This window comes from Phoenix dactylifera, chromosome 10 (genome assembly GCF_051530095.1).
Source record: "Phoenix dactylifera cultivar Ajwa chromosome 10, Ajwa_hap1_PhDact_Kaust_v1.1, whole genome shotgun sequence".
Lineage (NCBI taxonomy): Eukaryota > Viridiplantae > Streptophyta > Magnoliopsida > Arecales > Arecaceae > Phoenix > Phoenix dactylifera.
Genome location: NC_143199.1, coordinates 28,559,519 through 28,625,592, shown reverse-complemented (window position 1 = coordinate 28,625,592; position 66,074 = coordinate 28,559,519). Strand labels below are relative to the sequence as shown.

Genomic DNA, 66,074 nt, shown 5'->3' with positions numbered 1-66,074 from the left:
CGTTTGGAAGAAAGAGCAATATCCTATGCTTCCTCTGATCACCTCCAGCTTCAGTTGACGCTGGTAAACTAGTTATTCTAACTTAAGTTGCGTCACCAACTGCAAATGGATGTTCTTGGTCACTTTGATTAACTCTTACTCGACAAAGCCAAAATGAAGTCACCAAGAAAGGGCTGTCACTGAATATTGCTTCTGTTAAATTGAAAACAGACGTCCCTGTTCAGTTTAAGTCAGCTGTGACTTTATTAGAATTATAAACATTCATAAAGAATGCAATTACATTAATCCGAACTACCGATTTTAATAAGCCAATATGACTTGACCCAAAAGTAGAAAATGACACTTTGTCCATAAAGTACAAAAGCACAAAGTATGATTTCCGGATACACATCCTCTGTAATAGAAATTCAATTAATTTGTCTACTCATATTCCTTATTGCTTCCTAATTCGCTGACAACCCAACATACTATTAAGATCACTCCGCACAAGTTGGATTCAGTTATGTATTTCTTACGAGTCGTGATACAGGAGAACTCAATGAATTTGAAAATAATAACATCCATCAATAACAAATAATAGATTTTCTCCAACAAATTTCGCAATAACATATAGCACAAAGGTATATAAAAAGTGATACATTAGAACATAACAAAAGAAGCAAGCCTTCTATAGAACATGACATCAGAAAACAAGCACCCTGTATGAAATGAAATCATAAAACAAGCAACCATATAGCATAAGACATCTTCTCCAGATCTATGTCCAGGACACAAAATTCAACATATATTCATTTCTCCAGCTGCTTTTAAAGCTAACAAGAGCTCCAACACCAACATCTATCTAAAAAATAAAGTTACCTCACTAATCAACTTTAACCATACCAGAGGGCTTAGTAGGTGAAGGATTTGAACATAGAGCATGCAAGATCTTGCTATCAGAAGAACACTGCGACATCTTGAGCTTCTTGCATTTCCATGTTGATGTAATTATCATCGAGAACTGCCCATCATCAGACTGTTTTGCATTGTTGAATGATGAGTGTCTTTCTACATGATCCAACTCAGATTCCTCAGTCACTGAATGATCCACAAAGCTCGGAGCCTCTTTGGATTCTCCCTGATCCCTGGCATTACATTGACTTAAAGGCAATTTCTTTTGCTTAATTTTCACTTTTTTACCACCAGAACTTCCTTTATCCATAGACCGATGATGATGCTTTTCTAAAGAACAGCCAGATTCATCCTCTTCCCTCTCAAAAAGGTCATTTTTGGAACACACCACAATCTTTTCCTCCAAGTTATCTACAGAATGTCCATTATTGAACTGAACAACTTTATCACATGAAGCAGTTGAGTTTCCATTGGACACAGCACTACCCTTAGGAACCTCCTCTTTCCCAGAACCACAAAGCTTCTTCTGTTTATTGCATGAAATTCTTGGGGAACTGTTCATAGCTCGATGCAACCTCCGGGCCAATTCTTCATCAGTTTCTTGGCTCCCTGCAGGCTGTTTAATCCTATACAAGAGCTTGACTGCCACGTGTTTCTTTCGTGCTTTGGTTTTGGCCGGGCAACCCTTTCGGGCAGTTTCACTCCTTGAAATATAATCTAGTAACCCTAAGGCATTCTTGGCAGCAGTCTTGGCCTTCACAGCTGCAGCCGCTTTTTCCATTGCAGTAGCTCTTGCAGCAGCAGCAACCTCAGCAGTGGCCAAAGCTACTGACTTGATCGCCTCAATGATCTCATCTGGCGAAGAAGTGGCCGAGTTGATAATATCACGGAGACGGGCACTGAGATCACTAGAAATGAAAGGAAAAGGAAACAAGAAATCACAATCACAGACCTCCTTCTTTAGCCCGGCAAGTAGTCGCTTCCGAGGAGGCAAGCGGGTGTTGAGATCAAAAGAATCCATTCAATACCCTTCAGAATCCACTACTTATGTATTCGAATTCTGGAATCAGCTTGCGGTATCAAATTCGACCTTATTGACCTCAAATGATGAATTCTTTCAGCCCATCAAAACAACCTTCGGAATTGTCAAGGAATTAGCTTTCCAATTTCCACTATCAGTATTCAGTTCTTGGAACCCACCCTTCAAATTCCATAAAGTTCTGGGAAGAATTCAGCGATCAAAAACCACAAACGAAAGCCATTTCAGAGAGCTTATAAACAAAACAAGGTGACAAGATTCCAACTTGCTGACAAATTCTTGCAAATTTACGATAAAACACCAATTTAAAGGTAAAAGCAGTCAAATTAAATCCAGAATTCAGAGTTCGAGATGGATTAAGGAATTCTCCCGAGTATCGAAACATAATTAAGTGACCATGAGATCAAACCAACCGACCGAGATAGCCATAGAATAGAAGGATCGAAATCCCTACCTCGCTTCGCGATCAGGGTGGATTAGGGTTTCCCTCTCGGGAATTCGATGAGGCGCTCCGACCAAAGATGGAATTTTTCTCGGAAGCAAGACAGAAGGATCCCCAAAACCCATGAGAGAGAGAGAGAGCATTTATCTCATTTCTTTATGTTTATTTATTTATAGAATGTCATCCACCAGGGCCGTTTTCCCCGGTAATCCTCGAACTACCAAAATACCCCTGGGGCGGGGGTGAGCACTCCGAATGCCACGTGTAAAGAATCCAACGGTTGGATTCATTGTCAAGAGAATGAAACAGTGACGACCCGAGCCGTTGACAGAATATAGCAGACATTATTCCTTTTTATTACGTTTTCCATTCTTGCAAGATTTGTCCTTGCCATGTACTGATCTTGGAAACTTTTTTTTTTTTAATGATCATACATAACATATACAGATGCACCAAATAAAATTAAAAAATAAAATACTTCAAAATATCAGAAGCAATTCTTTCTGTCTAGCCCATAAAATACTACCGAGTGACTAGCTATATAAGCAGTCACCTAGTCCGCAGCTTCATTAGCTTCACGGAAAATATATTTGGTCTGAAAGGCCCTTCATCCTTCATCATTGTCCAGATATCTCGGAGCAAAGAGTGGGCGCAACCATTACTCCTAGAGCCTTTCGGATCTAACTGATGATCGTTGCCAAGTTCCCTTTAGGACGATGAAACTAGCCCATAAAATCTCAGAATGATTTTTAGGTCATGGTATAGAAATATAAAAGATAAAATTATTAAACATAATATGTCAAATTTTAGGGGCCACTGGGCTAACAGCATGTTTATTTGTTTTAAAAACTAATTTAACAATTGTTTTACAGCTTTTGTTAATACATAAGTATTTAATATGTGCCACGGAAAAAATAAAAGCTTATTTAAGTATCTACCAAAAAAGTTATTTCAATAAATTTTCATTAGTAGCCTTTTTAATTCTTTCAAATTCTAAAATATTGAGATTCCTTCTAATTCTTTATTTTTGCAACACCACCTACTCACTCAATTCTAAGACTGATCATGGACCAGGCCTCGAACCTAAATCATATTCATTTTTAATCAGAATTTTCGCCGCACTTATTTAAAATTTGATGTTTTATGCCCAAGTCCAACTCAGAATCAACCCTACTTAATTTTTATCTCTTCACTCAAATCTTAGTTTTATTATATACTAATAAACCACGATTGTCTGAAAGTTTTTATTAAATATGATAGGAGATATATGAAAAGATAGATATGAAAATAGTTAATGATTGTTAAAGGTTTACTAATAACACCTCATTTCTTACATTTTCATGGCAGGCCTGATTGTCATGCGGAAATATGAACTATAGTCTCAAATTTAATTTAAAAAATACAAACGATCATTCCATAAGATTCTTTATTATACGGAGACTCTACCGTACTTCTAAGGTCATAGATAAAAGCATCCAAGATTTAGTATTGTTATTGTTTTTGTATATTTACTTTTCTGTAAAAACAGTGGAAAATCGGACAGAGATTAACACTGGAGACAGCATTAGCACAAAAATTCTATCATTCTTTGCTTTTATTTTTTATTTTTTAAAATGATAAAATTTTGCTGCCCAAAGTTCTAAAAAATTGTTATTTTTTCTGAAAATGAAAGAGTTTCATAGTACATGTTGCTTGGTGCCCTAGTGGACAAATGACCCTCCAAGTTATCTCATTTACAAATATTCGGACATAATTTCTGTCAGAGTTATCAGAAAACATTTTGCATCAATCCCTGGTTGCCGAAAACAAATGCAATGGAGGATCAAATTGCCAGTCCCTGAGACTTTTTGGAGGATAAAAGCTCATACTCAGCAGCAGTTAATTACTGCAACCAATCACTAGATGGACCATCTTTTTCACTCTCAACTACAGCTGCAAACGCACACTTTACTGAAGGTGCACAGGCATTTAGCGGATACCTCCGGAAAGCCAGTATATATACCTCTGCAGTTGGGACCATGAATCATCTTTAAATATGAGTATAAATTCCTACAGCTAGAAAAGAAGAATCTAACGTTTTTATTTTTTTTGGTACATCGGCGGCTCACACCATACAGGTGTGGATACATCTAACAAAATCAGAAAACAAATACTGCGTAAAGGCATAGGCACAGCCTCGTGGTCTATCCAGAAGAAACCTCCAGAATATTGAAACGCAAAGGAAGCAATCCAATTTGCAGCACCGTTCGCCTCTCGATATATGTGCGTGGCCTGATAGGAGTCAGCCTCCCCCAGTGCCTTGCGAATATCGTGGAGCAACAGCCGATCCTCGACTGAGCACCCCCGTTTCTGGATTCACCCAATCACCATGGTCGAATCCCTCTTGAGGAGGAGGCGACCCATGCCCCGTATCCGCCTCGCAAAAGAGACACCCTTTCAAGCCGCTTTAAGCTCAGCGGTCACTACTGATGAATCAAAAATCCGTCACAGTATTCACAGCTGAGCAGCTGTGCACAAGGCAGGTCGCTTAAGCTATCCTGAAGCAGAATGTAGCTGCCATGTTGACAGGGTCAACAGCAGGAATACATCCAGAAACATTGTTCAAATATCTTAATCAACATTTGCAAACAATTGTCCAGGATCCAAGTATCAGAAATCAATGACTGTTTGCTGAGAATAGCTGTCGTTTGTCAGCTTTCTCATCTGATCAGTCCCTGATAAACTGCGCATCCGTTGTTCAATCTGCAAGAACCCACTAGGGATGCTAAGAACAATTTTCTTGTTAATTGTTCATTGACTTCATCATCAAATGCCTATTTGGCAAACGTCCTGCAACATAGACCTTTGATTTCATGTTTGACTGAGAGTCTTCCCAGAGACCGGGGACTTGAAGACTGAAGAAGGTGGTTGTGTATGAAGGATTTTTACTTGCCCCCCTCTGCGCTGTTCTCACTCATCCAACATTCTGAATTGGATAGCTTCCCATGTTGCTAATCACACGGATTCTACTCTCCAGGACTCCATCTCCTGTGTTCCCATGCAGCTTCGAGATCTTCTGTACTCCGACTCCAGTAGATATATCTATACTAGGGCTGTTTAACATAGATGCATTACCAGAAAAGTAAGGTAATTTCATATAATTTGGTGAACGTTTTCTATGGAGCGATTTGAAAATAAAGATGACTTATTTTGGTTATTTGATATATGTAGGTTCTCCTTAATGCTGACTAATGTGGATATGACACGAGCAAACATTTTTCTTATATACTGCCGTAGTTATCAGTCAGCAAGAACGGTAATTGACATGCTGTGATGCTTTTTATTTTTGTTTTCTGGTAAGCATGGTGAGAGACTGACATTGTTTCTATTCAATGAGTGAGCTGAAGAGTGAATAACATACAGACTTTGGATGCAATGATATGATGTTCGTTTAATAAGATCTTTTGAATTTGATAGATGTGTAAGTGCCTTTTTTAGTCCCTGTCCATGCTATGCTCCTGCCTGTGCTAGTGTTCCTAGCTGGAGCTCAGCTTGGACAGAGATTGAGAAATAAACAAGCCTGAGTCTGAGGATTCAACAAAATTAGTTGGTCATTGATCATCTATAGAAATAGATGTCTATTTCCCCCTCTGTTTGGTGGTGTTTTATTTTATCATTTGCTCCACCAAGCAGCTAGGTTTACCTAAATGAAATCAGCTGTCATCGGATCATCAAGATGGTGACAGCACATTAATGCAAGAATGCATTGCCTGGGAATGATTTTTCGCTTTTCTGTCAAAATGTAGTATGCCGATAATGTGAAAATTTTGCATGTCCATATTATACTCCAATCGAATCTTAGGTTCATCAGCAACACAAGTCATCTTCAGATTATAAATTCTGCAGGTTGATAACTTGTTACATTCTAGTCAAAACATTCTGGTTATGTATTTACATTCTACCTTACAGTTTAGCAAATTTGCATGCCTGAGTAAGCTTGATCGATCACAATCAATCGATAGTGTACGTAATCCTGAGATATTACAAGCTTAACCAATTTTTGACATAATGCAGAGTAGACTGGTAAATAATGGATGTGGATTGATGTGGATTGGCAGCTCAAATTGTCAAAGAAGCTAGAATTCAGTTACAAATTATATATGACAGTAAAATATGGTATATGCGAAGCACGTGACCTGAAAAATTATGGATAAAAGAATGCAATAGAAAACATACATACATACATACATACATACATACATAATGGTGATGTTTGAAAGACATTCATATATGAAAATTATTCTGGTTGTTCATGTTGGGAAAGGCTTCTAGATATTGAATGATATCATTGGTTGCAAAAGGATACTAAACATAAGTAATATAGCTGGGAAAAAAATGAAATATTTCATGTCCCTGAGAAATGTGGGCAAACACAAGAATTCATGTTAAATAGTACAATAGATGTTGGTATGTCATCCACATGTTCCTTGTCCACTATTTTAATGACATAAACAGTAATACTAAAAGGTCGGAACATGGTTTTATGTGTTATCCCCTGTTCATTGTTTTGATCTTAAGACTACTGGCTTTACACAACGAGGTCAATTTTTATGGTATTCGATAAGATCCTTGCCCTGAGACTTCCAAATGACTGTACAAGATCCATCTGCTGGAATCTTCAATACATCCAATATCTAGACATTTCAAGTATTTGGCTTGTGATATCATCCTGCTGCATCATGGTTGGTCAATTTGACTAGATCATCAGAACTGTGCTAGATCATGCAGTCTTCGATCGAGTTAATTCAAACATTTTTGAAGCCCTACTACTAGTGTCTGTGCTATTCTCACAGTTACAGTTCATATTACCTATATATGCATACATGATATTCCTGACATGATCCCTAATGGACTTGCTATTAAACATGTCTCTGTTTGCACTTCAGAACATTTTCATTGTTGTTCCTAGTATCCAAAGGGAGATCGGATACCAACAAATATGAAAAATTAACAAATAAAAAAAATAAGAGAAGGATTGTGAAGATTTGGACATTTGGATGTCTGCTCTCCCAACGGCTTGCCAGCGTCCACTTTTGTCATAGGATAGAAGCAGCATATCTGCAATCTTTATGCCCTAGTAAGTGGAATGGATCACTTAATGAACAGTTTGGCCATTCTGCACTGATTTGTTATGTTAAAATGACTAGCCAATAGAGTACTAGAATGATCGGACAATCTTTTGCAAATGATCACGACTGCTCACCATTCTGTTACTTCCGCCAATTTTGCCTCCATTAAACCTTCAAATCGACAAATAACTTTTACAGAGAACTGTCGAGTTTTATTCGAGCATGATATCACTCTTTGTGGAACCAAAAACCTTCTAAGAGAATAGCTCTATTTAGATGCTATGGAGGGGGGAATGAGAATGGAGGTTTCCAACTTGGAAAGTTTCAGCATGATCATATATCAGTCTAGGCATTGCGAACCTCCATTTTCTAATATTCATTTCCTTTGTGCGGCTTCCCCATCATCAAAGTAGAAGTTTAGTGCCAAAGTATCATGCTTGAACATAGTTATATAACTATATAATTTAAGCAGAGTAGCAGCGAAATCAAACAAGACTGACTACATTTTAATAATGGATCTTTTCACCATTAGGATCTGCATTAAGAGTAAATCAGCAACCTATTCAAAGGATGCCAAACAGTCATAAGTCTTCAGAATCTCAGGATGCATGCGCACGTTGTAGAAAGTATTCTGTGAGGAGCGTATACTGCAATCCTCCAAACAATTTTTAGCATATCCTTGAAATATCACCAGTTTGTCAGCGTGGAAGCTACGATCAGCAAAAACTAAAACTAGAATGTTACCCAATCAAGTCGTAGCTCTCTCCTTGTTGACAAGGACTAAAACTTCGAGGAATTTCCATCTTCCCAATCAAGTGATCAAATCCTGCAATGATAAGAATCAATCAGCAGACTGAAAAGATATCTAGTGGAATATTAAAGGAAAACTAAATTAGATTAAACCTACTTGAGTTTGATAGAGCATTCTCATAGAAAGACATTTGGCCTAAAGTGCCATAAGACCTTGAAATGCCATTTGATGCATACATGCCCTGTCTTGGATTGGTCTCCAGATCTATAGAACGCAACTCAGGGTTCATTTGTGTTCCATGAATGGAGATATCATCTATTCTTGAAGGCAGGCTTTCATGGGTATGTTTCTCTGACTTCGGCTTCTTTTCACTTGGGGATTCATCATCTGCCTCTACTTCGGAATCGGTATTATTTGGTAATGCAGCACTCTGCTTCCGCTTTGACCGTGCCCTTCTATTCTGGAACCAGTTATAGACATTTGTTTCAGAGATCTGACCATGCTGTGACAGTTCAAGAGTAACCTCTTTTATCTTCTGCTTGCTTGGAGTCCCATTGCCTTGATCAAATATGCTCTCAAGAATTTGTAGCTGCATGGGTGTTGGAGTCCACCGCTGCCTTGCAGTGATCTTGTGGCCCCCAGGTGTCATCAGAGGATCACAGTACAGTCTCCCCAGTCTCATTCCTAAACAACAAATAACGAGAATAGCCAAAGGAAATTAAGAGAGTATTCCTATGGAACCAACCTGCTTAATCCACAATACTGGACATCAATTTTTGAAAATCTATCACATTAAGAAAGAGAGGGACCTTAACTAAAGTTGTAGCTATATATTGCTTGTAGTTTCATGAACATCAACTTTAGGGGTGGCCTACTCTTACAGACAGGTAGAATTAAGTAGTGTAACTGTTCATCCATGCAAGGATCTTCGAGGGGCCTCATTTTTTTTTCTAAGTTTCCTTTCAGATGATATATATGGAAGATGGAGGTTGATCATTTGAGTTATTTAAATGCTGCAGCATTGTCCAGAACAATATATAAGCTATTGCAGAAAAGAATAGAAATCAGGATGTATCTTGTGACATATTGTGATAGACATCACAATCTTTCATCCAACATAGTATATGTAGCTGTTCAAGAGCTAGTCCTGTATACAGGTTAATCAAAAAAGATGGGAGTAAGCAATTACTGATGCATCTGGGCATTTTGGCAGAATGGAAGTGGTGTTTCAGAACTTTGGATTGCAGAACATAGTTGCACTAATGTAGCCTTTGTGTTGGCATACATAGTTAAGATACATTCCATATACAAAGAAAATAGCTCTAACAAGAAAAATAGATAATCCATATTAATCAAAAACTAAAAGATTGCCAAGCTTTTAACTAGTACTAAAGCAAAATAGTTCTACAGAGAAATTTCATTTTGCAAGAAATGTTGGATGACTTTGACAAGGCTCTATTATCATGATTGCATACTTAAAGTTGAAACTACTGTCTCAGGCTCCTTCAACCCGCACTCGTGTATCCTTCTTAACTCATTTTCTTCGACCTAGATCTCCTACCAATCTTTTAGCATGTAACAGTCAATTTGAACATTTCCAATATAGCAAAAGTTTCATTCTTGTGTTAATTTTTAAATGGATAGCTATAATTGTGAAAGTAGCAGCTCTAAAAGATTGTACTGCCTCAGTGATAAGTAGGCATCTTTCATTGTTCTTGAGTTGTCTCATGATGATCAATAGGCATGGTTCATTGTTCTCCAACCATCTCATGACAGCAACAAAACTGTAACCATGATATTGCCAGCTAACTCATCCTTAATCTCTCTTAAAGCATCTCTTCATTCTGTAATATCTCTTTTTTTAAAGATATCCAAGCACTAATTGCTACCTGCGGTGTCTCAGAGTAAAGACGGAACAAGGTCCAAATCTAATAATTAGACAATTTTTGAAGTTGGTGGTAGGAAAAGAAGTAACAAGGCAAAATATAAGTTTAAGAAAAAAAGAGAAACTACAGTCGCACAGTGGCTTCTCTAGAATCAGGTGACAAAAATCTAAACAAGAGTTCAGAGAATGACGAATATGTATATCATTATTAAGAACATGAAGGATATTTAGAATAACAATGAACACAAAGAATTACAACATCATAGTTGATTGGCACAACAAACTCTTCTGCAGATCCATTTTACGTGGAAGCAACATCCATATCAACTCTTACTTGACCATCGATATCGAACACCTCTGCCTCAGACCAAACAAAACCACAACCAAGCCAACAAACCTATCCTGTCTGTTTGGAAAGAAATTTCGCAGAAAGGAAACAGAAGAAGTGAGAATTACTGGAGAAATATGGGAAGTAGAGGTATTCGTTTAGGAAAATCCACACAAAGCAATCCTCAGTTTTACTTTCTGATTACAGGTTTCTGAGAAAGGAGCAGCCCATATTCAGATGGACACTGAATGTCCTCCACATGCACCGGTCCTCTGTATATCTCTTTACTAACCTAAACTCGCAGATAATATGACTAGATAATCTAACTACAAAGATTAAAGGGCAACTAAAGGATGCACAATCTAAAATTCCCATCCCAAGTATTTCTTCAGACTGGATAATTTAAACCACCATACCATGGACAGACAGATCCCTCTGGATAACTCAACTTGAAAAATCCTGCAAAAACCTTGTGGAAAAAAATCCTGCAGAACCCTGACATTTTTAATAAATGTACAGTTACACTGATATGAAGCCCAAAAGGAGTCACACTACAACTATATATCAAGTGAACAGAATTTTATAGCACAAGCATCGTCAATAAATGCTATTGCCGAAGCACTTGTTCTGAATGCTACAAAATCATTAAATTCCATAAAGGCAATAAAAATAAATGAGCCTTCGGCTCCATCCAACACGCAACAAATTCATGCATAATCTATGAAAAAAGAGCAAAACAGAACGAGGAGTTAATAAAGAAAAGCCGGACAAACAAAGCACTGAATGCGAACAAAACACACAAGGAATGAAATCCAAACAACTACCAGTCAGCCAAAAACCCCAACAAGAGGCAACAAAAGGGGATCCAATTAAGAGAGGCTTCTCCCAGAATCTCTCCTTACTTTAAAAGATCCCACCTTTCCCATGAAAATGCCCGAAAGAAGCCCATTTGAGAGAGATAAAGCCAAAAAGATCGCATCTTGCGAAGTCGGGGCGGGAGTGGAGGAGGAGAAGGAGAGGCACCTGCGAGGGAGTCCTGCTGCGCAGTGACGGCCTTGTGCATCTCGACGAGCTGCTCGCAGATGGTGGCGTAGACGGAAATCTGGCGGCGGAGCACCTCCATCTGCTCGTCGGTCATCACCTTCATGTACAACACCCCGTCCGTCATCCCTTCCCCTCCTCCCCTCCTCTCCTCCCCCTCTCCCCTGTTGCTCTGATCACTATTATTAGCCGCACAAGCCATCTCCCACTCCATTCCCCCCTCGCCCACTCAAAAAAATCCCTCCTTTCTCTCTCCCATCTCTTCCCCTTCTCTCTTTGTATGCAAAAGTGGCAAGTAGAAGAAGAGATGGAAGGAAAGTAGAAACGAGGGAAGACGCGCTCCAGCACGAAAGGAAAGCACGCGCGGGCACGCGAAGATCGTGGACTCTCTCTCCCTTCCTTAAAGTACGTTCTTTGTTGCTATATATGAAGAGATTGGAAGAACATTAGTCGGCGTAGGAGGGACGGGAGTGGAGTGGAGGCTACGGATGGAAAGACAGAAGCAGAGGGCGTGCGGAAGACGCAAGTCTAAGACTGAAGATTCTACAGTGGAGAAAGAAGAGGTGGGGGTGGGTGGAAGTGAGGTTGGTGTACGTTGAAATCTCCATGCGATATAATTACTACTGTCAGGTCAAAAGTGATGTGATTTTTTTTTTTTGCTGGCAGAAGTGATGTGATTTTGATATATCGTGCTGGTGGTGGTGATGGTGTTTCTCTCTCTTGTTGGTGCGTGACGTTGGGGTCAAGCCTTCCGTTCCATTTCCATCTCTGGTCCATTCCCGCTGCGTTTTTGTTAAGATATACATTGCTTTAGAGAAAGTTGAAAAAAAGAGAAATATCGAACCGGACCTATCGGAGACCAGCTTAACTGCGACTATATATTCAGCTCGCTTCTTCTTCCATCCAAAGAAAGAGAGAAAAAATTAGGGATAGAATTTGCCGGCACAACTCTTGTGAGATCTAACCTATAATAGACCGTATTAGACTAAAGCTGGCATGCCTAACTAACTTTAGCATTTGACCCAAAGCGAGGTGATCGGCACAGAGGATCGCGATCATAATCCTCTACTTCTTTTCCCTCTCTTCGGTTGAATGGATAAACTATCCAAGCTAGAATAGACCGTATTGGACTAAAGCTGGCATGCCTAACTTACTTTAGCATTTGACCCAAAGCGAGATGATCGGCACAGAGGATAGCGATCATAATCCTCTATTTCTTCTTCTCCTCTTCGGTTGAATGGATAAGCCACAGCAATAGTGGTTGTTGTTGATTTTGTGGGATGTTCGAACAGTTGTCGGCCATTGGGTCGCTCTCAACCGCTGCAAGAATTACAAGCGAGTGCAACGACCCCAAGTCTATCCCCTATCTGAAGCCCTTTAAATACCCGAGTCCTCCCCCCTCCCCCAAGAGTTGATCCACCACTGAGCTCCCACTTCTTTTTTCTTGCCATCGATGACTAATGCGCCACCACATTTGAGCTCCGCCCCCTCGAAAACCCCTCTTGATCTCTTATTTTTTTCATTGCTAAGTTCTTTGAGCCAAGCTTTGTCGCCCTTCTTTCGCCGAAATCCAATACAGATGCCAGATCTACCACCACAGCCATCTCCCAATGAGTCCCTGCCTCGACTTGCTTCTCTCTTGACCTAGGAAGCTGCCCCCTTGGGCAGCTTGGGGAACTGGCTTTCCTTTCTCTTCTGTTTCCTCTTCTAATCCTTTATTTCCTTTCATTCATTTATTTATTTATTTAGCTATGGATTAGTTCTCAAATTTTCTTTTCTCTCTCTTGACTCATAGGCCAGACATGATGATTGATCCAGGTTGACCCATACCATTAACAACCAAATGCAGACTCTTGATTGAATCGGAACTGAGATTCTCCCTCTTTCTCTCTCTAGACAAGCTTAAGAATCCTAGTGTAAGCCTTGCTTTTTTATTGCTCGGATCCAAATTAACCCAATGTGGAGGCCCTAAACTACCCCATTACCTGGGCGGTAGATCGATCCATTATCCCAGCCCCAGCTAGATTTTTTTAAAATTTGGCCACTATTGATATTCATTGAGTCACCTAAATTATGTATGAATCTGACCAATTGAGTTCTCCTTGCTCGGACTACCCAAGCAACCGGACACTGCCACTTGACCAATCTAACTTAAGAGCATGAGGCTGTATCCCAAATAGTATTTTAATTTTTGACTTCGCTTAAATTCTAAGATGACGATGAAATTTAATGATATTAAAATAGGTGAATCTGACCCACCTACCTGAAGTAGGATTTTAAAGCGAGAAGAAGTAAGTAACCTAATGCTTCAAAGTATGTTTTTCAAATTTTGATAAAATAATAATTAATTTATTAAATATGATTTTTTTTTATACTTGTTCAAATGGGCCAGATATGTTATTATTGCAATAGCAAGTCTTTTTGTTTTAAATATATCATGTGTTATGTTATAAAATTTAAAAAATATGATTGGGTAAATTATAAAATTTGTTTATATATATGTACTCTCAGCATGGCTATGATCTGGCCCTGCCAATGAAAATTATTTGTTGGCCTTGTCGACTTGTAACCTAAGAAACTGGTTTTGATATCGAACCACCGATAATTAAAATAGTGATATTCCACTGGTAGTTAGAATAGTGGTATCTGGCATTTTGTGCATTCTAACTCATGTCACTGGGTTACAAGGCTATAGCCTAATATTGGATTTCTAGTATCAATTTATGAAAATTATAGTAAACTTCAAAAGAAATTTATGTATTATTCGAGAATTGATTTATTCTCGGTCAATATCTTTCTCTCTAATTAATTATTTGGCATACTTAGACCCCACTTTAGGGTATTATGCTACTTACTAGGCTAGTGTAACTCATTATTTTTTTTCTCTATTTTTCAGATCCGAATGCATGATTGCTCGGAATATAGAAAGTACGCTCGATCGTCTGAAGATATTCTCAGTAGTTGGAGTTCTAGTTAGAATATTTAGACTAGTTAGAATATTTTATTTAATTTGAATGAATGGTTAGAATAGGTTGACTTATGTTACTTCTGAACAATCGATGTAAAAATTATTTGCATAAGATCTCGATCAAATCAATTTTCAAGAATCATTATTGCTTTGATATGATCCATAGTTTTGCATGCTTGTATAGTCCGCCACGTAGGTATGCAACATCTGTTACACTCTAAATTTATAAATAATAATTAATATTATATTGTTTATTAAAAAATTGTAGATGGCTCTACTGATGTAATGTGATGTTGCACAAGGGATCATGAATATTGTAAATAAAATTTTGCAAGTTTACAATATTTACAAAGGTAAGCTAACGCTAGCAGTGACATTAAAACAGTTGTTATATGCACGAAACATTAATTTTGATGCAAGTTGGTCATTTGTTAGTGAAGTTAATCAAGATAATTTATTGTGTAATGTATTGTTTCATACATATTTTTTATTGTTGATGTTCGGTTATGGCTGACAATAGAACTTTATTTCCTTACAAGATTTCAACCGATTTGAATGAAATTTTCTAGTTTTTCTTCTAATACATGGTCAAATTGCAGGTGCTAAATGAATTTTATCTAGTTTTGCAAATACCTTGTATGAACTAGTCAATTTGGAAACATTCTAGCCAAAATAGGTGTAGGCCACTGCACAGGGGCCAAATTGTGTTAGACTATAGTAAGCATGGGCTACAAATCTAGAATGGGAAATCTTACTACGTAACTAGAAGCACTTTTTTCGATCATAACTATTAAATGAGAACCATATTTTTTGGTAAGAACATGTGAACCATAGGGTCAATAAAGTGTGGATTGGAAAAAGTTTTTTTTTTTTTTGGGTAAAAGCGGCTACTCATTTCATATAACTCTAACGTGAGTACAACCTGCTAAATCGCGGAAAAATAAAAGATGCAAATAAGGATGAACGTCATAGTCAGACGTCCAAGTAAAATCTCTGGAATGCCGGGCAACATAAGAGGCGACCCAGTCTGCAGCCCTGTTCGCCTCCCTGAACACATGTCCTATCTGAACATCGCCCATCAACCGCACCATCCTACGGGCCTCCCGAATAAGGGGATGACCATCCCCAAACTGATCCGTCCCTCGGAGCCAGTCGACAACCATAGATGAATCTCCCTCAAGGCAGACCCGCTCCACACCAAGTACTTGCCACACATAGTAATTGGAAAAAGTTTTGGAGAGGTCTTCATACCATCAGTCCAATAGTGCCAGAACTATAGAAGTAATGCTCCTTAACAAAATACCAAGCATAAGCATTCTAGAAGGGTAGAGTAAGCTATCAAAACCCTTTTGAATATGTGTGAGTAGATGTAGTCATTTGTGACTTGATCGGCTGTTTGCACTTGTATCAGGTGGAATAAGAATGCGTTCTCACTCTCAAGGAATCAAAACTCCTAGTTCTAGAGTCATTGCCAAGCTATTAGTGGTCCAATGTATATTATCTTAGATACACCTTGTTGAATCATGTCGACCGTACATAAGCAATACCAGGATGATCATCATATTGCACTTAGATTTTTTTTTTTTTGCACTAAAAAGATGTTTGAATCATATCCCCACTCTGTGTGGCATTTTTGTAAGAGAGACAAGATAGATAATTCACTCTAAAAACTATCAACCATCTAGTTTGCATCAATCTCATGAATTGTGCTAATCTTGTCTTTATTACAAGGTATCATCAATACAATACTCCTTAAGTGCTTGTATTGGTGCCAAGAATTTTAGTAGCAAAAGTGGTAAACTGGGAAAACCAAAACTGAGAATCTAGGAAGCCTTATAAGCTAGATTCATAACTTTTGCTGCTTCTTTTTTTTTACCCTTGTCTTTTTTTGTAAGAGGGACAAGATAGATAATTCACTCACAACTTTTGTAAGAGGGACAAGATAGATAATTCACTCCAAAAACTATCAACCCTCTAGTTTGCATCAATCTCATGAATTGTGCTAACTTGTCTTTATAACAAGGTATCATCAACACAATACTCCTTAAGTGCTTGTGTTGGTGCCAAGAATTTGAGTAGCAGAAGGAGTAAACTCGGAAAACCTAAACTAAAAAACTGGGAAGTCTTATATGCTGGATTCACAACTTTTGCTCTCTTTTTTACCCTTGTCCTTTTTTTCATCAGGATAAGCAGAAGCTTTGTCAGCCATGCCTTATAATTTAATAGTCAAAGAAGAAAATAACGGAGAACTACACTTATGGGGAGAGAAGTTTCAAAGATTCCACTTACCATTTAAATTATATTATGCATGCTTTGCCACTAGCACTATTTTCACTTTTCACTGGATTAACACTAATAATTCTTTATGTTCTAATCACATAATTGAGTGTACGGAGATAGTTTAATGCTTAGAGGACGTTGTATTGAATATATTCATGGATGCATCTGTCCCTTCCACGAAAGGTCAAGGTTTTTCCACAAATTAGCATCCGTTTCTACTACTATGTGCACTCAAATGTCAGCAAAGGTCTTTTCACAAGTCCGGTCATGGTTTCTTATCAATTAATTGAATAAATTTCACAAGTCCGTTGGCTTCCAGTAGCCCACGTTGTTCAAAACTCTATAAACTACGTTTGAGAGCAGAATTAGAGAGAATAGAAGTTATTTAATCCAGTTACTTTATTTCTTGTTAGCCAAAAACTCATGAAACCACTCGAGTTAAATTATTTCTACAAAAATATTTATAAAAGATTGGTACAAATTTTTTTTTTTTTGTCTTCCAAATCTATTTAGCCAACTTAATCCATGTACAAATAAATTACTTCATCATATAATTTACTCAATTTTCAAATAGAAGGATGGGATTTTGGGGAGCAATAAAGGAGACAAATTAACAATGGACTGCATGTGGGCCACTGCCTGATTTAATAATGACCTATCCTATCATCATTAGATTCGGTTGGTAAAAATGCCATTGGATGGCAGACATGCATGCATTCAAGGATTCAACAAACCTGGATATGATATCATATTTTACTCACACAAATCCAACATAGTTTGGTCTGATTCCATTTAAAATTTGGAACCTGAGACCCCACTATATAACCCAAGCATGCTTTCACGGCCAAGTATCACCCAAGGAATTCCCTGCAAGACCCCAAGCATGAACTCTTGGAGTCGCACCATTTTAGGGCTTTCGTTCAAGTTTACTGGTTTCATCAAGCCTAACATAATAATTCATGGCAAAATTTGAGATTCATGTTGGACATTACTATCATACCTCTCATATCTTTATTGCACCTCTTTAAGTTATCGTAAAGCATATATATATATATACATATATTTGCTACACCTCTTCAAGTTATTATCATACCTCTCATATCTTTATTGCACCTCTTTAAGTTATCGGATATATATATATATACACATATATTTGTTACACCTCTTCAAGTTACTATCATATCTCTCATATCTCATAGTTTTAGGTAGAACTTTGTTATAATATGTATATATATATAATAGTAATGGAGGACTTATGCAAAAATTATATATATAAATTGGATGCATGGCTTTTGTATGTAGTTATTTCTTTTTTATTGGGCAGTTTGTTGTTACTTCTGCATTTGTCTGTTTCCATTAGTTTGGCTTGGGAAAGGGATTACAATTTCCACACCCTTTTTCTGTCTTTAATGCTTGTGATTTCTCTATAGTAGACTTGAGTCTTGACCATGTTCGTTGGACTTTTATTCTCTTCCAGAAGATGAGGGAACTTTAAGTCATGAGGCAAGAGAAAAGGCATCATATGTCACTTGACTTGTTACGTGTTTGTGGGTGGGTGCGCCTTTTTGAAATTTGCGTCCGACCAGCCTTTGTTGCCATTACTGTAGTCCTTCACCTCTTTCGGCTGGTCCCGCTGCTGAAAGTGATCCCTTTGATTTGAACCTTTAAGCGGTAGGTCTACCAACGAACATGGGTACCGTGGAAATTAAACGCAAGGTGGCGGTGCAACAGCAAAAATTTATTAAAGATCCACCATGGTGATTGCCCAGCGGTGGTTGGGTGAGAGCAGCTTTTGTTATCAGAGACCATAGTACTAATCTGCTTGCAGTGAAAGAAAGAAGGGGTGTCGTTCCTTCGAAGCCTTGACTTTTGGGACAGAGCTCAGGGTAGTATGGAAATGAGTTTCCTATGCGAGACATGTTCTGCAGGCTGGTTGCATCATTTTGGAGGAAGACTCAGCTTCGTTGATCGTGCGCCTTCGAGAGAAGAGGCGGGAGGAGGTGGAGCACCTGCTTCTGGGCGATATGCGACGGATGTTATGGAAGTGCCGGGCTATTCAGGTCAGGCATGTCTTTCGAGAGACGAACCAAGTTGCTAACTGGGTCGCCTCGTTTGCTGCTCACCATTCGGGAGAGTTTCTCATGATTCAGCAGTCCTCATTTCTATTTGCTTTGTGTTGTCTTTTTGCTTCTGATGCAGCTGGTTGTACTCATATTAGAGCAGTATGAGCAGCCGATGCGCACACAAAAAAAAAAAAAAAAAAAATCCACCATAAATCTAAAATAAAATTATTTTAAGTAAATTTACTTTATCTTGGATCCCCGAAAAATCTGGTCTACCTACTATTTTTTTTTATCTAAACTATGACTGTTCAACTAGTTACATATCTAAAGGACAGTTGGATTCGATGCTTGAAAATTGGTGATTTAGCTTGACAAGTGATAGTGGGTGGTAGGGTTGAAATGATCAGGATTTGTCCCAACTTTTTCTGTCGTAGTTCTCGAAAAGGGATAAGCAATGGAGATTGAAATGTGTTCTCTCTCTGGTGCACACATATTGGCTAAAATATGGCTCGAGTTTAATGAAACATACCGTTCCCAGCTGATCCTACTAATTAAAGTTGTGAGCTTAAAATCTAAGCTAAAGCTCCACATTGCTAGGTTGGCTCGTTGACAAGGCACCCTTCATGGAAGGGTGTGGATTAGGTTAAATGCCCACCAAAAACAAGAGGAGACTTTGAAATTATCAAAATTATCATCATCCATCCAAAGCAGAAATTTGGACTTGCCACGGTAAAGTTAACCACTAATGCAACAACTTACAATCATGTCATATATGAAATACACCAGCGATAAAATTAAAAGGAAAATACTAATAAAATTAGTTTAACTCAATCCACAAAATGAATAATAATAAAGTAATTTTCTATCTCTTTCTTATTATTTTCCTAAAATCCTATCAACGTAATGACGATGAAAATGATAGTACATAAGAATATCAACATAATATCAACAATCACATTACAAAAACTTCTATAATAAGCTCTCGATGCACGGGACAATCCAAAATCAGACCTAAATTACATTTTAGGCTTTTGGGCCAATTAAAATTGTGTTTTTGGGTTTGGAGATTTTGTAGTCAACCAGTAGGAGGGTGGATCCTGCCTTTATTTTTGGTTGGGTTGGGTCAATATGGGCCTCTTGTTGGTCGGTTTAGGCTGGTGTTGGGCCAAGTCACCAAGTTGCACCCATATCTCATGTTGGCTACCAAATAAAGCAGCCTAGTTGCGTTAATCTAAGAGAAGGTTGACTCAGTTTAAACTCATCTTGGTTTTAGAATAAGCATGTGTGTAGACCGAGTTAACCAGGCTCAGGTTGGTTGTGGAAGTACGGATATGGGAATAAATAAATAAAAAGTTAAGAAAAAGGAGAAGAAAGAAGGAAAACCAAGCTAACTCAATATTGAAAAAAATAATAGATTTTTTTTTTGCATAAATATTATCTTAAATATCAAATTTTGCATGAATATCCTTCCACAATTGATATTTTTATATATACCCTTGTAAAACACTCATTTTGCTATTTTAATTTTTTATCCTTATTTTTGTATATATATCCAAGCTATCTAACGTCGTTAAAAGTTAACAGTTTTAAATTAAAATGACTGAAACATCCTTAATGGGTGGATGTGCAAAAAAATATTTATAAGATGATTGTGATGAAAGACAAAAAAAAAAGTAATTTCAGAATTCTATTTTGTTTTTAATTAAAATTAATATAGTTTTTATTAATGGTATTGAAAAACTATTTTATTAGGGTTATTTATGCAAAAACAGTATTTTGTAAAAGTGCAAAAATAAATATAAATTTTAAAAAATATTTGCATAAATTTGAATTTTTATAAGGATATTTATAAAAAAAAAAAACTCAAAACTAAATAAACAAACAAAACTTAGCGAATTGCAGGGTAAAAAAAATACAGCTAACACCCTGTTTCAGGGTTGCCTTTTTCAAACTAATAAAACTCAATAGCTCCCGGCGAGGATCGAACTCGCGACCTTTCGCTTACGAAGCGAACGCACTACCACTATGCTACGGAAGCGAGACAAAAGGGAAATGAATGATAACCATTAATAGGTGAACACTAGGAAGAAAAAAAAAAGAAAAAGGAGAAAAGAAAAATAATAATAATAAAAAAAAGATGCAAGTGCACAAAAGACTAATAACCTTTAGATCTCGTGGTTATCAAGCAGCAACAAGTTACATCATGAACCATCATAAATTAGAACAATTGAGTTGCCCTTAAGCCACGAAAATATATAGAACATGTCCTCGCATCCATTCAACGGCATTTCCCAAAGACACACCAGATATCTTCCTGTGGGATAATTCAATCCCCAAAAATTCGAAAGTGTGTCACTTCCAAATGATACAAACTTATGACATAAACTATTAGGTCTCAACCAGAGACGGAGTCGAGCGGAAGAAAGGAAAAGAATTGGTAGACTAAAACTCTTCTTTAGGTGAGAGCGCAGCACTATACATTGGAACAAAAAAAATATCTCCCTCCCATATTCACTCACCCAACCTTCCATTTATCCTCCCACGATAACTCCTTGATAACTGACTTGTAAAAGATGACTTGTGAAAGGCTGAGCTCTTCGCCAGGCAGTGAGCTCACAGACTCTGGAGGTGTATAGGCCAGTGCAGGGGGCTTTGCCGATTTCCCACTTGCTATTTGCCGATGATTGCTTGTTGTTGACCAGAGCGACTAGGCAGGCGGCCCATGTGATTAGAATGATTTTCCATGTCTACTGTTCTGCTTCTGGCCAACGAATCAACTTGGCCAAATCGACAATTCACTTCAGCCCGAAGACCAAACCTCAGACAAGGGCCGCTATCATGGAGACTCTGGGAGTAGGAGAGCAGGAGAGTGCTTTGACATATCTAGGGGTGCCGATACTTGGACGACGACTGAGGCGAGGAGACTTGTCTCCCCTTGAGCTCAGCATCAGACGCAGGATTGAGGGGTGGCAGATGCACACACTATCCATGATGGGCAGAGTCACATTGGCTCGGTCAGTACTTAGTTCTATTCCGACATATCTTGTGTCCAACACTGTTATTCCTTTATCTTCCCTGAGGTTAGTTGAGCAGCTCATCAGGAATTTCATCTGGGGGAGGGGTGGAATCCACCTGGTGGCATGGGAGGTGGTATGTCAGCCATTTCGGCACGGTGGTTTGGGGGTGCCTTCGTTGGTGGCGAGACGGGAGGCGTCTGTTATGCAGCTGGCAGCCAGTTTCATGTTGGAGTCCGAGAGCTTATGGTCCTCCCTGATGAGGGCTAAGTATGGTGCACTGACGGTTGGTGTTAGGGCTGGGCGGCTCCATTCTCCTATCTGGAAGGAGATTTGTGCTAGAGCTCCATTGGTACTTCCGGCGATCCGGTGGGCCATAGGGGATGGACGGTCGGTGGATGTTCTCGAAGATAGCTGGACGACTGATCTACCGTTTAGTAGACTTCCGACCATGGTGGACTCGGGCAGACTGTCGGGGCATAGGGTCTGTGACTTGCTTATCCCAGGGGAGGGGAGATGGGATGTGGATCTGATACGTGAGGCCTTTGGGGAGCAGTTGGTGGAGAGGATTTTGGCTTTACCGATACCGACCCGAGAGGAGCCAGATAGATTGGTATGGTTGCCGTCAGGTCGGGCGAGGGTACGGACCAGGGGTGTCCACGCTTGGGCCAGTAGGGAGCCCGATAGGCGGATTGACGGTGGCTGGATATGGAGGATGAGGGTGCACCCCAGAGTGGCGCTCTTTCTTTGGAAGGTGGCCTGGGGCTGCCTTCCGACCAGGAGTGTGTTGGCTAGGCGGGGGATGAGGTTGGATCTACTTTGCGAGAGGTGCCTGGATGCTGAGGAGACTATTAGCCATGTACTGCTTCGATGCCCTATTGCTCTGCAGTGTTGGAGACGTGCATCTGCGTTGCTTCCTCCGCTGTGGGAGACGTTGGAGGATATGCTTCGGTACCTGCGTGAGTCTACGCGGAAGCCGAGTTCTGCTGAGACAGGTACTATAGTGGCTTACTTAGCCTATCATATTTGGTTGGATAGGAACGATCGCGTGTTCGAGGGCGGGCGATCCTTTCCTCGAGTTGTGATTGAGAGAGCCCTACGGCAGGCGGCGGAGGCATCTATGATGGCCTCATCGTATCCACCCGAGAGGGCCAGGGATATCTGGGGTACCTGTATTGCTGTCTCAGCGTCCAGGTTTCGATGTTTTTCTTGGGTACCCCCAACCCCTGGTTATCTTAAGGTGAATTTCGATGGTGGCATGGCAGAGGATGGCGCCTCGGGGGGCGTGGGCTTTGTGATCAGGGATCATGTAGGCAGTCTTGTAGCTGCTGGAGGACGGAGTACACCGGGTACGACTGTCGTGGGAGCGGAGGTGCGGGCAGCCTGGGAGGGCATTTTGTACGCGAGACGGGTGTTGGGGGCCGATTGCCTCTGCCTCGAGGGTGACTCCTCCACGGTGATTGATTGGATATGAGGTGTTGATACATATGGGGATGGCCACCCCCTGATACGGGATACGCATAGATTGGTGCGGGAGCTGACCTTCTGTCAGATATCTCATGTATATTGGGAGGCGAACAGTGCAGCAGACTGGGTCGCCTCCTATGTTGCTCGGCACTCTGGGGAGTTTCTCTGGACTAGCTTAGAGTGCATCCCACACTCCTTATTTTGTTTAGTTTCCTTTGATATGTCAGGTTGTATTCACGTTAGAGGTACTTGAAATGAAATACCGCTTTGACCAAAAAAAAAAAAGGCTGACCCGTCACTACATCAACTCGTTCCCCACGTCCTTGCGTGGGGATTGAGTGCCTGGCGTCCGCTCAACTCATTTCCCACGTCCTCGCGTGGGAGCTAAGTGCACGACGTCTGCTCCCAGTCCCAAACGTGCTATGCTTTCTTTGTCTTCGCAACGGAACCATCATCAGAACGATACTTCCTCTCGCTCCCAGCTCCATCACGATCGACTCTCTTTCCACATGCATGCCTCGTCCTCACACTACCCTTCACTCCCCGCGATTCCGACGCGGCAGCTGCCATGCATGGAGCGTGATCCAAAGACACCATATAGCATGGGTTCAGCTTCGAAGCTCATCGGGGTCTGAAGCACCCATCATAAACCATAGCAGAACCAGTGTATTGAAATTTAAATTGAGTTGATCAATCAATGATCCTTGTTGCTAAAAACTCAAATTTTATGTCATCATATTAGGAGGAGGGGCGAAGGTGTGCCGTTTCGGTAAAAGCACCCAAACAGTTAAGGTTATGTGGATTTGTTGTACTCTTGGCCAGGTTAAATGCTAAATAGTTCATCCCTTGCTTATGATATCCAAGAAAGTTTTGCGAAGTGTAGACAACTTTAGCTAATGCTAGGACACTCCTTTTCAAGACGCCAACTTGCCAAGAGTATCTAGGCATGTCAAAAGTCTAGGCACTTTCAGAGTTCAGAAATAATATGAAATATCCATACAGTGTAGCCACAAATTAAAGTGAGACTACCAAAGAAACAATGCTGATTGAGGTATATTAAGGCTATAGTACACTTCACAAAGCATTCCGCCAGCACATTTACATGAAGAGAGACTGCATGATATAGCAGTTGGAATTTAAGAGAAGGGATTAGAGTCGGATAAAAGGAAGAGGGAAAGAAAACCGACAACTGAGGCTTGGAGGATGCAATTTCATCATCATTGTGCATGTTCACTCATATTCATTCCAAATAAACTAAAATGCACAAGGTATTGTGCAAAGGCTACCCGTGTGTGCAGGTGATTTGCTTTCAATGAGACTAAATTTGCAAGACTTGCAGTGGTGTTATGCATAAATGCTGAATGTGTAGGAGATCACTTAAGCTTTCAGCAAGGTCTATAGCCCAGCTTCTAACTTCAGAAGATATAGTAACTTGTGTGAATAAACATCATGTAACATGAATGATATAGTTTCAATTAATGCACTTCGCAGAGGGTGAAAAGGCCACTCTCTGCCAACAACTGCTATCAGTTGGTTCGGACTTCTTAGCTAGCAGCTCGCCAAGGGTTCAAATTCTGGGTATTGATCCAAAAAAACAAAAGGAAAAGAAAAGATAAGAAAAGAAACGCCTGCTACAACAAGATTTATAAATATATCAATACAGAGAAACCACTCCTAACAGCTTCCAGAACTTGTCTGCAAAAATACCATGTCTACTTGATATTTTTCAGCACTAGGCCAAGCTCGAGAGCAAGCTGAGAGACCAATGCAATTGTAAGATAGCCTTTAGCTGAGTTCAAGAATAAGCTGACCAGTTTAAAAAGAAAGATAAATAATGCCACAGGTCAAAAAAAAAATTACACAAATTAATAGAAATCTAATATTAAAGGTAGCTCGAGAAAGGAATGATTACCAAATGAGGATTAACAAAGCCAACCAAAATAGTACGGAAAAGGTTTGATGGTTATGGTTAGACTTTTTGACACCAACTATGAATATAAACTTAAGAAAGATTACCTGCAGTCAGGATGAGTTGATAACTGATCCTAACGGGGGAAGGCAGCAGGATAATTATTCGTTAAATAACTAAGCAGGTGCCAGTGCTTTTAACAGGAAATTTCAAAACCTCGTAAATGATTATGATGCAGGCTCATTGAAGTACATGAATTGAAGAAAGGCAACAACAGACAGGAATGTAAGCATAGAACTCTCTTTTGATTGCCAAAGTTTTACGAAAAAGACAGCGTGCTAATTAAATAGATAGGCAGAAAGCATTCTACCGAAGGGTTATATTACAAAGCAATATAGCGTACCCAAAGAGATTTTTGATAGATAGCATTTTCTGGGATGATAAGCAAGGCCTCAATTAGGGGTCTGTTCAGTAGAGATTTTTGATAGGAAAAATGCACAAGCTTCTTGCTGAAGCACTCAGCAGGACACCACACAAGACCCTCATGGGAAGCAGATCTCGGTCTTTGTTGAAGACTATGGGCTTCCAACTTCCATTCCTCTCGTCACTCAATAAATATTTGTTAAGTGCTTTCTGCCGGATACTTATAAGTAATATGGCTTCTGGCAGGAGCAATTCCTATGTGGTGCAAGCCAAACCATCTGTTTTTTTTTTCCGTTTATTCCTGACTAAACAACGCAAATCTCCATATCGGATATTAATTATATATTACCTGGTCTACATATTTATGTCTTTATAACTTGAGAGCAAGACAAAAAGACCAATACAAAAACACATCTATATCTTTGAGCAATGGTGGAGTTCGCTTGTCTAGGTGAGGAGTCCTTTACACAAGGGTTCCAGAGTTTCAAATTACTGACATAATATAACAAAATAAACAAATAAGTGGTTTGATCGAGTGGATTCTTTCATTTCTCAACCTATACTATGATGTCAAAATTGAAACGAGTGATTAGAAATGCTCCCTGAAGGTGTACTATAAGGAAAAATAGAAATGGATGATTGAACAAGCTCACCGAGGGCACAGCGAATATCCACTTTTACCTTTGGTTTTCAATTCTATCGTTACCGTTTAGTGCAGTGAGAGTCTAACAAGTAACAACAATGTCGTCCGATCAACAAAGAAGCCATATTACGCTTCTAACAAATAGCAGATAGTTCTCTGAACCCACAACCTATTTGATAAAAAGGCTTCACTAATGAGAGACTGCACATGTTCAAGTGCTTGCTGTAAAAAGCTTAAAATCAAGAATTCCACAACATAAAGGAGAACGGTGAACAGACTGCTGTCAGTTGTTCAGTTCTATCTGCCCTGTCATATGAAGCTTTATACGAGACGAGATGATAATTTGACTGCAGAAACACCCCAAGTTGTATCCCACGCCTTGATCATCATCCTCTGAAAAAGCTGGCATCTGATCCTTTCCAAGACATACCAAGAATTCTAAAGGAGAAATACACCATGTTGGAGAAATTCCAAACCTGTCTCAAGAAGTTGTGGAGCATGTCCGCATAGCAGAACTAAAACTAAGGTTTCTTTCATTACCATGCTGACCATCCTCAACAAAACTGTTGCAAATTAACTTCAAGCCCCCAAAATCATTTTAAGTTCAAAGTGTAACATTTATGTTAGCCTAATTTATCCTCAGAGATGTTTCTCAGAAAAAATCTTAAATATCCGAAAATTCATCTCAAAAAAAAAAGGGACATTCAAGCCAACTAAGGAGTTCTGCTGTCACCGTTAACACGTTACACGTCTTCCTAATGATCACAACATTTTCAAAAAGATGTATCAGAAAATCATATTAAGAATAGCTTTCCTGGAACTACTGATGTTGAGTTCATTGACATCATGGTGAAATCATATTTAGATGCCTTATCACACAATTCATAAAGAGAGAGCAGTATTTGAGTCAGAGACTATATTGGTGATCTTACTTATAACTCAAAAGGTTGTTTTACAAGACACTGGATCAAATTGCCAACACATTACAAGTTTTTTATAAGTTGAGAATAACGCTAGAGATATCATCACCCACTATATACAAGAACAAAGTGCCACAACTACGTATGGTGACCTCCATTTTGTGATTCAATAAAAAGCTTGATAGTGTAAAATCCTATATAACTAATTCATTCCCGATTACATTTAAAAATAATCACTACTGACCTTTTTATCTTATTGATCCTTCAAGCAAGGTTTATAACTTATAACAGAATAAACTTATCAACAGTAATATATGCATGGCTGGACCTGATATGAGTTTCATTACCATTTAGCACTCATACAACTGAGTCCCCAAGATTCTTCAATTAACTTATGGATTTACAGCCAAGTGCTCCAGCCATGATATTTGCCAGCTTTAACTGAAGTTAGAACTCCTAATGCATTTTCTTTGCCTATCTATAGACTGATGACTAAGCAATCAAAAGAATTCAACAGTTGACAAAAATGCCTTTCTATCATCTAAATGACAGATTCAAGGACTGAAACGCCAAAGCAGCTCCTAAAAAAAAGGAAATGCTAACAGAGGAGCCAAAGACTGAAACCTATTCACCCAACACGGGGCAAGAAAACAACTTACAAAACATTGACAACATGTAAACCCTGGAAACACAATAAAGATGGCAATCAGCTAAAAAGAATACAGAATAGACAATGGCCCCATGTACAAGGTAAAGAATTTGAGCCTGTTGTCAAACACAAACACAAGCAATCAAAGCCCTGAGCACCTTCCCTCATTTACCACCATGAGCAAAAACTGGTGATCAAGAAGAATTACCATGCACCTTGAAAGCAAATAATGATGTTTACCACTAAAATGAATGCTTGATTTGACAAACAAAACAGAAGAGAAACTAGGGCATACCGAGAGTCAAAACAACCCCTTGTCTCCAAGTCCGGTAAAGAAACCCTCCAATATAGCCAATAACCCCGTGTAGAGCAACCAATTGCTCTTTTCCCCATCCCTCCACATATCCGGAAAACAGGCAAAAGAAGAAAAGCCACGTAAACAAATCAAACACTTGGCTTCTCACCACCATGCCGGGTCGATATGGCCTTTAACGACCAAACGAGTACAACGAGGGAATTCACGCAACGCCGTCATGTGCGTTGAAATAGAGTTAACAGGTACACAATGCGACAAAGAGTATCAAATCAGAATTTTTCCTTAAAAAGATATCTGCAAGTCTGACGGCTCGTGAGTTGAGGCCGTTGCAGAGGTCGCATCCAATAAAAATAAGAGTTGGAAAATTTAGCTAGCAAACAAAAACAGCAAATCGAAGTTCAGAAAACCACTTCTTACTTCAAGGAAAGAGAAAAATACCACGTTGCATAACCAATTTAGGGGAATTCAACCAATAGCCATAGGCACCAACATATAATTAGCAAGCCAATAGCCAGATAGCAACCACTGAAGTTGCAAAGCCACATTTAAAAGCCAAGGAGAACATTGTTTTTACTGGTTAGGACAATGTAGCTTGTAAAATAAGAGTAACCAACACTTCACAGCATCCTTTCCGATAAAGAGAAGAACCACATTGCCTTTGAAACGATCACAGGAAACACAGCAGAGCTCCTAAACCAACAGAATCGATGGAATAAGCAGGGAATTATAGGCATTTTCCCACCCATGTCGCTTAATTACTAACAAGTAGAAAGCCATTTTCACCTAAGCAAAGCAGATTATCCAAATAAAACTCAATACACAAAATTTAAACCCAGATATGAATTAACCACAAATATCAAAAGGGGCGCATAGAACCAAATAGTGCATCAAAATCAGCTCCAGTTAGACGAGTAAGTACAAGGTGGTGATGGACGGCAGAGACGCAGCCGTCCTGCGTCCAGCCGCAACTCTCACAAAAGGGCATGATTCCCCAAAGTAACGAGTCGAATTTTGATTTCTACTTCTAGATCTTTTTCAAAGAGTAGAACTCTAGTTTCTACCTCCAGATCTTTTACTAATGAGTTAAAAAAGGGAGAAACTAAAGATGGGAAAAGGGGGTAAACAGAAGAGAAACTTTTGATACGCCGTCTTTTGCTTCTCCTTCCACTATCGTCCTCCCATTGATCTACTCCTCTTCCTCCTCTTCCTGTGCCCCGAAAAAAGGATATAAGTTAGAGGGAAAGAAAATTAAAACATGGATTAATTGATTGAAACCTAGCAACGGAAGAGATAAATAAATAAATAACCCACCTCTTCGCTCCCTTCTTCGTCCTCATCGTTCACCTCGGACTTGGACTTGTCGGATTCTTCTTCCTCGTCAGCCCTATTGTGTGGTCCCTCGGACTATTTCACAAGAAAGAAACAAATTAACCAAAAAATTAATTTTAGGGAAAACCAAACAAAATCAAGAATTTTACTGCAATAAATTAATCGTGCGGATGTATATATCAACCATTTTGTTATTGTACGCGGCAATGTTCTTCGTGTACTCTGACTTCAGCTTGTTCGCCCTGGCCACGTAGGGAGCCTTCTCCTGGAGTTAGAAATAAATCCAACAAAATAAATTTTATTAGAAAATTTAGCAGAAAAAAACAACTAATCTAGTTTTGCAAGATCGATCGGGATGGAATTGGGGCAGAACACTCACAGCTTCAGACAGGGATTTCCACTTATCACCTCCGGCTTTGCCGACCTATTTTATTTCGAAATCGAACAAAATTAGACAAAAATTGATGTTATGATGCGGAGAGATGTATGGAGAACGAGGATAAAGACAGCATATTTGATACTTACCACGGAGACTAGCTTGTTATTCGGGTTCTTCTCCTTGAACTGCTTCCTGAACTCCTCCCTGTCGTCAAAAACCAGAAGAGAAAGTATCAGAAGAGAAATTCCTTGGAGAAATATATCAAGACCTGGAAAAAAAGGCAAAGAGAAACAATAAATCGAAGCTCACATGAAGACAAAGAAGGCGCTGGGCGGCCTCTTCGGCTTGTTCGGGTCCTTGCCGGCCTTCACCTTCTTCGCCGTTTTCGTAGCCTTCTCCACCCCCTTCCTCTTCGTCGAGAGCCTACTCACCAAAAATTAAACAAAAACGCATCTCAGACCTCCAAACTCTAGATCGAAAAACCTAGCAGACAATATGGAAGGGGAAGAGAAACGAACTTGGCATCGGCCTTCTTCGACGTGTCGGCCTTCGACTTCCCTCCTTTCATGTCGAAATCTGCATGAAATTCGATCAGATCCGTGAGAAATCGTCTGAAAAAACGCTGAAAATCAACGAAAATCGCCGTAACTCGATCGGAAAGGCGGCGTTTACCTTAGGGTTAGGGTTTCGTCGAGCGAGGGCAGAAAGGGAAAGGGCGAGGAGACAGAGGGGTCGCTGTAAGTGGAGACGGGGTGTGTTGAGAAATCGTGGGGCGTGCGAAGCAGGGGGATAAGAAGGGAAGGGGGGGGGGGGGTGGCGCGGGCGGAGGTTGGGGGGGCGTGGGGGGAAATTAAAACCCATTGGACGAAGGGCGAAACAAATTGGGAATTTGGGCGGGATTTGAATTTGTCAGCCACGTCATCGATCCGCGTGATCGTCTCCGATTCACCCCGTCTCTCTTTTTTCCTTTTACGTGTTTCCCTCTGTGCTTCCTTCTCGCCCCTGGCCTGGCCCTCGCTCTTGCGGTCCTGGAACGAGGTGGGGCCCAGACCACCTTGGTCCCCGCTAGATGGTCACCACGTGGCTGTTTCTGGCGCATCAAATTAGCCCTAATATTGGCTAAGGTTACTAAATTGTCGGCGTCTATAACTCCTGATTCTGGCGGTTGATTCGTAGCATTATTGGGAAGGGAGCATCGGATGGGCGGCGGGTGATGGGAATTACTGTGGCTCACCAAGTGGGTACTGGGTACCTTTCGGTGGTCCTGATAGATGTAAGGGGGGACGTGGTGCCATCTGGGTCCAGTTTAGCTGATCCTGGTCTAAGAATGTGGTCAGTTTTGTTGCTAGGATTTGAATATGAGGTGCCCTCTGTGGATCAAATTATCAGCTGTTTCAGTCCTTTTTCATATATTTTATTTTTTGATTTTGTTAGATATATTCATACCTTATGTATGATCCATCCCTCTTATTGAATATTATATATATAGAGAGAGAGAGAGGGTGGCCTATCGATTTGGTTGAGATTTGATCAATATTTTAACCCGAGCAATCTACATTTCTAAAAAAATAATGCAATTATATATTACCTGATTTCCTTCTATTTTTTAGTACATTCTAATTGGAAAGAAGTTGGGCCACATTCATACTACTTGATATGCAATAAGTATTGGCATCTTTGCCTATTCTATCCTATTGTATCTTCATGCATGGATAGAAGCTTTGCACCGTGGTGCACCGTGGTGTTGAAACAAAAAATTGTGTGTGTGTGAGTTAGGGAAGAAAGACGAGGCTAACAATAACAACAATAACACATGTTTAATTAATAAGAAAAATTATGGTTGCTAAATGTTGGTCGATTTGAAAACTATATGACAGTCGGCGACGGATGAAGATTTTACTCCTTGGTATTGAAGAGTGATCAGACTTAAACTTCTAAAGCACCATGCTATATGTGCAAAGAGGCCAGCAATTTTACAAGCATATAATTGAAATTTCACTAGCAAGTTTAGTGGAGTTGATAGGTTTCTTTCGAGGTATTCAAATATGATCAAATTAAATTATTATTTCTATGCTAACCCTACTTCAATTCTAGTTAGCTTGAATCAAAATACAATTTTATTTACTTTTTGCTGGATTGCTGAGCTGTTTATCCTTAGCTTCTTCCTCCAAACCCTCCACCGAGGTTAAGCAAGATTGATGCCGAATATAAATGGAGCCAATAACAAAGAGATAGAGGACATAGCAAATATGGGATGCAAAGATTATGGAGACAAAAATACGAGCTAAGTGATAGATCAAGACTCATAAAGGGGATGAATGCTAGAGCCTTTAAGTCTCTTTTTTTTTCTTTTATAAAATTTAATTATCAGCTTAATTATTATTTGCAATGATTTGTATATATCTAGAATATGTTTTTACTTGCGATAATTGGGTGTAAAATGACACATGTTTTATGCGATATTAAGAAAATCCATGCAAGAAAGCATGAGCCCGTCGTCTAATGGATTAGAGATATTTTAGTTCATAAAATGATAAGTAGATTGAAAGATACCAACTAGTTGAATTAGTAAAGCCACGGGGAATTAGATTCAAGTCTCACCCATACGTTGATTTTTATTGAGCTTCATAGAGAGAAAAAGAGAGGGTAGACCGCCGCATCTTGCGTCTGAGCTTGACGCATATGTGGGCAACTGAAGAGGTTTGGGTGGAACCATTAGACCATGGACAATTGAAGAAGTTTGGGTGGAACCATCATTCATTTAGTTGAGAGAAGGTGAATCCAAAAGAAACATGATTCTATCGCTTCTACCTTGAGCAAACATTAAAATGGACCAGAGCTAAAATTCCCATTTTGAAGACCTACTACAGGGAACCAATGATAACATAGTTCCAATACGTGTTCTTATCATTTATAGACACCAGGCCAATCTCCAATATGTGAGACATGAATTGTTAGGGAGTTACCTAAGGAACCAGACAATATAGGGATCTACTTAGTAATGCTCAAAAAGGAACCATGGATTGAAATTACATCTGAAATGGGAGAGCATTAAAGATGCTCGAAATGTGACAATTATACAATAATGCAAAGATGAACATTGCCATGCTAATATGCAGTTAAGCTTGCACTATTCAAGCCTTGATCAATTCATGGATAAAACCTTGCAAATGTAGTAGATAAAGCTATGACCAATAACCTCTCTAAGAAAAATGAATACTTCTTGAAGCAGTCCATTTCACTACGAAAGAAAATTTAATATATCAAGCTCAAATATCAAAATTCAGGCATGAGGTTTTGCTATACAGGCAAAAGATAGGACCATAAATGGACATAGCTGTTCATGGATGCTGTAGACCCGGTTCAATAATAAGCTAAATTGAGCTCATTCAATCACGAGACAAGGCAGGCTTGACCTCCATTAAACTGACTCATAAATTAGTAGGGCTCAACAAGCTTCTTTAGCTAAGAAAGAAGCAAAAATTTTGTTACATTTGGGCTCATTTGGTTCGCAGGAAAAGAAGGGAGGAAAGTATGATCAACGGAAAAGTAATGAGATGCCTCTTGTTTGGTTGAAATTTTTAAAGGAGAGAGAAGGAAAAGTTGTATTCCCATGAGAATAAGATTCCCATATTTAATGGGAAAGTCTTTTTCATGAGAAACATGGAAAATTTACTTTCTCATGAGGCGGAAATCACTCTATTTTTATTTTTTTTCAAAAAATCTCTTCAGCATTAAAGAGTTTTGGACCGGGATGTTTTACGGGGAAGCAAAATAAACCGCCTTGAGCAAAGTCACTGCGCACTAGAGTTTTGGACCGGGATGTTTCACGGGGAAGCAAAATAAACCGCTTCCCTACCGGGTCAGAAGCAGCAGAGTAATTTGAAAACCGTTAGACCGGCTATCCGGCCTTTTTCTACTTTCCTCTGATCCGCCGTCCATCCACCCAACGAGCCGCCGTGAGGGTATGAACCGGAGGCTCCGCTCCTGTCGACCAGATAACGGATCCTCTCCCCCGCGGCTACGACGATGGGCGGCGGAACCCCCGGCGACGGCGACCCTCTCTCCCCTCTTTCCATCCTCCTCCTCGTCGTTCTTCTGCAACTCCTCGATGGATTCGTTGAGTTCCTCAGAAAGGTAATCGGATCCCCTACGCTTCGACGAGTTCCTGTCGGATCTTTCTCTCTCTTCGCGTCGAATTGTTCTACTCCGTCAATTACCGCGTTGCCTCCACTCTTTACAAGGGAAAGTTGGATCCCCAGGAGCTTAATTTGATGCTTTTAGTGGAGTCTCGTCGTTTTTTTTTTCCTTCCATGCTAGCGTTAGATCTGGAGACCGGGTTCTTGGAATGGCTTCTCTTGTTGTCCCTATTAAAAAAAGCCTAATACCTTGTAATTTGATCCATTTTATGGAATTTTAGCGTGAAGCCGTGATAAAACGTGTAGTCTTTTGGCTTCTAAATCTAGTTGCAACCTTGCAGGTGCGTAAAGTCGCTTATATAAGGATTTAGGCACGTTAGTGGTGCATATAACAATTAAAACTGGGAATGTTGAGCTTAATTGTATCTATGCTGGATTGGATTGCTCAGTCAAAAAAAATTCTTGTTGACTACAGGTTTGTGGCATGGCATCTTAATGGAAAGGCTGGAATCACTAATCGAGGAATTTGTTTGTTGTCTGTGTCACACTGATAAGTTGAAATAACAATAAAATTTTGTCAGGAAAATTATTTCCAAGGTACTTTTCTGGTAGCGACTCGATGTTTGGGTGGCATATTGATGTGTTCGCATGGTGTTATTAGTCATCACTAGAAAAGGAAACCTCCTCTGAGATATTTGAGGTCTTAGATTTTCAGCATATTATCGGGGATAGGGGATATCTTTAAAATTTTAATGTCTTCACTAATTGACGTGCAAGTAAGAGAGCAATTGCTATCTGAAATGCTAGACTCTTCAATCTTCTTCTTCTTCTTCTTTTTAGAGTGAAAGGTGTACTAGTAAATGTTTAATCTAATAAGATAATGGTGTTGTTGAGTTGTTATTCTTCCAGGTATCATCATATTTTACTATCTCAAATTAATATAAGTGATTTTATCTATTTTTCACTGTAAATTAGGAGCATATGGGCTAGCCATACCATAAAGAACCAGCTTCATCCCAGACATTTAGTTTTACTTTACAAATTCCTAAGCTCCATTTATGCAAGGAAGAAGCTCCTTGCATCCCTTAGAACAAAAAACTTCCATCCAAGTTTATTTAAATCTTCCTAACTATTTGTTAGTAATTTGAAACAAATAGGAGTCTCTCTTATAGTTTTAAATATGCAATGAGCATGATCTTCTTATTCTCCTGGGTCTTTTTCAGGGGTTTACAAATTATAGCCATGAATTCAATTTGTTTGGCTAACAGAGAAACACAAACAAGAAACTTAATTCCATATTTGATCTCGAGTCCCAGCTATCATCCCTACAGGCCAAACACTCTAATAGTGCAGACATTTTTCAAATAAATTAGTACACAAATCCATCTTTTTATTGATTGTTCTATCTTTTTTTGATTGGTGCAACATGAATTTGAGACCAGCATTTATTATGCTAATTTGCAGCCTTTGTTGCTTGCAGTTGGTTGTTTGAAGCATCTCATATGTTTTTTAAAAATCTGTCAGTAGAGTTTTTTCTTTCTTTTTCTTTTTTTCTGCAGATATTTTAATATTTCCTTCTCCCAAGCCCTTTCTTTCATTATATATGCCTCTATAAGTGTCAGATGTTGTTACTCAATACAAGAAATATATCTCCCCTATCTCGTACGGTAATTTCAATTTTGAAGAACTTATGTCATTTTCATTTCTAATTGTGTGAGGATATATTCAAATCTTGATACTGTTAAGTTGACCCCTTTCTGAGTGAGTTTTTGTTGAGTATTTCCCTATTAAAAGTCTTGTGATTTTCTTTCCAGAGAGGATTAAGAAGCAATGAAGAATTTCAACTGCGACAAGAAATCGAGCAACTTTTAAAAGAGGCAGGCAAATTATCAATGTAGGTGATTCAATCTCTCTAAAAGATGTCCTTGTTTTACACTTTATGAGGTTAGCAAGCATAAAGTTTGATTACAATCCTTCTTTTACTCACCTCTCTATACATCTTAGATGTCGAATTAGACAATGAGCATTCATTTTCATGCATTTTTCATCAAGCTTTATTAAGCATGCATCGCATATGCGAGGAGATGCATTCCAGTGGTTTTGTTTGTGATTTGCAGGCCCTCCACATTTGCTCAGGTTGTAAAACTTAAACGAGCGGCTGCAGCTAAAGAGAAGGAGCTATCTAAAAGTATGTGAATTAGAACTTTGTTGTTTTTTAAATGGTTGATCAGTTCGGATAAAGAAAAAGTTGTTGTGGGTAGAATTATGAAGTCATAATGAAGTAATTATATAATTTGCTGAATTATTTTGAAAGTTGTACACTGTATGGTTCAATCTTCGACTTTGTGCACTTGGAAGGGGCATACTTCTTCTCATTCAATGAAAAATCACATAGCTGTTATGAAGCTCAACTTACATTAGGGACTATCATTGTTACGGTTGGCATGCATCACATTGTTAGTAGGTGTTGGCATGCTGAGAAATTCTTTGCGGGTCCATTTTTGGACTATTTCGACCTTTTGGGTAAGATGTTGCCGTTATTGTCTTTAACTGTAGTAATATTGAGACAATCATGCAATTATGTTCAAAATCTTCTGACTATGTAAATGCGATAGGTCTAATTTGGGTTTTAAAGATTTTTTTATATGATTGTTATATTCTCTAATGCAAACAAAAGCGACTTTGTTAACAGTCAAGAATAATAATTCAATGATGGTAACATATCAAGAGTCCTTAATTCTGCATAGGTCCACTATAACATGAATACTTAAATGCATCTTTGTAGTTTATTCTGGTAGTGCATGCACCATGTGGCTTTAGTTAGCTCATTATTTGTTTATCTTTTTAGAATTATGAATTGTGACTAGACAATTTAAACAATAAATGTTTAGTTAATTAGTTATAATAAGTAATATGGCTATGAAATGAAGATGCATCTGTTTCTTGTTACATTTCTTCTTCTTTTTACATGTCTAGACTTATAACTACTAATTTTATGCGGTTTTTTGTGATTATTGGACATGGCAGTTTGGCAGTGCCTTTCTTATGATTTGTCTCTTACGAAACATGTAGCAGAAACAAAGTTGTTTTGGTTTTTCAAAAATCAACAAATCAAAACATGTGGGAGGCATCACGGAATGGGAAATGGCATGGAAAACAATTTGACATCTCCATTAATTCTGACTATATATTGCTCTGGTTTATATTGCATGTAACTTTTAGATCCTTGGGGTGTAATAATATGTTCTGTCAAAAGTTGTTTTTACATCCTTCTACATGCTACGTAAGGGTGAAAAAAACCAACCAGTATTCTTCTTTCTGTTCACTACAGCAGTTAGATGTGTTTCGGTACATTTTTTATTTAGGTAAGAGATTGAGGCTCTATGCAAGAGTGATCTTTCCAGAAGTTCCAGAGTAAATAAAATGTGTACTTGTTTGAAGACAAATCCTTGACATCATATGGAGTCATTAAGCGGATGATCAGTTCTTCAAAGAGTTCGTCAATGTTGATTGGTTGGAAGAATTCCTTTGCAGGAAGATACACCTAAATTGAGATGAATGCCACTGCATATTGATTCGGTAAAGATTGATTTGGTATCTCCCTTTGAAATCTGTTTCCTTTTTGTGTCAGAGTTCTGACTTCTGAGGGACTACTTGCTCATTTCCCAGGTCTTATAGTTAACAAAGTATCAAATTAAATGGAGGCCTGCACATTAAAGAATGAGTGAACATTTAAGCAGCCAGGTCATGTATAACATATTGTGAATGGTGATTTTAAGTACACTTATCTGTTGAGCATTAACCTTACATTTTGTGGTTACGTCCTGTTCCATCCTTTTGGAAATTCTCTCTTTCTCCTTTATAATTTTCTTATCAAGTACAATGTTACTTTTGCGGGCATTTAATGGTGATAACATAGCATCTTCTTTGATAAATTTTCAGCACTGCCCCCCTTCCCCTTCTCCCCCCTCCTTTAATTAATATGCCAAGAATCCTTCAATTCGAGTCAAAAAAGTCCTGTCATTTCATGACGACATTTCTATATGTTAGAAATCATATTCTCTGCCTCCATTTCGTTATTCTAATTGTTTAAGTAGAGAATGACTACTCTTAGTCAAGTACAGGACATGAGGAGTACAGCAAGGAGAAGGAGTGGTCATATGATATGTTTGCAAGAGCCCTGCTGTTTCTTAAGGTACATTTTGATGCATGTAATTGTTTCTGTGCTTTCTTGGTTGTTGAGGATTGAAAGATTGTTTCACTCGTTGGTTCTGGTAGGTAATATTATATGCTGGACTTATTTGGCATTTCTGGGGTGTTCCAGTTGCAGCAGTTCCGCAACATCTTTTGCAGCCTTTTGGTAGCAAACTTCACAGGCCTTTTTCTTTACTTTGGAAATTTACATTACAGACTGTTCTCTGCAAATTTTTGGTAGCATGAAGAACATCATTTCATTTTTATAAATTATATCCTGTCATATGATAATGATTTGTCACATTTCAGTAAATTTTTATATTATTTAGTTGGTAATTGTTAACAACAAATCATTATCTATCTGCATATGTTGAGGAGTTATCATTATGTCCGTGTCTTCTTCCTGTTAAACTTCCCCAATCACTTCTCCAGTACGTACTCTATCCTAACTTTAAGAACCATTTCCACCTATAAATACAGGGAGGATTGGCTGCTTGCAGTTTGGTGATGTTGTTAAGAAGAGCTAGAAGTTTTGGATAATTTTGAGAGGCTGACAAGCCATTTCATCATATAGATTTCAGGGTGCAAAGAGTAGCCAAATCTAACCTTGAGTATAGTTAGTGCTCAAGGAAAATAGTAACCTGGACATTGTGATATGAGTCTCATTAACCTGTGCTTGATTAGGTAACTAGCATCTAATTCTTGTCTGCTTTTACTTTTTTTGAAAAAACTTAATCAACAGAAGTTTACAAAATTGCTTAGGTGGAAAAATATCATCCATCTGGCTTTAACTCAGTTTGAAGTGCTCATAACAATTTCATAATTGTGGGATCAATGCTATTATAGTAATATGCACTTCAGGACGAAATAATTGCATTTTGTGTGGATAAAAGCATAAGAAGGATAATATTCACTGGGTGATCTAGCTCTTTTATTTCCTCTGAGAATAACCATCATGAACAATTTCATCAAGGGAAAGTTATTGCTTATATTTTGCAGAAATCTTGTAATAAATTTTATGGTATGCAAATTAATTTATTCATAAGAGTGGTTGATGCTATGGTCCAGCACTTTTCTTTGATGTTAACCTATAAGTAGACTTTAATAATACAACCAGCATGAGAGGGGAATGGTTCTTGCCTTGTTGCTGCTATTTGTGGCATGATTTTTTAGAAGAAAAACTCTGATTTTGACACTTGTGGAAGTGTCAATACTGTCTACAGAAATGATCAGAATAATGCTTTTAAAATCTTGGCAGTTCTCTACATCATAACAATGGAAATCATATTAGGATATTAAACGCATTAAATGACTTGGGAGAGGGTTTACAAGATTTATTAAGCATAACATTGACATCTCCTTTAATTTTGACTATGCTCTTCATGAGCTTTCTTTTAGATGCCTATGTGGGCAAGCAGGTAACATTCTAATTAATTTGTGCGGTCTTGTCATGCATTCATGCTTGAGCGGGTTCTTTGTGTCTGCATGTGCATGCATGCGTGTTTGTGTATGCACAAATTCTTCTACCAAATTCCATCTGGCCTTCTTTGTTGATCTAGCCAGCCACTTGGTCAGGTTCCCTGCATACATGTTGAAGACAAGAAATCCTTACTGTCAAACACTTAACCTTCATCGCATGCACCTCATGAAATACTTAACCTTCATCGCATGCACCTCATGAAATAGCTCTTGTTACAGATTTCGGGCATTGTTGCTGTTGTATTACTACCAAGCTCCTTTAACATGCTTTGTACTTTACTGAATTCATTATTTATCATCATTCTCAATAAGTAGCTCATGTCTGCATTTTTTTTTTTTGATTTCCTTTACTTAAAAAAAGCTATGCATGATCATTCTCCAATGTCCTGCTTTTTTGCCCTTATAAAGAGAGAACAAATGCCAGCTGGTGCTATCTGGTGAATATATTCTGGATGTTGCTGCTTCTTTTGAAATACATATACATAAGCACGCACACATGCATTCTGTACATGCTCTGATGTGCAAGAACTAATGTTTCTTGTGTTTCTTGGCAGGGAGGTTCCTGTCCTGTAGATCTGGAGATGCTGTCACCGGTCGAATCATGGTAGAGATTTACTCCTTATCCACGTAGCAGTTTTCATTTGAAGACATATAGAGCTGTCTTGTGTCCAAACTTCGAATCATTTTACTGACTCAAAATTTTAAATGCAGGTTGGCATAATACCATGGCTGCTTTTAGCTACTCAAGTTAGCAAGTTTTTGTGTCAAAAGCTGTCAATTTTTTTTTTCACGATTAAATCCTAGAACTTTGCTTGCCCAGTATATATAATTTTTGATCCCGATTTTGGGAGGTTGGTATGTGCTCTAGATATGTAATCTCTGCTTGCTCCATCTTTCGTTTCTTCACCCTCCTTGAAATGGGCAATTTTCTTCAGTCAAAACATGGGGAGTGGTGTGTCATTAAAGATTTCTAGTCTTCATCTTGGACGGGAACATTTTGTAGAATTTCAGAGTTTTCAACGTAGCACGCTTGCATAAAATAAATTTGAATTGTCATCCCTTTCCAGTGAATCTGAAATATAGAATTTCATGACTTCAGAGCATGCATCAGGTTGATTCATGTAATTTGCTGTTCTCGAAACTAGTTAGGTACAGGTATTATTTGGGGCATTTTAGGTGAGGTTTCTCCATTAGGTTTGCTAACTCGAGTTTATTATTCCTTCATCATGTGAGCTGGTTTCTAGTTATGTTACGTTGAAAGTTATATATACATTTTCCCCCAAAATACTATTTTGAAGGATCTTATAGTTGCAATATATTTTTTCACCCTCTTGGTTGTGTTAAATAACAATTGTTATCTTTTAGTCCAATCCTTCGTGGTGCTACTTTGTATTAATCAGTCAACATTTCCTTAGCAAAAACCATGTTCTAGGCGAGCAAAAATTGCATACATGTATTTGCCACTGCAAGATGTTTCCTACTTCAGATCATTGGACATCATGAACCTCCCCAGCTGCTCCTGTAATTATTAACATATCCTCTATGATTCCACACATTTGTTTGTCAGTCACCATGTAGACTTGTCTCTGCCTTGTTTCTCTCCAGTTCTACTTATGGTATCGTGTGGGTGGACTGTTGCTATATTGAACAACAACCATGAGAGGGAGGGAGGGAGAGATTTTAGAGTTCCTTAGAAGTATTTGGTCAATATGAGACATAAGATTGCATAGAAGGATGAGACAATCTACACACAGATACAGTCTACACTAGCTCGTTATTTTCATCCAACTGTGCACCCAAGACAAATCATATTGCTCTAATCTTCAAGCTTAAGAGTTAACATAACTAAGATGGTATTACTGTAGGTGTCAACAAAGTATTAAAGGTCTGGTCAACAAAAATAGTTTGGATAACTAGCAGATTTATCATCTTATCTCTCCCTATGAAGCATAATACTACGACGTACCAATAAAAGAAAATTTGATTGGATCAAAAATCTTTTATCAAATCAGTAGAAAACTCTTTTATTCTGAAAAAAGGGTTAACAAAGTAGGAAGTGGATTTTTTTATTATTTGCTTTTGCTTTTTTTTTTTTTGCAGGATGATATTCTACAGGTCCTTCAATAATTTCAATGGCTCAAGCATATGGGTATTTGATGTTCAAAACATATACCACGAGTCGGTAAATAGGCATTCCTCCTTTTATACCTAGAGGCAAAACCGTACAAAAAGTTATAAAGTAATGATTAAATATTTTTTAAATAAAAATTTCATAAGATGAATTTTATAGTAATTTTATTTATCTACAATGTTCCTGTACATTGAACGGCTCACCTAAAATATGGGGAGTTTTTTTTTTTTTTGATATAATGACGACTTAAAAAGATTAAAAAGAAGTGATTGTCAGAAAGAAAAAAAAATGCATCCAAGATCCTTTCAAAAAAAATTTTCTAAATAATATGTAGCATGGAAGGTAACTCAATCAGTAACATTTTTTATTTTTTTGATAAATATGAGAGGTTCAGAATAAGTCAAACCCTCTCACTAGTCTTGAGATATTTCGTAAGCGGGTGCTGGTCCACTGGACCGCCCTCACTCTAAATCAAGTGTATAATCTCATCAATAACCGTCCACTCACAACACCCAAACAAAAATTACGATAAAGCCCTTGCAGTCTCGGCACTTAAAGAAGGCTATTTTGGTAAGTTGGTCAATGACTAAAAAAAATTTCGAACAGGGAAATGAAATTATAAAAGCGAGATTTGGGTTGCCTTTTTTGAGCGCGCCACCTGGTTGGCTGTTTCTCCTCTCTTTCGTTCCCTCTCTACAGATCTCTTGGGAGTCTCCTTCTGAGGAGGAGAAGCGGGGAGGCCAAGGCGGCAACGACGACGAGTGCGGCTGTTGGTGTTGGGTTGGAAGGGAATTCATCGAGCGACGACCATGTACGGATCTAGGGGGTAAGTCGAGGAAACCCTAACCCTAGTTCTTTGTCTTCGTGCGAAAATGCTTGCTTCTCTGATTTGTCTCTCATGAGGTTTTTGTTTGATCTTTCTCTTGTTCTTTTTATGCTTCCTTTTCTTTCTTTTCTTTTTTAATCATATGGATTCTGGTTTGTTCGAGTTCTTTGTGTATTTTCATATGAATTTGTGATGTTGGTCTGAATGGGACCTAGGGTTAGGGTTTTTGGACGAAAGGGTGCGGGAGCGGGTGGTTGTCTAATATTTTTGGGAGAGCTTTTAGGATGTAGGGTTAGAGGGCTTTGGAGACAGATTGATGGTGGGTTCATGTTGATTTAGAGGGGAAAAAATATCATTGTGCTCCAGACATGCCTGTCGCCATGGTATGATGGCTTTGGGGAAAAAAGAAGAGCAGCGAAGTAGCTCTCTTGGAGTTTGATTCTTTGTGACTAGATTGAGCTGCGGATGGGCAAAGTTCTTAAACTTTCTTCATTGGTTTCGTGTTCGTTCTTTGAATGACTGAAACCGTCTTAATTTCATAGACTGAAGGGGCTTAAACCTATTTGATTTTAAAAATACTGCTCACCACTTGCAAGAGGTAATAGGGGAAGCATGGCGAGGCTTGAGGTATGATTTGGTGGTGAGATACATGATATTGTGTGATGTGCTGCAGATTGAGGGTTACTGGTCATTGGTTGTGTTGTGTGGACTGTGCAAGATCTTGGCAATACTTTTGCATGTGATTATGCTTGTTAGATGCACGTGGTTTCTTGTTTACGATGGTTAGCACTATTAGCTTGATTTGATTTATATGAATTAGCTATTTTGGTCATCTGTTAAGGCCCCACCAAGTTGGGGATTTTGTTGCTCTTATTGTTACAAGAACATATCCAGACATGGTAAGTTTTGCATCCAACAGGGAAGGTTTCCTTCCCACTAATCTTCTAGGTTTTGTGTCAAGTTTTTTAGGGAAGAAATAAGTTCAAAAACTTGGTTTTAATTTTGAAAACAAAATTTTTGTACAAAGAAAGCCTTGGTTTCAAGTTAAATATGAGTTTGCTTTGAAAAGTTTGTCAATTTTGGCTTAAAAATAAGACTTAAAATATTGAAAACATCAAAAAAAGGAGAAAACAAACAATTCAAGAAAACAGGTAATCATTTCAAAGCATTTGTGTTGTTTGGGACCATTAGTTGATTTAGTAGTTTTGTTTTCAATCAATTTATTTAGATATGTATCTGTATATGTACATATGACATACGTTTGGTCATGCATGATTGTCTATGTACCTATTTTAACTACATTATAAAGAGTTTTAAATGTTGGAATATTGCATTCAGTCATATCTTTTTCCCCAAAATAACATGCACTTGATATATGAGACCTGATCTGAAGAGTTTTCGTATGGGACGTATGTGCATCCTAGATTGGCTTAAAGGATGAGACGAGTGCAACAAATGTAGATGGACAATTTGCTGGAGAGATTGACAACTTGCCTTAAAAAGTTGGCTGCTAATAATTTATGGACATGGCCTATTTGGAAGACATTGGATACGTCCTTCTCCCAGCTGTGCTTACAAACTTCTTGAGTGGGCCCTTGATACCTTGAAATGCAATTGCACCATGAGATATGGTTGGAACCTCTCTGAAGGCTCCCCCCCCCTTCTTCCTAAAAAAGCCCTTTCTTTTTCCTCATTTCCAACACATGCAACTTCTTCAATTCTAAGTGGGCATGGTGTATGTGTGTGTACATGAAAACCTATTTCCATGGGCAGCCCCTTGAAATTCTTAGTGAGCTTTGCTTTTCATTTGACATGTAAATATGAAAAGACGCAAGACATGGATACCCCTTTTTAGTATGTGGTCTGCTTGATGATATCATGACAAGAGCTAAGACTTCTTTCCAGCTATAGATGGATAAAAGTGGTCTATATTGGAAGTGGAAAATAATTGTACTTCTGTCCATCTTGTGAAGGTGACTATGCTATTCTAATTGGAGAAATAAATGAAATTTTGAGACTGAAGCTAAAGGTTGAGAGGGGGGCTAGGAAGAGTATCTTTATAGTGTTTTCACCATTGGGACACACTGAGAGCTTCATCAATTACTTAATGATATGGTCACTGAATATGTTTTATTTTATTATGGTCAAGCTACATTCGTCCAATAGTGACAGAACTTTAGTCTGGATAAGATTAGGGCACTAAGAAGGAATAAAGAATTGGAAGGAGAAAAAGGAACACATTATGCTATCTTTGAGCAGCCAAGTTCTTCAATTTTTTTAATGTCCAAGGAAATGCAAATGATTTATGTGAAATGTCTGGATTGACCTTCTTGGCTAAAACCTTTTAACATCTGCTTAGATTTAAGAACAGGTTTTTGACGTACTAGGTTTTTATATTTCTGATGGGATCTAGCAGCTTGTCTGAAATAGCCTTTTTGTTTAGCTGTATGGAATGGGCAAGATATGAAGCCAACTGATTTGATCCCTTTCTGGTTCTAATTCCACAGAACTGGCAAGGATTTCCTTGTAGATGTAAGAATCGTCGTTGAGAATAGGTTCACATGTTTTCTTTAAGGTATAAAACTTACCTGTCTACTTGCCTTTGTACATAGCCATTAGAGTCTTTTATGCCTTCAAACATCATATTTTTGTTCCTGATTAAATTTCGTTACATCTCACTATGACAAAGTTTTGTCTATTAGTCATCCATTGCCTTGAACGACATCTTTTGCTCTTTGCTTCCGAGGAACCAGATTGATACTGTTTTGCCTCAAAAATGGTTTCTTGAATGTGACGTCAGTGACTAAATGAAGCAAATAAGGGGCTGTTTTTAATTAAGTCTTTGCTTTGATCAAATGTTTAGAACTGATCCTAGATATTTTGGACTGGATATAGGATAAAAGTTGAGTTCATGACCAGAAAACTACGCAAGAGACTTCCTCATCTGTGGATCTATTCGCTGTCCTTTTAGATGATGATATACCCTGATTTTGTACCTTCCACTAAGTGATTTCCTTGTGTCCTTTTCTTCAAATCTGTAATTATCTCAAAGGATTGTTAAGTTTTCTGTTAACAAACATAGAAGTTTGGGGGATGCTGTTAAAGTTTCTGTTTATTTGGTTCTATATTATCCCATCACTCTGTTTTCTGCCTAATTAGTAGGGAACCACCAAATTAGAGAAGAGCTTAGTTTAAATGCAGAAAAACGACCAAGCAACTCCTTGATGAATTTTGAATGTAATAGTTATGTATTCTTGTGGCTTTGGGATCATGGTTCCATGGATTTGCTTGCAGCAAATGTTATACACTTGGGATAGCTGTATTTGATTCTCCTGCATATCTAATCAAACCTGGCGGGATCTATTTTGTGCACATTGCTGTAGTTGGACCATTTTTTCAGCTGCATTGTGACATTCATAGATTGTGTTCCTTCTTTTTTTCTCATCTTAGTGGTTTGATCGCTATGTGGCTCATGCAGTAAGTCCCGTCATAATGATCATTGGATTGGATATGATGATTCTATATTGTATTTGTCAAAGACCATAAATCCTTTTCAGTTCTACTACTGTTCTAACAATTGATATAAAATAATTAAAAGCCATTAGTTTGGTTTTCTCTCTCATCTCTCTCTCTCTCTCACGCACAGACACTTGCTCGCTCACATAATGAAAAGTGTACTTATTTTGATGTTTGGATTGGAGAAATCACATAATTGGGTAATTGGGAAGCAAAGTTGAGGTGTAAAATATTAGAATGCTTCTCTGTGAGTTTATTCAGACGATCTTTGAAAAAATCATGTGTGCTGCATAAACCAGTTTTCATCTAGTTCTTTTCTAAAGTTTGAAATGAGAGCAGCTCTGTTGACAATATTCAAGCTTGGAACAAAAAAAAAAACTGAAGGGTTACGTCAAACAGTAAGTTGCAGAAATGATGCCAAGATTTTGGAATTTAATTATTTTATATTGTCGAGCCATCTGGATGTATTAATTTAATTAAGCTGGGTAGATATACACAAAATTGCAGGATGATGGAGAATTTTTTTAGGGAGTTAATGAGAAGTTATTGGTTGGAAGGATGTCACCAGAGATTTGTGGAAGACGGGGAAATTTTCAAGTCATGTGAAGTTGAGGATTCAGACCGTTTCAGCTTTCTTTTAGGTTTTAGGTTTATGGGATTCACACGCTTTCTAATCATTAGAGAATGAAATATCTTACATGCAACAGGTCATCGTAAGTAACTTATATGAAAGATCGTCAACTGTGTGTGTCTGCCATTCCTACCTGAATAAAGCTGATGTCACATTTGAAATGATTTGTAATCACATCCACTCTCTTCTTTCCCTTTCATATTTTGGTTTAAACAGTATTTACTATCATGAGATTGTAGCATTGCAATCAGCTTGCCTAGTGTGGGAGGAAAGGGCTTTTAAGAAGTTGGTGTCATCTTGGGTTCTGGGATATGTTGTCCTGCAACTTTTGTCATCAAGAGTTGCTCTTTAGACCTGGATCATAATCTCTTGGTATTCCCTTTCAGTTGTACATACTTTATTGTTGCATCCTATGTTGTTTCTGTTGTTCTGCGTGCATCCCACATGCTCTCTGGTGGTATCTTGTCTTTAGACTTTTGTTTCTTGTTGCTTAATCTCATTCTCTGGTAATTAGGTTAAATGGGTCATAGCAGAATTTGTTGTGCAGCATCATCTGGTAAAAAAATCTGTTCCTTTTGATAGGATATATACAACTTCGTTCATGCTTGCAGTTGTCCGTTGCTTGTATTTCTTTTGTCTGATCATGTGTTATTTAGTTTACTGATCCTATATAACCATTGAAATTCTTCATTGCTTTTTGTGGTTTATTTGATAATTGATTGAGAAATTGTTAGATAGTTAATTTTAAAATTTACTTGTGGGTTGGGTCTGTTTATTGATTGGGGATTGGGTGTTGGGGGGTGCTATCTCCTTTTTCTTGGGATGGATAACGTGAAGGGCAATGATGGGAAGCGGGGGGGTTTCGGACGGGTACGAGGGAACAAAGAGGCCACGAATGATCGAATCAAATCCCTACTTCGCAGTGAGTGGCGGGGGTGCTTCGGATGGCTACGATGCCGGTTCGAAGAGGCCTCGGACAATGGAGCCAAACCCGTACTTTTCAGGACTCGGTGCCAGCAGCTTCTACCAGCCCTACAGTGGCAGCTTCGGTGGTGGAAGCAGTGGCATCTACAACTTCCCCGTGGTTCGTCTGAGAGGCCTGCCCTTCAACTGTGATGATCTTGATGTCTACAAGTTCTTTGCTGGGCTGGATATCGTGGACTGCCTTCTGGTGAACAAGAATGGGCGCTTCTCAGGTGAGGCCTTTGTTGTTTTTCCATCGCCGATGCAAGCCGAGTTTGCACTCCAGAGGGACAGGCAGAACATGGGGCGCAGGTACATTGAGGTCTTTCGGTGCAAGAAACAAGACTATTACAGTGCGGTTGCTGCTGAGGTGAACTATGGGGGGGGCTTTGACAACGAATACCGTCAGAGCTCACCTCCAGCGCGTCCAAAGAGATCCTTTGAAGACAAAGAACAGATGGAGTACACAGAGGTCCTTAAACTTCGGGGGCTTCCTTACTCTGCAACCCAGGCTGACATTGTAGACTTCTTTGCAGAGTTTGAACTGACTGGAGATAAGGTGCATATCGCATGCCGCCCAGATGGGAAGGCTACTGGCGAGGCATATGTGGAGTTCCCATCAGCGGAAGAGGCGAAGAAGGCAATGTGCAAGGACAAGATGACGATTGGGTCGAGGTATGTGGAGCTGTTTCCATCAACACCTGATGAGGCAAGGAGAGCCAAATCTAGATTCAGGCAATGATTCAGTAGCAGATGTTTTGTTGCTGGAGCTGAATATTAATGGTGTTGGGGCTGAATTTTCTGTCAGTATTTTTCTTTTATAAGTTGATTAGTTAGCCAAGCCCTGTCTTGTTTGCTTTGCTGCTCCTGGTGGGCAGCGAGCAATACCTCTTTCTTATTCAGATATGTCATTAAAATTCTGACTGCTTTACCCTAAATCTGAGATATTATCCAAAGATTTAAATAGTTAGTCTTTAAGCCCTAGCTTTAATACGAAGATGAAAGCGAGATGGGTGAGGACATGTTTAGCAGGTATTGAAAAGCTGCAGCTTGAGCTCTCAATACATTTTCATGCTTGATATATTTTCACGGCGCACTTTGACAGAACCTTCGGATATTTGTTTAATTTTGCTGGAAGAGGAGGCTCAAAGAGCAGATCTCCCTAAGGTGCTGCTCCTCATGCTCCCTTAATGATGTTTTTGCAGGAGCTATTCTTTTGGCATCCATCTCTTGCATTCCCTCATGGTTGAGCTCATGTGTGGTTGCTGTTCTTCTGTATATGATTGTTTCTGATGCAGGTAGAAAACACCGAACACAGTGGTGAACTTCTAGTATTTCATGAATGCTCAAGCCTATAATATATCTTATGGAGGAAATTTCTTTGGTATCATGACGGACCTTTTCCCCTTTTCTAAATATTTACTTAAAACTATTGATTTTTTAAATTATAGTTTCTTTTTACAAAATTTTTAGGTAATTTCGGAACATATAATTTGGCAGTATATCCATTAGGAACATGTATGTTACCTTTCCAGCAGTCCTCCAATACAACTCCCAATACAACTCTTAGAGACCTTTATCAGCATTTGCGACTCCTTCCCTTGTACGTGAAATAATCTCCTCATCTTCTGTGCCCTTCAGATTAATCTTATTACTGGGGTCGTTGTTTAATTTGATGTTTAGCGCAATGTTGCCGGCCATTTTGTACAATTGATATGAGAGCCCTTGAGAGAGAATCGGTAGGCAACAGTCCGGCAGTTTTTACCCAGGAAACTTGTGGTTCGGTAGGCAACAGTCCGGCAGTTTTTACCCAGGAAACTTGTGGGACTATGTTGATTTCATTCTCAATAGATTAATCTACGGAAACATAATGCTTTTTTTTTTTATATATATAATACATCGGGTGACTTATATAATTCTGATACAAATATATTCAAAAAAAATTAGAAAAAAATAAATTCTGAAAAGCCCGAGGCAGCTCTGCCTCACCAAATCATATGATCGCATCCGAGTGTTTTGCTATAAAGAAAGACGCTCAGTTCGCAGCTTCATAGTTCATGCGCATTCTTGTAAATATTCTGAAATATGCATCTTTTGGTTTGCTTAACCATGCAGGTTATAGCCATCATAACTTTATTCGATTATATCGGTTTGCATGCTTAGGCTTTAACGACACTGAAACAAGTCTAATACTCTCTTTCCCAATTACTGACCCTTTTTGGTAGTAGCAACATGATGCATTCGAGTATACAACGGCCCCAGGGAGTGGTGATTCGCATACTGGAGCATCAACCCAATCGCATACGCCTTCTGCTCGGTGAAGTGCCTCAGAGACATCTCCATGTCAGAATTAAGCTCCATGGTGGAGGAGCATCTTCGCGCCAGTTTCTCCGGCATTCACCCAGTATTTCTGGATACCCAGATTCATCACTTCAGACGCACTCCTGATACTAAAATCGTCTCAATTTGGCATTTGGGAGATTTATGGAGGCGACAAAAGATGATTTGACATGGAGTTAGGATGCCATCTCGCCTTTTTTTTTTTTTTTTAACATCAGTAGCTCATACTAATCTCGTGCGAGTGCTGCTATCTGAATCAAAGGACAAAATACTTGGAGCTGGTGCTTTTGTCGCGAGCAGTGATAAAATGCGCAAGAACCTGGAAGTTCTTGTCAGTATAGATCCTTGCTTCAGACTCTCGAGATCCTGCCACGGTGATTGAGGCTCCATGAGAGCAGCAAATCTGATTCACGTATGAAAGCTTCTATTACTTGCCAAGAAGAGTAAGAGGACTTTGCATAAGAACTTCGAGCAATTTTATGGTACATCTCGAACCCCATGGAGCTGCTATTGGTCTAAAACTAATCACGATCTTCCACTTTCAGAGATGTGTCAAATGAACATGGCTGGTACGTGAATGGGCCCTAGTTATTAGAGGCTGCATACCATTTTATTTCTTTTCCACCATCCCTTAATTCAATCAAAAAGCCATATGAATGGGCCCTAGTTATTAGACTTCCAAATCAGTTAGTTGAACCTACACAGGAGTCTGAACTGGAAACCTTTCTCCTGTCATCTGTCCATTTATCTCCTTATGACCATAAATTCTTTCAAGTTTGAAAGAATAATAATATATCACAATTCAGACGTTTTTTGTTGTCATAACAAAAAACAAAAGAATTCCTTCTCTAACAAATTATGGCTGATCAAATGAAAACATATTTTTCATCTGGCGCACATTTTGGAATTTTTTTAATTACTAATGTTGTTGTAATGACAGCAGGCCTCGTCATCCGCTGATTCCCGCAGGCCTGGCCACTCCCGCGTACAGATATATTTATATTCGATTGAGTGCAAATTAATATTATTATAATTATTTTACTAAAATATTTTTTTATAAAATTGATGTCTGAAAAAATAACTTTTTGCATATTTAGCATATTATAAAAAAATTTACATATTTCAAAATAGTTTATATTTGGTTGAGTATTTATTTTTCTAAAAAAATTATGTAAAATATTTGTAATAAATCTTATCCACTTTTATCTAAAAGCTTAAGGATATTTTTGATAAAAATACTTCAATTTCTAGTCTAGTAAAAATTAGTTTTTTTTTTTCAATGTAGATTTATTTTTTTTAGATAAAATGTAAAAATCTCATTTTATATAAAAATTACTTTTTTATTTTTTTCTTTAAAAATTTCAACCAAATACGAAACATTTCTTTATTATTTTTTATTGACCATACTTTTTTTTATTTCTCTTTTCTACGAGCGAAACAAGTCCCAAGAATTACAAGTCTTATGTTGTATATGTTAAGTTGGTTCATCAAAGGATGGAACCTTATAAATTTTACCATGCTACAAATCAAATCAGTGAATTTGGTTCACCTAGGTGGCTAGGTTAAAACTCAGTGTCTTTGTTGAACCATGACCAAGGGTTATCGTTCTATAAATTCGTAACACGCATATAAATTATATGCGGGCGTTCGGACGCTGGGCAGGGGAGCCGCGTGCCGTTAAAGCGCAGGTGGCTTTCACGTGCGACGTTCTTCCAAAAAGGCGGCCCCGAAGGAAGATAAGCCAAAACAAAACAAAAAACTATTGCAAAAAAAAAAAAAAAAATCGCCGGACCCCCACCCGCTGTTCGTGGAGAGAGAAAGAAACAGAAGAGAGAGAGAAAGAAAAGGGTAAGAGAGAGAGAGAGGAGAGAGAAAGCGAAGGGGCGGGGCAGCCGTTCGTAGAAATGGGCAAGCCCGCCACCGACCAAGTAGAGCCGCAGAAGAAGAGGAAGAAGAAGGGCCGCCCATCCCTCCTCGACCTCCAAAGACGTAGCCTCCGCCTCCAACAACAGCAGAAAAACCCTAACCCTAGCGTTGGCCCCAATACCTACCTCCGATTCCAAGCTTTGTCCTCCTCCTCAGGCCCCCGCCACACCGGCCGGAACCCCAATCCCGACCCCGATGGCGACGCCGCCCTCGACGACGACGACGATGAGGAAGACGATTCTGCCGGAAGGAGGAGAGAGAGGAAGCTCTGCCTCGTGCTCCGCCTCCCCGGTCGCGGCGCCAATTCCGCCTCCGGCTCCGAATCCGACGGCGGCGGAAGCAGCGGCGCAAGGAAGCGCAAGATCGACGCCGTCGCTGCCGATCAGGACAAGGTTTTTTTTTTTAAAAAAAAAAATTAATGTGAAATGGATCTAATTTTGCCTTTTTTCTGGTGGTTGTATGTGTCTGTGGGGGTGGAGATCGGGATGGGGGTGGGAGTGGGAGGGGTTCTGGAATTAATGGGGCATTGGTAGTTTCGTACGATCTGGGTTACGGATCGAGAATCTATGCGGCCCTCTCGGTGGGGGCTGTCTCTCCTTGGATTCCGTTCTTTTTTGGGGTTCTATTTATTTATTTATTTGCTTGCTGGTGGATTTCCAGACTGAGAAAGTTCTCGGATTTGACTGGGTCAACATTTCCAATCATTTTTTGGGAAACCTAGCTGCTTTTCGTTGTTGAAAATTGGAGTTTTTGAAGTGTTTTATCTATACGGATTTGTTTCCATTTATTTTTTATTATCTGTGAGAAATAGACCGCTGATCTGTGGAAGTAAAAGAAGAAAAAAAGGTTTACCTTTGTCCTCTTCCGTATCTTTTCGTTTGCCCCTTCGATTTTTTTTTTTTGTGGCTAATTTTAATGGGGTAGATCTGTTAGCTCCGACCTATTTTTGTCTTGTTTTTTGTTCGCTTTTTTTCTGACTGATTTGGTAATGTTTTTTCTTGCAGACAGAAAGGCAAAGGCAGAATTCAGCCTCGAAAGCGACGGATCCTTCTCAAGGTTTGGCTTCTCGTGCATTTATTTCGAGAAAGGGAGGATAAATCTAGGTTTAGACGGGTGGGTTTTCCAGTGATATTTGTTTATTTGTTTTAGAGCCATCAGATTCCGGGCCCACAACGCCTTTGCCGGACAAAAAGTTGTTGGTTTTCATCCTAGATAGGCTGCGGAAGTGAGTGCTCTGGTTTCTTTATTTGAAGCTTACTGGCATCTCCTCATTTTATTTAATTTTTCTGGGTTTTGCTCCCGTGCTCAAAGTGCTGTGTCCGAGTTCTTTGATTGGATTTTCTGGTTTACCATCAGGAAGGATGCCTATGGCGTGTTCTCGGAGCCCGTGGATCCGAACGAGGTGTGCTTTGGAAGCCATTATTGTTATTGTTTTGGAGAAAATTTTGAAGTTTTTTTTCCTTCCCTATGGCTATGTTTACTGGCATAACAGAGATTAATCTGTTGAACCGATTGTTTTACTGACTAATGTTTGCAGCTTCCGGATTACCATGATATCATTGAGCATCCTATGGATTTTGGAACCATCCGGAAGAAGCTTTCGGATGGAGCATATGCGAATTTGGAACAATTTGAGGTCGGTAACGAATGGTGCATTGTAAGGCTGTTTTATGAACTGCTGGTTCTCTGACATATCAGATATCCACATGCTTAAATCTGCTTTTCTGTTATATATATCTGTGTCCATGTTTCTTGGTAAAAGCCTCAGCATATATTTTCATCTATGGTTTCCATTTTGCTCTAGATGCTTTTGCTATATCTTGTTTGAACTTTTTGTGGTAGATGATTTACATCTCATAATGTACTTTTGAGCTGCCATTAATTTAGTTTAATTTTGGTAACTACTTTAGTTTAATTTCTGTATCTGTAAGATCCATTTTTGCTTAGAGATGTTGAGTTTAATAGATCACTTCTCTTGTTGATTGGATAAACATGCATTGAAATTATTTTTTGTATCAAAGTTTGGAAAGATAAATTGTGTCTACATTATGAAACAAGTATAGCTATATTCAGTAGAGAGTGTCTCCAGTTCTTAGGATTATATATGTATATATATTTTCTCTCTCTCTCCCTCTCTCTATATATAACAAATCCTTCATCATGTACCTCCAGCAATTACCAGTCATGACATCCACTTTGTTGCTTCCCAAGCCAATGGTTAGGCATCATGGATATCATATGGTTGCCTGCTTTTATGTATGTATCTTTATTTTTCTTGCTGCTTATGGGGAATGTTTGCGTCTATGCTTATCCACTTTTAAACTGATCAAATAAGTAGTAATGTTATATGGGGTCATTTTATCTAGTTCTATCAGGAATGCAGAATGATGCATAATTAGTAATGTGCTCTTTCTTAAGAACAGAAGTTGGAAAGCATGAAATTGATTCCAGATTTGAGACTTTCTTCTTTTTTTTTTAATGCCATAGAAAATTTTCACTTTGACTAATAAAAGGGGCCCCACATAGGTTTATTAGCCTGGGCTAGTCCTCCTTCCAACAGTTTAAGCTTTTGGGTTGTGATTCCATGGCAAGTGGTATTAGAGCCAGGTCCATTGTGCATCACAATCTTTATTAGTCATACGGGCTCCTCATTGGAGGATATGAAGGCTGAGGAGAATCTGGCACGGTCGACTAGCGCCTTGGCCATGGGTGGGCCTCCCTTTCTTGAGAAGGAGCCAACCGTGATGAGGGCGTCACAAGATTGGATGGGGGAGATTGTCATAGTCCCACATTGACTAATAAAAGGGGTTTTACATGAGTTTATTAGCATGGGGCGGTCCTTCCAACAGGTTAAGCTTATGGGTTGTGAGTCCGTGACAAGCAGTTTTCAATTTAGAGTAGCTTCATTCTTCATGAAAGAATAAGTAAACTAGATTTATATGTGGAAGAGAGGAAAGATGCTAGTATAGGTTCCTTTATTTTTGGAGTCTGCTAGGGGTTTATCTATCAATTGCACCTTTTAATGTAATAGTTAAAGGAGAGTAATGGATTGGTTGTTGATACTAGTATAATAACTACATTATAAATGGCTAATATATGACCCATAATGTTATTCCGAGGCTTACATGGTTTTAGCTTATTTGGATGAGGATGATATTTATTGTTAAGCTTTGACAAAGTAGGGAGATGTTTTGGAGGGGGGTGTTGGGCTATGGTAAAATTGTGGGGCGAAGAGTGGGCTAGGGAGTATTATTGAGAAGCCAGATCAATATTTCATGGTTATAATTTTTACCTTTAAGGAATTGTATGTTGATGGGATGCAACAGTTTGATGGTTATGCATAGGAGTTCTAGAAATACTTTTCCAAATTTGCTTGGGTAAGTTTATCATAGCTAGAAAAATGGAGAAAGAAAAGGATCAGATAGATGATACAGTAAGCTTGGTACTGCTACTTTGTCCCTGAGGTGATTACCCTCTACCTAGCAACTTGAGTTTCTAGGTTTGAATTATGGATGGTGCATCCTCAAATATTGAGACCTAGGCAAGTATAGTATGAGATGGGTTTCCCTCTCTCTCTCAGAAAGGAAAAAGAAAAAAAGACAATGCAAGCCGTAATCGAGAATCCTTGTTCATATTTTGAAGCTGAATCTATCATGCAACTGAGCTCCTTTTGTATAAAAAACACAATTAAAATATAAACATAATTTGTTATATCATTAAAAAAGTAAAAGAGGCCCTGCCATGCTCAGGTTCAACTGTTAAAGAGTTGATGTATGTGCAAGTTCAAGAATATATTAAGTTTTTTCTTTATCACTTCATACACGAATGGTACTCATATTATCTGTTTAGAGCTCAAAAGGATAGTGGAGTTCTATGATCAAGAGAGAGCAATCTTCTGGAAGTTATTACATGCTCGAAGTATCAAAGGAAAGTATTTTAAGGAAAAATATTCCTTTGGGGTCAGTCCTTATAATGTTAAAGAGAAGGTGAGGCTAGCCTTGATCTTGTATGTGGGAAGTTACTTAGAAGACACCATGCTTGTTTTGGTCTAGCAGTACTTAGAAGACACCATGCTTGTTTTGGTCTAGCAGCTTTCAGAAATTCTTTTTTAATATTTTGCAAAAGGGAGGGCTGAAATATTGTGTGTTTTGCCTTGTAATCTCTGGTATGGTCAGTATGATAGAGGCCAATATGCACTAATATTGGACAAGCCAGGTTTATCTGCCGCATTGTGGCATATAAATCCTATACTACTGATTACTATTTTCGTCTATTTGTTTTTTGGGCCTGTTTTACCTAGGTGAGTCGCTCCCATGGTAGTCCCATGCTGGCGATTGTATCATGTAGGCTGGCCATCAATACGGTGGTATTACTACCATAACAAGGCCAACATAATCTATGTTGCAGGAAAAAACACTAGGGAGCTAGACATCATCATGAATAACTTAAGATATTGCTATCGAGCATTTTTACATGCATATCTATCATCAAATCCTGTAATTGTATAATGCTTTTTAATGCATACTATCAAGACTTCAATTAAATCCATCAGTAAAGTCTGGAAAACGTATGTTTTTAGGATTGTCCTTTTTTCTCATTTAGCCAAAACTACTTTTATAGATCTTGTTTGAATTCTTATCTGAGGCTTTCACACTTTTGGATTCACCTTAATGTGATCCAAACTAGTCCATTTTTACCAGGTAGCTGTCTAGGGTCTTGCCATGCCAGCTAGGGCATCACAAAAATGAGGTCAACTTTAAGAAAATAATTTAATCATATCCGTAATCGTTGCTATAATCAGTAGATCCTGTCCCAAATCTTCGGTATCGGCTTTATGAATCCTGACTGCCTTCATTGTTATTATAAGCTTTTCCAGATCCTCTTTTTTAACTCCCCTTCACGAGATCTTTCCTTCCTTTTTTTCTAGACCCTCCAAAACAAGATCGAACAATGCATTCTTACTAATTCCTCATATTTTTGTTGAATGTTATACCATCTTAAATGGTTCTACATTACTTTGTCTTAAAGTAACATACACCTAGACCTCCACCTCCTTCCTCACTGTACCCTTCCTTGTCGTATCACTCATATATCTCTAATTTCTCATTTCCACTATGTCTATCTTCTTTGCTTTGACTCTTATTAATTATTATTATACAACCTGCTAAACCTTGCATTATTACATTATTACTGGCGTTCTTGCTTTTGTTTTTTCTCCCTAAAATCCCCTCATGTTCTTAAGCAGTGCATCGATCACATAACATCATTGAAGCATCTATACATTTCATTTTTTGCAGCTTCTATTTTATTAGAATTGTGGTCATCTTTCATTCTTTTGTATAATAGGTCCAAGATATGGAAATCAATCATTATATAGTTTCTTTTCCTATCAGATATAATTGAGGCCTCATTTTTCTTTACATTTCCATTAAAACTGAATTTATTTTTTGCCCACTGATTTCTGAGCTGTTACCTCGCATTCTTTGCTGCGTAGTTCTAATTCAGCATTTAATCATGTCCTCTTCTCCCCCCTCCCCCCCCCCACCCCCCCCCCCCCCCCAAAAAACAAAAAAAAGAAAAAAGAAGAAATCATGTCCTCTAATCTACCAACACAATATCTTCTACAAATAATATATGCCTTGGTCCATCTTCTAGAATGTTCATGATAGGTTCATTAGTGATTGGATTGTAAAAGGAGGCTTAGTGCGGATTCTTTGTTTATGCTCGACATTGCTGGGGCTTCACACATCCTGCCTCAACTATTCTTGACCCCTGTAACTAAGAATTCTATGTACCGTCATTTATTTCAATTTTCTGTGTGCATTGCATTCCTTTATTTCCTTGAAATACAATACTAGCTCTCTTATTAAGTTCTTATCAACCTTGTGCTAACATAGTAGGATATGTCAAATTTTTAGAAGTTTGTATCTGGAAGGTGAGTATGAAGTGTGAAAATATAGTCTGTGCCAGAGTTGGATGGCTAATAGAATTTGGTGGATAAATTTGATAATCCAATGTTTTAACTTGTGTATATGCGGTTTTTAGTGTATTAATTATGGTTGTCATAAGTAGCTATGGAACTAAAGATGGCTTACTTTTGTAGTAATATTTTATTTTTAGGCATGCAAAGATGCTTTAATAGAACTCTTGATAGGAATACCAAGTTGTTGTTGATGCAAACTTGAGAGAGAAAGTGACCAGAACCTAACGGTATGATACGATTTTGCCATGGCAAGACCATGCCTGATTCCTCCATTGACACCTCACTTTCTCTTTGGCTAAATAGCTGACAGCTGATGCACTTGCACATTTCTAAGGTATGACCATATATCCTATAGTGATTGCTGCGTTGACTGCTGCCACTATACATCCTGCTCTAGGTGAACGCCTCATGACACCATTAATTTGCTGTTTTTAAACAATCTGAATATGATGTGACCAAGGGTGACATTTTTGAAGGTTATAAATAAATCCAAGATAGTGATTCACTACTTTAGAGACAGTAAAACTGCAATAGAGATTGTAGTAACAATCTTCATATGATGCCAATTAACTTAAATTTTAACACTGTTATAATTAAACAGTTTTCCTTGTTTAACTGTTAGGAACCTATAATTGATGATTAGCTTCTAGCTTTTGTAAATAAGCATAGTAGAGAATAAAACATCATTGTATGAGGCTCATAAAAATAAAAAAAATATGAATACACCATGATAGAACTATATCAGTGGGGTAATTGATGATATATTTGACATACGCTAGAGTTCAGATCCTCTTTATTCATTCTTCTGGCCAACCACTCTATTTAAATCACACATCACCATCCACTACTCCAGTCCCACCATTTATTCAGTTGCTTATTGTTGATAGTAGTGGTTAATAGCAAGTGAATTAACTGTAAGGGCTGGACAGGAGCAGGAGCTAAAGAGGATGAAAACCCGTACAACCCTAGCAGATAAGAAGATTCATCTAAATACCTAAAGGTGATATATAATGGACTAACAAGGTCACATAATCAGAAATACATATGCTGTGTGAGAAACCTGCAAAACAATTTTTGTTTTCCGAGGAAAACACAAAACAAAAGATAACTGCGTCACGATGTGTTGTGATGCTTGGTCGGCATTTTATCAAGTATACCTGTCTTCTCTCTGAAGGATGTGTTTCATGAAATTAATTTATATATACACAACATTGGATGAAAAATCTTGTTTTTTCTCTCTTTTTAATCAAAGCTTGAATTTCTTTTTCTTAATTATTTTTGAGAAAAGGAATCTATAGGGATTGATAAACAAGTTTATGTTTTGCTGAGGCAGCAAGGACTCAAACAGCCATAAAACTTAAATGTAAACCTCTGTTAAATATATATTTATTTGTTAATCATGTGTTTGTGAAACCTAAGAGAAGTGCAAATTTGTTTCTAAATTTGGATTCTTACAGTGTTTGCACTGTTGATGTGCTTTCTCATGTTTGACAATGAACTTATCACTACTAGATGATTTTGAAGCCCATATTATTAAGATGTTGATTGAATTACATCGTGTTACATCATCTGCTTGGAAAAAGAGTTAGATGCAATGATAACCATTTCCAAGGAAGTCGGTATCTTCTTGTGATTAGACTAGATGCGTCATGTCTGATTGATTGTTTTGGGTTCGTTCCATGATTTACTTGTAAGAATGGAGTGACATTGTCTGTTCCATGCTCTTTCTTTCTCTCTCTGTCTCTCCGTGTGTGTGTGTGTGTGTGTTATCTTCATTAAAGTCTGAAACAGGAACATGCTTCTGATTAGGCCAAAGAAATTTGACTTGCATTTTGTATATTTTTGCAGAAAGATGTTTTCTTAATCAGCTCAAATGCAATGCGATACAATGCATCAGATACAATTTACTATAAACAGGTCTCTGTTCTGTTCCTAATTATTATAATATCTCTTGGTTTCTGGAGTAATACATTAGATGTATTAGCCTTTATTTGTGTGTATGTAGTCTTGATAAGTGCTCTCTCATTACAGGCACGATCCATCCAAGAGCTTGCAAAAAAGGACTTTGAGAATCTTAGACAAGAAAGTGATGATAATGAGCCAGAACCAAAGCCTGTGCGGAGAGGCAGGCCACCAAGCAAGAAGACTGTCAAACAATTAGTCAGCAGGCCTCCTGCTGACCGTGTTGGTTCTGATTTCTCTTCTGGTGCAACAGTTGCTAATGCTGGAGATAATAATCACTTCTCAAATTTGGCAAATGATTTGTTGAGAAGAGATTTGGTGGTGGATAAGTCCAGCATGGCAGCTCTGCCTGGAAGAGCATACGGTCTTCGCAATGCTGAAACTCATAGTTGGATCAGTGGGCATAGAACAGAAAGAAATGAAGAATTTTCAGGTAAGTGATTATGCACTCAATGCAACATCCTTCTAATTACGTGCTTTAAAAACTGCAGATATAATTTTGGTTGCATTCCTTTAAAATTTTTTAGATTTGAAGTTCTGAGTCCTTTCTGGGTCCTTTTTGCAGGTTCCGGGAAGAAGGGGGCTTCAACAAAATACGGAAAGAAATTTTCTGTTATAGATGAAAATCGACGCCATACATATAAGCAACCCCAGCTGTCAGCTTGTGTGTATGGGCCACCAGTCTTATCTGCATTAGATAGGGAGAGGAAGCAGCTGGCGCCAGTAAGTACCGACTGCTGCTCAGGAACCTTTTCCTCTTATAGTTTTCTTAACGGCATGATTAATATGGGGCTGATGGATCTGCTATGTTTTGCTTTACATTATTTTACTGGAATATGTTCAAATTAATATGAAAAATTATTCAAAAAATATAATATATATATATATATATATTTTGCATGTGCCTCCATTGGAAGTCATCAGCCTTTCTTTTTCTATCTTATTTAGTAATATTTTTTCTTATTCAAAAAATAATCACCTTGCAAAGTATCGCCTTTGCCATATGTAATAATGATTTGATTGAAACTAGGTGGGTCTTCACATGGAGTATGCATATGCTCGGAGCTTGGCTCGATTTGCTGCAACCCTTGGCCCTGTTGGTTGGGAAATTGCTGCCAAACAGATTCAACGAGCAGTTCCCCCTGGTACGAGGTTTGGACCTGGATGGATTGGCGAAAGCGAAGTGCCACACCGTTCTAAGCCACTACTTTGTGCATCCTCTCTTTCTGTATCCCAGCCAAAGATTTCATCCTCAAATAAATTGGCTGTCGAGGAAGGCCAGGTTGTCGCAAGTCCTCCATCACCGGCTCTGGCATCTGCTTTGCCAAGCAGACCCACCGGCTCCATACATGGTCCAGATCCTGGAGGAGTTAACTTTGGAAGCCTGGGGAATAGTGGTGGTGTTATTCAGCCCAAGACTTCCTTCTTGCTTCATCAGAATCCAGCAATTCAACATACTGTGAATGGTTTCCATACCTCCGTGGCTCAAGCTGGAAAGATGATTAGACTATCTAGGCTGCCCGGGAGCTCTTCTGTGGAGACTATGAATAGAAATGCTGGATCTTTTGACGCAGTTTGTGGAAGCAACAGCAGCTACATCAACCAGGCACATTTGAACCTGTCAAATGCGGACAAGGCTGTGGTGGGTAATCCAAGTTCGTTGTCAAATTCTGGCAGTCACTTGCTGGATTCTGGCCGGGGTTCTCAAAGGCCATGGCAGGGCTTCTTGCTGAATGCCAAACCTGGTTCTGTTCCCCCTGATCTAAATGTCGGGTTCCAGTCACCAGGGTCACCAGTTTCAGGTGTTCTGGTTGATTCGCAGCAGCCTGATTTAGCATTGCAGCTGTGAAGGTATCACTTAATCCATCCCCAGTTTGGTGTGGAGAGAGAGAGAGAGAGAGATTGAGGGTGGAATTTTCATGGTCTTGAATGAGCTAGGTGATGTGGAAGTGGATGGTGAGGGATACAGGGGATGGAGGGTGATTTTCTTAATTTTCATACCAGCATTGTGTTGTAAAAGTTCTGAGGGTATTTGTACAGATTAATTAATATTGAAATTAATTCTAGACTTACCAAAAAATAGTTCTCCAGATAAAGCTGTCCTCATATTTGTATCAAATCCATGGCTTAAGAATACAGGTTCTGCTTCCAATATCCAGCTAATTGCTCCTTTGGTTAAATATATTTGATGGAGTTGATGAGTTCTTGGTTGTTTTCCAGTATGGTGTGATGTTTTGAAATCCAAATTGAGCCTTCTGCTGACAGCATGTTCTAAATTTTCTCTTGCTTTGGCGATTGATTCTCCTCTCTTGAAGTGCCTTCTAGAATCCTTCTCACATGGGGGCTTGGTTTGTGACAAGGTTCGAAATACTGAAGGATCGATCCCATATCAATCATGGGTGGATTTGGCTTGAAGGGAATTGATAGATGTGCATGGATGCACCCCAAAAATTCTTAAAACAGTCTTTTTTGGTCTTCAAATTCTGGTTTTAGATTGTTTATGACGTTTTTTTTTTATCTAAATGCTGTATTTTTGCAAGAGAGAAGGTGTGGTATCAACTTAACCTATCGTTTTAAAGTTTTATGTGTCTGCTGAAGTTAGAAGCATAACATACTTACCATATATATAATGTATCATATACTATCTAAATTTTTATATAATATTTAGACAACTATGTTAAGATTTTAAAGCAATATATCATATAAATCATATATTTTATTAAAATTTGTATAAAATTATATTCTAATTAATAATAGTTCAATATTTTGCAGGTGGTATGCCAATAAAGAGAAACCATGAAGAATAATGTAAAAGATCTTTTCCCTTTTCTTTATATAAGCTATTTTTGGACTTTTTTTTCCTTTTTGAGTGCATTAATGAAAATGGAATGGAGATAACTTTTGTATGTTTTCAAATATAATGCAGGGTATGCATCTACTAGCATATAAGAAAAATATTAGAGAATAAATTGATGCTCAAAGAAATACCACCATAAGGATTTTTTTTCAAATTAATTAAGATTAAATGTTCATGCCGAGAATGATATATATACATATCTACCTCTCTCTCTCTATATATATATATAGAGAAAGATAAATAGATAGATAAATATGTAACCACAACATAGATTTTATATAATTTAGAATTTCATAACTTTATGAGAAACATTTTCTCGACACCGAGTATCATATCTACTATAAGAAAAATGCTTCTCAAGACAAGTTTTGCCGAATGGCACTTTTTTAACAAACTTGTTGAAAATGTCAGAGCTATACAGCTTAAAATTTAAGTTAGTATTGAAAATATCCAAAAGAATAGACAAAATATATTTATCTTTTGGTTTGTATCAAAGAGAAAAGGATTTATTTTTAAGAAAAATTATCATCAAAATTTTTAAGCAATCCAATAAATGTGCTTGATTGTATATTTAAGCACGACAATCAAACAATCCCAAACTGCCATTTAATGGTTGAGTTGTTTGTAACCTTATTGTAATTTTTAAATTATGATGAATTAGGTTTTAGACCGACCATCTTGGTTTTGAACCCATCAGTGCAATTGAATCTCCCTACAATTTTGGATGAACCACTTGATTCTTGAGCAGCTTGATTAGGTGAGGTTACCTCTGACCTACTTTTGAATTATGCCCCTCCAAACCAATACTGGTTCAATACCGAACCATGCAATTTTTTAAGAGTTATGGAATATGTTAATGTTCTATATTGTTCGATTAATATAACTTGATTTTTTTGTTGCCACAATCTTCCAGCATCTAAATAGATCTTGAATTTCATAGGTCTGATCTGATAATTACTGTTTTTCATTGAACGATTATAGAGAATTTTGCAAAAACAACTCTTTTTTATTTCAGTTTTTGCAGGTTTGGTCTTTTCTTTTTCCCCATAAATGTTCCCATTTTGGACTTTTTAAGATGCTTCTATCCTAGGCTCTAGGCATACTTCAATTTGTCAATTTGCGTTGCAGGCTCAACATTCAACTCCACCTAAAACATGGCACCGGTGTATTTGATAGAGAGCTAGGATACAAGTTTCTGAAAATTTTAAATCAGGTTATTTTCATAAACAAAAAAGGAGTTGATTTGCCCAAATATTTTTTTTTCCTCCTCCTCAAAGTCATTTAAACCATTGTGGGGCGTGTTTGCTGATGTAGAAGAAGCATGGAAGGCTTCGATTTCTCACATATAATTTCCCCCCTACTATTTATGTAACTTAATAAATACATTCACTTTTTTATGTTGTTTTCCTTCTACCGTTTCCTTCAGAGGAAGAAGCAAATCAAGAATGTTGTATTTAATAAATAATAACTGAGAACTAATTAAGAAGGGGGAGGATGGAGAAGGTTGGCGGCTGCGGGTGGGCTCAAGCTGCTCGTGTCTTCTTTTGGTTTCTCTTTTCTGATCTATATTATGTTTCTTATTAAATATAATTTACTAAATACTCATTAAGAACATCAGCACCGTTATATATGTCTGAAGCTGCTGCTCGTAGCTATTTGCACTTGGTGAACCAGCTGCAATATCAGAAGGTGTTATCCTCTCTCTCTTATTCAGATAAAAACTTTACGTGCCTGCAGACCCTGAAATTTGAAATACAGAAACATGACGTAGCATGACAAATGCCGATCCATTCTATTATATAATTATGCGAACTCTAGAATCCCTCTTTGTGAGATTTTTTTTTTCGCGCTAAAAACGGGTATCTCATACAATACGAGTACAGAGACACCAAGTAGAATCAGTAAACAGCAAATCACACAATCCCTGGGCAAGTTCCCCTCCCCGGTCCATAGGGTATCTTCTGAGTGATTTGCCACTTATGCAGCCACCCAGTCTGCCGCCCCGTTGGCCTTACGGTACATATGCTTGGTCTGAAAGGCCACTGTATCACTCACCATCATCCAGATATCTCGAAGCAAGGGATATACCCGTCTACCTCTACCCGGGCCCTTTTGGATCCAACTAATAACGGTGGATGAATCATCTTCCAGTATGATCGAGGTGGCTCGGAGCTAGCGCTCGTCTAGCATGGCACCAGCTAGTTCAGGCTGCCTGCAGCTTTACTTCCGGAACCGAAGTGTCGAAGATCTAACAGCCATTAGCAACTATCACCCTAGAGCTTGGCCCCTGATAATGAAACCAGCTCCTCCCCTCCAACCATTCTCTAGAACGAAATTCTCAAAATTAATCTTGAGAGAATTTAAAGATGGGGACTTCTAGGTGAAAAACATCCTACAAAGCGCTATCTGAGCAAAATGGCGGCCGTGAAATGCCTTTCATCGCATGGGGTTCGCGCATGGAAGACTCCATGCATGGCCATAGAAAGGCCCTTGAGCTAGTGTTTTCCCCCCAGTTTTTTTTTTTTTTTACTCAGTACGTGCATGGAAGTGCGAACTATATATCTGTACAGTGGTAAGCAAGTAGATCCATTGGTCGGCATCCTCTCCGCCAAACCTCGTGCTCCGGTTTTTGAGAGGGGACGTACCTTGGAAAAAGAATGTTTTAAAATAAGTCAAAAGGAAGGCTTGTGGAGGCATTACCTTCAAACGAAGGCAACGTACGTACTACCACAGATCACCAGTGACTCATCAATCCCATGTGGCGCTCAAGGATTGGTGCATAGGGTCCATCCGCGAGACGGGGTATATGTTGGAAATAACCTATCTGCTAAAATTTTATATTTTTTTATTTTATTTTAAATATTTAATTAATGACTTTCTATATATAATAAATAAATTAAGTTTTGATGTTATCCCATTTGAAGCATGCTATGAAAGTCACTTTCTTTAGAATAGAATTTACGTTGTCCAGATGTAAACAGTTGATGACGGTCTACTTACAATATACAACGAAATGCTTCGTGTTGAAGTGCACTTTAACAAAGAAGAATCAAGATCGAACCTGAAGTAGTCAAATCCAGATGCGTTGAAAATCGGTAAATTTGATTGAAGCAATCTCTCTCCATTTTCTTATATATGGACACAATTTTCTTCTTAAATGCTTATTGGGTTTTACTCACTTAGTGCTCTCAATTATCTTCTCTAATTTTGGTGTTATTCGGATGAAAAGGGGATGTTTTGATGGATGAGAAGTACGATCTCTTTCTTATTTATAGATGTGAA

At 38.5% G+C, this 66,074-nt stretch overlaps 6 protein-coding genes and 1 non-coding gene across 11 annotated transcripts; 3 read left to right on the top strand and 4 right to left on the bottom strand.

The window, feature by feature from the left end:
• Positions 1-581: 581 nt before the first annotated feature.
• Positions 582-2,524, bottom strand: LOC103723269 (uncharacterized). Its single transcript, XM_008814150.5, has 2 exons — positions 2,385-2,524; positions 582-2,111 (listed from the first exon to the last, which is right to left on the bottom strand). The coding sequence occupies exon 2, from the start codon at positions 1,910-1,912 to the stop codon at positions 863-865; it is 1,050 nt and encodes a 349-aa protein (XP_008812372.4). The 5' UTR covers positions 1,913-2,111; positions 2,385-2,524; the 3' UTR covers positions 582-862.
• A 5,308-nt stretch (positions 2,525-7,832) lies between these two features.
• On the bottom strand, positions 7,833-12,077 carry LOC103723261 (WUSCHEL-related homeobox 8-like). The gene is made up of 3 exons (XM_008814140.6): positions 11,468-12,077; positions 8,388-8,915; positions 7,833-8,306 (listed from the first exon to the last, which is right to left on the bottom strand). The coding sequence occupies exons 1-3, from the start codon at positions 11,697-11,699 to the stop codon at positions 8,221-8,223; spliced, it is 846 nt and encodes a 281-aa protein (XP_008812362.2). The 5' UTR covers positions 11,700-12,077; the 3' UTR covers positions 7,833-8,220.
• An 8,685-nt stretch (positions 12,078-20,762) lies between these two features.
• On the bottom strand, positions 20,763-20,834 carry TRNAT-CGU (transfer RNA threonine (anticodon CGU)). Its single transcript has one exon. It is a non-coding gene; the product is annotated as a tRNA-Thr (tRNA).
• Positions 20,835-28,962: 8,128 nt separating this feature from the next.
• Positions 28,963-30,723, bottom strand: LOC103723255 (DNA-binding protein MNB1B-like). The gene is made up of 8 exons (XM_008814125.5): positions 30,518-30,723; positions 30,364-30,421; positions 30,155-30,268; positions 29,992-30,049; positions 29,846-29,890; positions 29,651-29,731; positions 29,449-29,541; positions 28,963-29,344 (listed from the first exon to the last, which is right to left on the bottom strand). The coding sequence occupies exons 2-8, from the start codon at positions 30,411-30,413 to the stop codon at positions 29,324-29,326; spliced, it is 462 nt and encodes a 153-aa protein (XP_008812347.3). The 5' UTR covers positions 30,414-30,421; positions 30,518-30,723; the 3' UTR covers positions 28,963-29,323.
• Positions 30,724-33,758: 3,035 nt separating this feature from the next.
• On the top strand, positions 33,759-40,701 carry LOC103723247 (protein GET1-like). Its single transcript, XM_008814113.6, has 7 exons — positions 33,759-33,982; positions 35,799-35,878; positions 36,102-36,172; positions 38,109-38,179; positions 38,263-38,344; positions 40,212-40,261; positions 40,369-40,701. Exons 1-7 carry the CDS (start codon positions 33,875-33,877, stop codon positions 40,459-40,461), a joined length of 555 nt encoding a protein of 184 aa, XP_008812335.4. The 5' UTR covers positions 33,759-33,874; the 3' UTR covers positions 40,462-40,701.
• Positions 40,702-41,757: 1,056 nt separating this feature from the next.
• Positions 41,758-48,807, top strand: LOC103723237 (uncharacterized). Of its 2 annotated transcripts, none has more exons than XM_008814101.5 (2): positions 41,758-42,614; positions 47,599-48,807. In XM_008814101.5, exons 1-2 carry the CDS (start codon positions 42,598-42,600, stop codon positions 48,464-48,466), a joined length of 885 nt encoding a protein of 294 aa, XP_008812323.3. In that variant the 5' UTR covers positions 41,758-42,597; the 3' UTR covers positions 48,467-48,807. The 2 variants fall into 2 exon arrangements, with proteins under 2 accessions (XP_008812323.3, XP_008812315.5); XM_008814093.6 differs by having other exon boundaries at positions 42,417-42,614; positions 47,685-48,688.
• A 2,824-nt stretch (positions 48,808-51,631) lies between these two features.
• On the top strand, positions 51,632-62,138 carry LOC103723222 (uncharacterized). Of its 4 annotated transcripts, none has more exons than XM_088705821.2 (9): positions 51,632-52,382; positions 52,995-53,046; positions 53,149-53,215; positions 53,302-53,392; positions 53,528-53,626; positions 59,822-59,890; positions 60,005-60,368; positions 60,501-60,658; positions 60,966-62,138. In XM_088705821.2, the coding sequence occupies exons 1-9, from the start codon at positions 51,702-51,704 to the stop codon at positions 61,782-61,784; spliced, it is 2,400 nt and encodes a 799-aa protein (XP_088561947.2). In that variant the 5' UTR covers positions 51,632-51,701; the 3' UTR covers positions 61,785-62,138. The 4 variants fall into 4 exon arrangements, with proteins under 4 accessions (XP_088561947.2, XP_088561949.2, XP_088561948.2 ...); XM_088705823.2 differs by having other exon boundaries at positions 51,633-52,382; positions 53,347-53,392; XM_088705822.2 differs by having other exon boundaries at positions 51,633-52,382; positions 53,140-53,215; positions 53,347-53,392.
• Positions 62,139-66,074: the final 3,936 nt, after the last annotated feature.

Excerpts from the sequence above, each read along its gene's own strand:
- LOC103723269 (XM_008814150.5), bottom strand. The coding sequence starts at position 1,912 with ATGGATTCTTTTGATCTCAACACCCGCTTGCCTCCTCGGAAGCGACTA.
- LOC103723261 (XM_008814140.6), bottom strand. The coding sequence starts at position 11,699 with ATGGAGTGGGAGATGGCTTGTGCGGCTAATAATAGTGATCAGAGCAAC. Across the intron at positions 8,916-11,467 it reads GCAGCAGGACTCCCTCGCAG|GAATGAGACTGGGGAGACTG; the intron begins GTGCCTCTCCTT and ends TTTGTTGTTTAG. Across the intron at positions 8,307-8,387 it reads GAATGCTCTATCAAACTCAA|GATTTGATCACTTGATTGGG; the intron begins GTAGGTTTAATC and ends TTATCATTGCAG.
- LOC103723255 (XM_008814125.5), bottom strand. The coding sequence starts at position 30,413 with ATGAAAGGAGGGAAGTCGAAGGCCGACACGTCGAAGAAGGCCGATGCC. Across the intron at positions 30,269-30,363 it reads TCGAAGAAGGCCGATGCCAA|GCTCTCGACGAAGAGGAAGG; the intron begins GTTCGTTTCTCT and ends TTTGGTGAGTAG. Across the intron at positions 29,732-29,845 it reads GGAAATCCCTGTCTGAAGCT|GAGAAGGCTCCCTACGTGGC; the intron begins GTGAGTGTTCTG and ends TTCTAACTCCAG.
- LOC103723247 (XM_008814113.6), top strand. The coding sequence starts at position 33,875 with ATGGGCGGCGGAACCCCCGGCGACGGCGACCCTCTCTCCCCTCTTTCC. Across the intron at positions 38,345-40,211 it reads ACATCTTTTGCAGCCTTTTG|GGAGGTTCCTGTCCTGTAGA; the intron begins GTAGCAAACTTC and ends GTTTCTTGGCAG. Across the intron at positions 40,262-40,368 it reads CTGTCACCGGTCGAATCATG|GTTGGCATAATACCATGGCT; the intron begins GTAGAGATTTAC and ends TTTTAAATGCAG.
- LOC103723222 (XM_088705820.2), top strand. The coding sequence starts at position 51,702 with ATGCGGGCGTTCGGACGCTGGGCAGGGGAGCCGCGTGCCGTTAAAGCG. Across the intron at positions 52,383-52,994 it reads TCGCTGCCGATCAGGACAAG|ACAGAAAGGCAAAGGCAGAA; the intron begins GTTTTTTTTTTT and ends TTTTTCTTGCAG. Across the intron at positions 60,659-60,965 it reads AGAGGAAGCAGCTGGCGCCA|GTGGGTCTTCACATGGAGTA; the intron begins GTAAGTACCGAC and ends GATTGAAACTAG.